The sequence below is a fragment of the Scophthalmus maximus genome, chromosome 22 (genome assembly GCF_022379125.1).
Source record: "Scophthalmus maximus strain ysfricsl-2021 chromosome 22, ASM2237912v1, whole genome shotgun sequence".
Classification (NCBI taxonomy): domain Eukaryota; kingdom Metazoa; phylum Chordata; class Actinopteri; order Pleuronectiformes; family Scophthalmidae; genus Scophthalmus; species Scophthalmus maximus.
This window is the reverse complement of record NC_061536.1, coordinates 9,563,176-9,615,656: the sequence shown is the minus strand read 5'-3', so window position 1 is coordinate 9,615,656 and position 52,481 is coordinate 9,563,176. Positions and strand designations below refer to the sequence as shown.

At 45.3% G+C, this 52,481-nt stretch overlaps 1 protein-coding gene across 3 annotated transcripts; it reads left to right on the top strand.

Annotated features, from left to right (window-relative positions):
- Positions 1-27,764: 27,764 nt before the first annotated feature.
- LOC118291943 (adhesion G protein-coupled receptor B1-like) lies at positions 27,765-51,189 on the top strand. Of its 3 annotated transcripts, none has more exons than XM_035620496.2 (31): positions 27,766-28,497; positions 31,349-32,252; positions 33,071-33,220; positions 33,316-33,414; positions 33,520-33,684; positions 34,088-34,252; positions 35,244-35,408; positions 35,548-35,712; positions 35,825-35,926; positions 36,035-36,141; positions 36,274-36,468; positions 36,603-36,671; positions 37,733-37,841; positions 38,361-38,504; positions 38,605-38,674; positions 38,856-38,958; positions 39,417-39,460; positions 41,836-41,962; positions 45,519-45,622; positions 45,750-45,852; positions 46,002-46,152; positions 46,299-46,368; positions 46,479-46,545; positions 46,667-46,752; positions 46,937-47,108; positions 47,243-47,338; positions 47,459-47,495; positions 47,672-48,330; positions 48,457-48,561; positions 48,798-48,848; positions 49,091-51,189. In XM_035620496.2, the coding sequence occupies exons 2-31, from the start codon at positions 31,556-31,558 to the stop codon at positions 49,286-49,288; spliced, it is 4,575 nt and encodes a 1,524-aa protein (XP_035476389.2). In that variant the 5' UTR covers positions 27,766-28,497; positions 31,349-31,555; the 3' UTR covers positions 49,289-51,189. The 3 variants fall into 3 exon arrangements, with proteins under 3 accessions (XP_035476390.2, XP_035476389.2, XP_035476388.2); XM_035620495.2 differs by having other exon boundaries at positions 27,767-28,497; positions 47,456-47,495; XM_035620497.2 differs by lacking the exon at positions 48,798-48,848 and having other exon boundaries at positions 27,765-28,497; positions 47,456-47,495.
- Positions 51,190-52,481: the final 1,292 nt, after the last annotated feature.

Here is a 52,481-nt window from a genome sequence, read left to right as displayed (position 1 = left end):
ATACTACAATGAGACATTACACCAGGTCATCTCACACCCCAGTTTAGTTAGCTTTGAGATCCACATTCAGGTCACACCAGATGAAAACTCACACCCTCCGTTTAAAATCGCAAAAACCTGATTCCTGTTGTCTCGGTTCCACCTTTAGAGCGGGTAAATAAAAATACGGCACAGGGAAGCAATTTTGAAACCTGGAAGGCAATTTAACACCCACAACTATTTCACTCCTATCGTATTTTACACCACGGACCATAATTATTCGATTTTAAAATAACTTCTCAAACTAAAAATAAAGTGATTCTGAAAACGCCTCTTCACTTTCAGCTAGTAGGCCTGTTATCGAGCGTCGGCATTTAATGATAACGCTTAAACACTGTTGTTTTTGAAGTACAGTGGACTGCTTTGCTTGTTTTACTTTGGTGTATCGCACAAACACATTGACCTGCATTAGTCAGAAATTATAAATTCATTTGAGCTGATGAGTGAAATGTTGTTCATAATGTGAGTACAAGTGATCAACGTGAACAATGGATTCGTTGTAGATCAGGCTGTGAAATGATTCCAGTGTGAGGGTGACATTTCAAGTCGTGAAGACGGACGTGCATCTGGTGCAGGATGAATTCATTTTCCTTCGCTGTCACCAGACAGAAGTGACAAGTCTGACTGAAATGAAATCGACTGTGCAAACAATGTCACCGCCGCACGACACCGAAATGACACTGGATGAACACGGCTCGGCTGCGCCCGACGGTCCGCTCATTCAAATGTCAAAGATCTTTTTGTCTCTGTCAGACTCCCACATAAGTGAAACAATATGACTGAATCGCCCTCTGACAAGATGAGGCTGTTGCTGAGGATGACTAATCAGCAGTTAAACAGGCTGATGTTTTTGACCTTAGTGATGCATTGTAATCCGAAGGCTGTGTATCAGAAGTCAGTTGTTCTGTATGTTGGTTTAGGGTTTTTTTTTTGTTTGTGCAGGAATTTTTCTTCATTTGAATATGAATATAATCTTCGTGGATCAAAGTTTACATGGAATATTTATTTGGCCAAGTGGAACCACTGCTTTTCCATTCAGGACAGAAGGCAGTCAAGATATTTCACATATGATCCATCTGAACTTTTACAGACGGGCAGAGTACGGCACAGCCTGAGAGCTGCAAAGAGTTACTCACTGGGAGCAGATGGGTTTTGTGGGGGAGGGTGTGTTTGGGGGTGCGGTGAACATGCTTGTACGGTGCACATACATGTCTACACGCCAGTGGCTGCAGTTGGCTGTAAGTCGTACTTCTTCCCCGAACACCCTATACTGTGTATAAATCATACCTTCCCGCTCACACCACTGTGATTTCTCATCAAAACTGTCATTCTCACTCACACTACAATACTTTCCGAGCAAAGACAAAATATTCAAAGAACAAGTGAACATTGCGCAGACATGACAAAATGTACACATTTTGGTAAGAAACACTTAATGTAAATCACAACACAGGAAACCTTAAACTGAACAGCACTAACTTTTTTTGAACTGTTGGGTTCAAATTCTCCAATCATATTATATGACAGATATTTTAAAAGCATAGCTCCCTGAATGTGCGCCGGCAACATTTCGGCGCCACACAACACCTTAATGGAGCTGCAGTGGCTTTTAAGGATCATTTGAAATTCATAGACGTTTGTTAGGGCGGCAACAGCGTGTCGGCATGATTTGTCTCATCATTTAAAAAATGTATGCCAACCAGAGACGGGGGAAAATCTCGTACTAATGATATTCACTTCATAATCCTCTCTCATACACACCGCTGATCTCTGAAAGGGTCTTTTTGAACAGTGGTAAGTGTGTGTTCAGGTTGGATTCGTGGGCAAAATGGTCATGGGTGTCAGAGAGTATGAAAGTAGCCTGTGTGGGATGTGGTGTCAAAATAAGCATGGGTATGATTCGTGACTCAAAAAAGTTCTCATGTGACTGCACACACCACACAGCTACTATAAATTATGAATCAGATATAGAGCAAAACTCAATTATACTGTGGAGAATAACATTGTATACCTGATGCTACTTGTACGTGGTTGCAACTTACCTTATGTAGATGAAATTGCACAAGTCTCTTGTAGACACTGAGAATCACAGCTTCTCGTTCTTATTCCAGGCATTTTCATATCGTGGCATGTTTAATATCTACTTGCAAGAATGCTTACGAATATATGCCTCACCCTCAGGGCACTTCAAATTTTCAGTTTCACAACTGCAGCTTACTGACCCCGATGCCGAAGTCTCGATGCGCTGCCAATTCTCTGGAGACACAAGTGGCCTTAACCTCGCCAGAATACTCAGCACAGTGTTCCAAAACTCTGCGCTTACAGACTGCACTCTTTGTTGGCACGACTGTTTGGGGGAAATTGAAATTTTTTTCAAGACGCTGCATCGCTAACATTTCACGGGCGTCAGCTACATCCAGTTCCTTCCTATGTTATTTTAGAATCCATCACAATGGGAAAATCCACCACAACCCACTCACTAAGTGATTTGGGCATATTTATGCATATTTATGAGGGAGTAATCCCATTAAACGTGGCGGTATTGCTCTGCTGAGGACTATTTTGATTCACAACACAAAAAAAGAAGCTGCTTTTCTCCAAAATATGCAACCTTTATTTTTGAGGGCTGGAAAATGACACTTGGCAGACGCGTCAGGTATTATGTTAATGGTAGTAGATTTCCAAACAAACTGTGGCACTGTGGGATAATTCTCAACTCAATTACAATTCCAGAGAGATGACAAGAACTCCAAGCAGCCAAGTAAGTCTCCACAGGGAGCATTTTGACTTCATTTTTAAGTTATTAATAATATTCTCATTATTATTACTATTATTTTCTCTATAATTACTTTCTACGTCAGTGATTTCAAACACTTCAATCAGTCCCCCATACCTGAAACTGAAACAACGGATAGGATAGATTTGGATTGGGTACTAGGAGAAAGTGTAGCTGATTTTGCAACTTTTGTAGTTGAAAATTGATAAAATTTTTGATTTTCAAAAGAATAGGAAGACTTGCTGCACTGCAAGAAGCTATTTGTGAGGAGACATAAGCATCCAATTCTGGTGAGATGAGGGAAGTTATGTATTGTACGATTGTATTATGATCTGTAAAACACTGATTTCATATTTTAAAACTGAATACAATGACATTGAAAGTTTATGAACAATGTTCAAGCACGACTCATTGTCATGAGGTGACCTTTGTCCAGAACAGGTAGAAAGAAACCGGAATATACATTTAATTTAAGGAATGACTTCCAATTGTCTCACGTGTCTTTTTCATTCATATTGGATTATTCTTAATGCCTAGCTGGTTTGCCAGCACTTGCAATGACGCACATAAGCTCCACAGAGCAGCGGGGGGTCGGCAGGCTGCTGCCAGGCTGTAAGTGGTTGCCTGATTTTAAAATTTGACACACGCTATTTTCGGTCGCCGGTGCAGACAATGTGCGTACTGTATGTGTGAATATGTAAGGCAAATGGTGGGCTATAAATGTGGTGTTTTTGACCAGAGCCAATAATCTTCTTGGCTGGAAAGAGACACTAAATGCTAAATATAATGGATGGTTCATCAGGGTGGGAGACGATACATGCAATGCAATCTTATTTATTGTGCTAAATAGATGTGGGTTGGTGACAGAGTGCATCCTGGGTGGCAGCAGTTAATGTCCGGAGTCTCGTTTTTCATTGGGAAGGTGCCGACGAAGCTGCGTTCAGACATGTATGTGAGAACGCAAATGTCCTTGTAAAATTTACAGAAAAAATGTGCAAGTACGAGCCCATGTGAGGATACAGGAAGTTGGCGCGTTGACGACTGTAAACCAAAATAAGTTTTTTTTTCCCGCAGCAGAAATTATAGTCATGCACAGCCTCCTGCACGCTCCATTCAGACGCCACGGAGAGTTCCGGAGAAGTTCCTCTTGATTTGAACGCGTTGCGATCTTTGACAGTCTCCTGCTGCATTTGATTTATGTGAGGGGCAAACTATGGGAACTGTCCGGACATTTGGAGTGGTATCATCTTGTCATCTTACTCTTGGCAAGTAAAACTAATCAAGCCAATACAATACTTTTCCGGGGCATTGTGTGCAATTCAAAAGGATATTGGACAACACACTGTGCACGTGTCTGCGATAGTTCCAGTGTATTACATAACCTTTGTGCTCCGTGCTTGTCTGAATGCTAATGATGAGGAAACACTAACTGACCTCTTAGATCGACCATTCAGACTCCCCTGTTTTTGATCTCGTTGCCACTGACCCTCCCTCTCCTGACTGCGGTTGATCTCACAGCGCCTCCTGTTTCCTCCGCCTCCCATCCTCCACTCTGTGTAGGCTACTTCACCTACGCTGAGGGCACTGTGTTTACCCCGCCTGTGACTCATCACATGGCCCGGTGTGTGTGTGTGTGTGTGTGTGTGTGAGTGTCTATGAGTGGAGCGTATGAAGTGTCTGCCAGCAGAAGGATCCACACGGTCCAAATGCCCACTCTTTGTCGTCAGGCCGCTCGATGACCCCACGGCAGCCGCATAAATGAAGGGTCCCTCTGATGGAGGCTCGGGGACGGCAAGTGATAATGAGAGAGACCCACAAAGGGAAGCAGAGAAAATGACCGAATCAAAAGATTGGTAGAAAGAGATGTCACAGTGAAACTGAGAGGCCAAGGGAGAAAGATGAATTGTACACTCCGTGTACCCTCTGCTACAAAACATAATTAGGTAGGAAAATGGCACAAGGCACATAAATTACAGTGGAATAATTTAGGGAGCCCATCTATCCCACAGGGTGTTCGATGCCCAGACACACACGATGATGACAAAAAGACAAAGGCAGCGGTCTGGTGCTTTGTCTTCTTCAGGCGGGCGAGCATGTGTGGGGGAAGGCCTGGTGTTTTTGATCCACGTGATATCGAGGAGCCCACCTGATGGAGCCTTCCACCAACTCTGCCATTTTAATGACATTTAGTGTGCTCACCTCAGTTAAATGTGCTGTTCTGTTTCAACTAAAAGCCATTGAGGCATAAATCTGGCACCTGTCTTTGACTTGTGACTCATGCACATGGTAAATTAACCATTCGTTCTGCATTTACAGGTTGTAGTCAGATACAGGAGTCCAGTTTAGCCTCCACATCGTTCAGATTTCTTGTTGCTGATGCTGGTTCATGGAGACTTTTTGGAAGTCCCTGAATGTCTCACTTGAGTATGAGTCTCTGCAGTATGAGTCACCTGAAATTTGACAAAAATGCACCTGAAAAGCAAATTCAAATGCAGATTTCTTCTTCTGTGGAGTCCAGAAGTCAGACGTTTTGTTTTCGTCCATTTAAAAAGATACTGAAAAAATCCTGACGTTGGAAGACTGGGTAGTTGTTGAGATCCAACTGGTCCTTCCAAAGCACGAAATCTGTTCATCTAATGATTACAACTAATAAAGCTGTATTATTAACAAAGAATCAGCTGAAATGAAATGTACATTTAAACAGCACACTTTTTTCTTGGGGTTTAATTGATTGTATTCAATATTGAATGTCAGGTGTCAATTTTATTATTTCCAGCTACAGAAAAAGGCACCAAAAATGTGTGACTGATAAAAGAAGAATGTAGTTTGAACTCTGCTTCTTAAATATTCCAAAAACTTTTTTATTTTTTGTTTGTAAGTGTATTTTCATGCCAGAAAAATGTTCCAGCAGAGCTCGGAACAGTTTTTTCCCCCCTGCCCATCAGCCTGACACGTTTTCTGAGTGCTTATCTAACATTTCACCACTGTACTACGACTCCGCTTGTTTACCACCGCTCTCATCTTCTGCGCGAGCCATCTGTTTCTGTTCATCCTCATCAAACCCTGGAAGTCTGAGCAGACTTCGCAGTGAGCTCCCCGGGATTTCTGTGGGGTTCAAAAAGTAAACTGGTCTCGTGTAAGCGGGAAGAAGTGGGAGCGCAATCCGTGCATGCACGTTTGAAGCGAGGCAAAGAAAACGCAAGAGGTCAAGCGAGTCATACACGAGGTGTAGAAATGAATTGACTGTGACACTTAACAAATTGGAAGATCACATTTGCATTCGTTCAGAATGAGGGAGACCTGCACTGTGAGTTCACAGTGTTAGTCTGAGGCTGGGTAGGGTGTCGGTTGCACAAGTGCGTGTGAAGGGTGAGTGGACAGAATATGCAGTAATGTTCTCGTCCCCAGGCAGAGTGTGAAGGTCTTGTGGGAGTGTCCAGATGTTACCGTGCGATACTCGAGCCAACAAACCCCCCTTGTCTTGACATTTTCTACAAAAATTGAGTCTTGCTTGACATTCAGAGGACCAATGAGCATTTCTCAAAAGAAGATGATTATTCAAAATGCATCTTTTGGTCAAAGTTCTCGTGTGTGCCGAACTCTATTTAATAAACACAGTAAACGTTTGAAGAATGCATTGTAGGACTCCACACACTCTTACTGCAAGACACCGATAAAGCAAAAGAAGTGCAATAAGAGTCATCAGTCACCCAAAGCAACTGTGTCAAATTTTGAAAAGAGGAAAATGTTTACAGGATTTGCTTCACGCAACAGAATTGAATCATCAGAACATCAAGCAAGGCGTCTTTCTGCTCTCCATCACCCTAATCATTACGTGTTGCAACTGTGCCACTACAAGGTGACTGAAGCTCCATCTGGACATGTACCTCTTTCTGGAAATGTGATGTAATCTTACTCTAAGTCACTTTGAAATAAAAGTCCTGACGACACACTCGGTTGCACCATAGTCACTTTAAAGTCTTGCTCAGCGTACTACGATTATTAAAGAAAATGAGAAAGGAATATTGAAAACCACTGTAAACTTGGCAACGTATTTGCTTCAACGTACATAATCTTTGATTCAATTCATAAGATCTTTGATAAGATTATGTACATTCCTATATCTAAATTCCTTATACTTGTTTAGTTTTGTGAATCTTATATTTTACATTCGTAATCCTTGTTTTTCTTATATTTTGTGTGACTGAAAAAGAAAAGTTCTTGTCTTAGTTCATTGGGATTGGCATCAATTTCAAAGTACGAAGAGGATAAGAGTTGAATATCCTCCGAGTTGATTGGACCCGCTCGAGGACAGAGGTTATTGAACCAAAGGTGTCTTGTCCACCTACAGGATCCCTGCAGACTCCACTGTCGGACCACAGCTCTCAATGGAGAATTAACGGTCTCCCTTTACACATTTAAATGTACTGAGGACACGTGGAGCTGACATGTCAGCGGACGAAACAGAAGAGAGACAGGGGGGGGCTTGTTCGATGAAACTTTTGAGTTCCCATTTGCAGCCGGACGCTGCACACTGCTATCAATCACTGGCCACGGAGAAATGTGAGCAAGCACGAAAGGTTAGTGGAAAACTACTGTAAGGGTGGAAGTGTCTCCCAGAAGTCTCCCTTTACCTTTAACTATCCATTTTGCTTATTGTAGACCACGCTATAATGAAATAATTTGATGGAGAGTAAGGAAAAAAGGGAGAATATGAGAGATTTTTCCAGGATTAGTTCAGGGGAATTACAAGACTGGAAATTAAAAACCTTAGCGTGAGTTACTTGTCATTGATTGGACATATCAGGTCACAATCATTCCACGACTGACGAGGAGTGGTCAAATCAGAGCACTGACCAATCTGTTTCTGTCATATCCTGTTCCCTCACACTAACATCGAATCATGACTCAAGCCGAAGGGCACAAGCTTTCCTTTGATTTACAGGGCAGGGGGGGAAAGTATTGCTGTGAGACTCAGGGACTCGGTTGACGCCATTCCGACGCAGGTGCATGGCGTCGTCATGGCGATAAAGGGATTTCCTGTCCACCGCTCAGAGCACAGCACATACAGTATTACCATTTGATTAGATCTGCACCTCCACAGGTGATCCCCGAAAAAAGTCACTGCCTACGTCCTGAGGCAAAAAGGAACACTTCAACACAAATCCTATTATCCCAACATTAATTTGCATCCTCCTACTTAACAGTTCACTATTTAAATGATTGTTACTTAGCTTTGCTTTAGTCTTTGCAGGTGAAAATCCCTTCAGACGTCCACCTCTCTGCTTCAAACTCTGCCATCTCTTGAATTAATAAATGACCCACTGTTTAGTTTTATGCTTATTTTTGCAAATTGAGGTAAATGTAGTGACAATATTTAAAAAAAAATATATAAAACTAGAGTAGCAGCCTGACAAAAGTACATTTATTCAACTCCTGCACTAAATTTTGAGGCACTTTTACATTCCACTAAGCCATAGATACTAAAACATAATGATAATACATAACAAAACACAATATATCTCAACCAATGGTTTGGGACCGACCCCTGACAACAGAGATGTGCCTAGCTCAGTTTAATTTGAACAACGGGAACATAAAACTTTTAATTGTGATACTTGAACTATATTCATCTGTTTATTCTTCCTATTGTATGTATGTATTTTGATAATGCTGTTTACCTCACAGTAAAATCTTTGTGTCAACCAAACCGACTGAGGAGGTTCAAACTATTTCTTTATGGGCCGAAAGATATATATTTTTTTAAATAACAGATCTTTTTAAAATTGTAAAATTAGAAACATCAGGACCATTTTCCGAGAATAAAAAAAACGTATTGCAGTCATTATACTTGTAAGAGGATCATCATGTCTAGAAAAAGCGACAGGAAATGAGTTACTCAGCCAGATGATACAACCAGTCTTTTTTTTTTCTCTCCATCTCTGAGGCCTAGCAAAGCAGTAGGTCACTTACAGAGCAACAGTCTGCCAGAATAATCACATTAGAAATTCAGATTTCAGTATTCAAATCCATCCGTCAACTTTGACTGAAGGAAACATTTTGCCTGTTATCCCTGAGCTTATACATTAGCTATAATGACTTCCTGTGTTACTGTATGTTTAGAGCTGTTGCTGCGATGCTACAGATATGCCAAAACATCAATTAAGGCAGGTTTAGGTTAGGTTAGTAACACTAAATGTCCAAACACATTGACTCTTAGTACACCTCACAGTGAGAACTGTCAAACTGATTAAGCTCATGTGGAGATAACATGACAAATGATTGCTCTATATTGCGACAAAACATTGCTCAAGGTCATATTCTAGCATCCACTGAGCGTCCGCCAGCGCGTCATTTGACAGGACTGTGCATTATCAATGGCTCTAAATCAACTGTTAGAAGTTGCAAAGATTCTGCTTCGTACTTTTTCTTTATGTATTTATAGACTGGACATCAAGTCTCTGTTCAGTTTATGAACCGTTCGTGTTTTGCCCGAAGTTAACTTTGTTCTTCCAGGAAGCCCTCCTGCTGATTCATCTCGTCATCAATTTTTATGTTTGCATTATTTTTGTCCTGGTTGGCGTAGCAACTGGATTATGAATAACATCCCAGCAGTTATTTTTAATGGACTTACCCCGATGGCATTATCATGTTGCCTAGCAAGAGGTTTATAATAGGGCCAGCGAATCAATTTCTCTCACCAAAGGAGATCTCTCAAGAGTGTCAAGTTTCATATTGACGAGTCTTTTGTGTCTACCAACGCATCTGACAAGCTCGCTGAATGGAAAACCCTTGGAACTTTGATTTTTATGACCAATAACCTCTATTTCCTCAGATTCCAAATTGAAACACCATATATTTTACCGTAATGACTTATATTGTACAAATGGTGGCATGGTGACTCATGGCTGGTATTCGCCTTTGAACAAGAAGGAGTTGAAACTGACATGAGCTGTTCAGTTGTGCTGGACAGAGGCTGCACACCGGTTATAAAGAGATGGGTGAAATGTAGTTGATACCACATGGGGTTTTACAAAGTTGAAAACAAGTTTAAAGCTGCACTCGTCAGTATTTTTACGACAAGAGTGGACCAAATAACTACATAAAATGTAGAAGGGAAGAGAATTATCACCCGACTCTGAAGGTCCCCTCTCCTCCCTGGAGCTTTATAGTTCCTGTCACCGCGTAGTTTTATTTTTACAGTCCAGGACGCAATCATTTTTGGTTCAGTCTTGCGACTCTCAACTCCATTGCCGGCCAAAATAAGCAACTGCTATCATCGAAAGACATCAGAAAGAAAGAAATGTCAGCGTTTTGTTCACCGCTTGAGCCACATTCAATGCCAAAGTGAAATAGATGAAGAGTTGTGAATGCAAACCATTCAGGCAGTAACCATATGAACAATACAGCACTTTTGTAGGAAGCTGCTGGTGAACCAGAGTTTTTTTGAGTGACTTTAAAGAAAAGCCATGTTTCAACCATGATCACGATCTGATAAATATGGACCGTGAATGTTTCTCATTCTGCCTTCTGGCTCTCTCTCACCACAAGCTGCCACGACAAAACAGAACCTTTTCATTCGTGCTGTACACTTGCCAGTTCCTTTCGAAGTCGTCATGATTAGACCTCGCAAAATTGCCATGGAGATGGGGGGGAAACAATGAAATTACTACACAGAATATGTCAGTGCATTTGAACATTTGGATGTTCCACATACAGAACACTGATAACAGATATCAGATGGCAGTGAAGGAGGTTGTTATCAATGAATCACCAGGAAGCTCCCGCTCTGTTGCTAGGTGTAATGTTCCGGTTGCTGAGGGACTACACTGTGATGTCATCGAGGAAGATGACATCACCAGGAGATTCCACGACAAACCGCAGAAGGTCTTCTATCCCCGCCCACAGCCTCTCCCTGTGCTCGTTTCAAGTGCCCCTCCACACTCCTTCTGCTCCTATTCGATGATTGTGTCATGTGGACATGGTCACTGTAGATCACATGTGGCCTACACGCCAACCGTCGAATCATCCTCTTTCAGTTTTTGTTTCTGTTTCTGTTGATATATCATTTTTGAAAATGTTAGTCTCGGTAGGAAGCTCGCAGACATTTTCCTGCCAAAAGCCGTGCGATGTTGCACATCTGGTGGATGCAGAATAGGTTGCACATTTCCGCGCTCCCAGTGTGTGCCGGTTGACCACGTCACCTGCCCTCGTTCCTCCACCCCTCCGCCCGCCGCTCAGCAACAACCCAGTCGGCAACAACCCCCCCCTCGCCTGCCCTTGGCACGGCACTGTGGGCATCACATGAAGGAAACCCACACATGAGCACAGATATAGTTAGCACACATCTATGACGAAAAAGCTCAAAGACCACCTCATGATAAATGTATGAATGGAGGAGTGTGAGAGACAGAGAGAGAAAGAAAGAGATGTATCACCCTGGAATTGTGGAACTGATAAGAAGCTGTGTGAGCCGGATATTTCTTTGTATGGTTGAGTCTCCTACACACAATCTGCTTTTGGAAAAAAAAGCAGGATGACTCGTATGCGTCTGTGAGTGCGGTGGGATTCCTAAGTGACTATTTTAGCACTTGTATCGGATAAATCACCAACACCCCTACAGACAAAAAACAAGTTGGTGTACGTTGTGTGAATGGCCTGATGGTCAGATTTCTCTGAAGATGTTTCAGGAGAAACTGTCCATGTTTATTTTTAATGTGAATTATTGGGAACATTAGAGAAAGTATTACTGAATGCAATAGTATATTTCATTGTTTTTAAAATGTTCTCGTGACAGTATGGCTTTAGCTACATATATCCGGCTGTGTCTGCACACATCATTTGGGTATAATAAACTCACTGTTTGATAAAGTAACAGAAGAGTACAGTGATAGAATAATGTCAGCTTCAAGCGTTAGTGACGGTTAAGTTTGTATCTGTCCAATAGAATCGCGTAATGACCTTAGAGGAGACATGAATGTTATACGACTGAGCCACAGACTTCAAAAGCCAATTCAGAGTTCAGTGAGAGTCATTTCGAAAGAAAAAATACTGGAGGGAATGAACTCATCCATCTTAGATTGAAAGTGACACTTCTTTGTTGCAGATTTTTTCTCTGGGTCAAGTTGTGTTGATTTTTGAGCAGGGTGGTAGCAAGATGACAGGTTTATCATCCTTGAAAACGAATGTGATGTGAATGACTCAAGCACACGGTCAGCGGCACATTATGGTGTTTGCTACATTTGGTCCCTTCACTGGCTGCTGTTAGGGCAGACCCGAATGAGCCAATAACATCAAGGCACAATTACAGTGTGACGCGTCACACATTAAGGCTTGGCGGTTGTTTTGGTGGTGCATTGATGGCACACATGGGGGAAAAGATACAGCATTCACCACAGCAAGGCAACATCATTATTCGTTGCATCATGTGGAAGACCAGTCCCGACTGGGACCACTCCTAGAATAAAGGTCAGGAATGCAGCATCTTTCCAACAGATCGGCTAGAATCTACCAATCCGATCATTGCAGATCATTGCTAGACATCTGCTTCCCATGGAAAGGTGGAATCGTGATTCCCATTCGGTAAATAAACAAGTCCCATCACAAAAGAAGCGCGTGGGCATCACAGAAAAGACAGAAGTCACGAGTCAGGGAGAGACTAGTGTCCCAGGTTTCATGTCATTACGGGATTTGTGTCAGCGCCACGGCCTGTAATTCAAACACACAAAAGCTAAATCATTACAGGTAATCTGAGGCAGTCGCCTTCGCACTTTGAAGTCCGAAATTCACTGATTTATCTGCCTGGACAATATGTATGTATGTAATTATTGGTCCAGAGGTTATTTGGAATAACAATCACGTTCTACTGCTGAAAATTCTCAGAAAAATATGTAATTTCAGGCTGAGTCCGTTTTTTTCCAGCTAAACCCACTTGTGTTGCTTCCTCTAGTTCCTCAGCAGTTTTGAATCCACCCATCTATGTCCCTGTGACTCGAGCAAATGTGGCTCCCTGTCGTCTCACAGCGCAAAACCAACTTACATTCCACACTTGAAGGATCCTTTGTGTAAAGAGTGGGGAGCGCAACAGAGACAGAAGAAACAGAGACGGAGCAAGACCAAATGAGGGCGGCCATCTGTGGTAGAAGCCGAAAGGATTATACAGAATCAATTACTAAGCTGAGTCCAACTGGCTCCCTTCTGCAATAGCCTTAATATCTTTGCTTCAGTACTCGTGTACCTGAGTTTACTTTGTGCTGTGTGTGTGTGTGTGTGTGTGTGTGTGTGGCTGGTTGTAGCAGTGGGTTTGGGTGAATGGTGTGGACATGGTATGGAGGTGTGCACAAGTAGGTTGCATTTGCATCTGACTACCTTTGCTTTTAACACAACGAGTAAAACCAAAAATTCCACATTCCATCAGCAAAATGGAAGGTCTAGATTAAAACAAGTGGCTTATTTTGCTATTGTGAGGCCTTTTGCGTTTAATTCTAACATAATCTTTTAGGAGGGAAAGACAAACATTTTCGAGAAAAATTCACTTTTCCATATGCCCCATTGCGTGAGAAGACTTACTCCACCCTCACGTCTGTAGTAAATATGAAGCCACGGCCAGAAGGCTGTTAGATTAGCTGGGCATAAAAACTGGAAACTGCAATCAAACTGCTCATCTAGTTCTCAGCAAGGAGGCAAATTAGCGCTTCTCCACAGATGTTGAATTATTTCTTTAAAGTTTCACTTATTTCCTGCATTTGACCTAAACTATTTTCTATGTCTATCTGGTTTTAGTCCATACATATAAATATATAAGATGTTTATATCCATTTAACTTTCAATAGAATGAGCAGTCTGTAAAAGTTCTACATCATGCTTGTGTCCCATGGGCCGCGCAGTGGGTGTTAAATAGATGAACCTCTTTCGGGGGTCCCAAGTAGACGTCAGGTTCTGCATCATCCGGAGCCCTGATACATGATGAATACGGTTTTCATCACGGTAAACTGTGGGAAATACAGTAGGTGGCTCCCCGTGACGTATTGTCTACTCGAGTCCATAGTGGGGCCACTCATAGCGGCTGTGTGGGTGGGAGGCCCAGCCACCGTGTGCCAAACCCACTGATGATTCAGCCCTCATGGCACCTTCTGCAAGGAGTAAGGCTACGGTAAGTTGGAGTCCAGTACCTTGTGCTTGGCGCCCGCCAGCCATCGCCAGCCTGATCTGGGCATTTCGCCGAGTTATCAGTCACAGACCACGTGTTCGGACTGACGGGTGCCGTGCAATGTGTCACGCACAATTCTAGCTGGGACGGACAGCGACAGTTAGGCCCCAGGCCTGAGCTGTGTGGGAAGAGGTGCAAACTAAATCGTCATTAACTCCCCACTGTGGTGTTTCATCAGCACACACAGTTTGGGAACACACTCCTTCGTCACTGGCTGTCTGAACAGCATGGGCATGTTGTTATTTTGGGAAGTGATCGCAGGATATTCCATTTACATACTGCACAAACAAAAACAAGGAAGGAGGAGGGATGGATTGGTGGAACAGCGATGCAAAAAGCATCACAGCAACCCAGGACATCACAGCGAGGAAAACACAAATCCAGGGCGTGTGTACGTGCATGCGTATTATATGTTTATATATATAATATGTTTATCCATTATTAAGGCATTTATGGTTATTTAAAAGGTTTAAAATTTGGGAGATGTAAAAATGTAAAAGAAGAAAAAAAAACTTAAGAGGTACCCCCAACTCAGGATGTGTAGAGGAGCATTGATTTTTTTAAATCAAATTTCCTGGTTTTGCACGGGTTTCCTCCAAGGTGGTTTGTTGTTGGCAAATGTGCAGAGCTTTTATGATTGGTCAATATTGGTAATAAATAGGAGAGTAAAGGGTTATTTGTATTGTTTAAGTTGAGGGTAAGGGGCTGGGGAATGTATGATGTCAATGATAAATCATGTTTAATCAACAGAGGAAATCCCTCCCATCAGATCAGAGACCACAGCTAATGCTCTCGCACGCCGCCTTAGGACTCTATACGCCTCAAAATCCTTCGTGTTGAAAATGACTAGACATGTGTCAATGCTGACATTAGTTACGAGGATGAGCACTTGCCCATCCCGGGCGGAGAACGGGACCCTTGATGGGATGCGATGGCGTCTCTGACGTCCAGATGTGGACCATCATGGTGAGCAACATCTGGCTGCTGAAGTTAAGTTCCTCCCCGGCTCATTTAAACATGCTGCCGTAGCTCTTACTGCCTCTGCCTCAATCAAGAAGTTTTAATGTCCGTAGCTTTTCCCACTCCCTGCATGAGTGTATGAGCAAGGGAGATACTGAATGAATCACTGAGGGTGTAAGAGGGGAAGTACACTCACTGGCATTATATTATGAGCTTTTCCTAATATTTTGTTCCGCTGTGGATGTAAGTGTGGGTGGACATAAACACCTTTAAATATAGTGACTTTCAGTACACCACCACCACCACCACTGTCTACCACCATCTTCCTCAACATCTCTCACCCAGAGACAAACATCATATTCAAAAGATATTTTATGTGAAATGTATTTATTCTAAATAGTCATGTTTTATCTCTTATGTCTCTCAGTTACTGTTTTGTTTTGTTATATGTCATTGTTATGTATTAAAGATGTTCAATTCAATTCAATTATATTTTATTTAGTGCCAAATCACAACATACATTAACTCAAGGCACTTTACAAAGTGTAATATTAATGTTCAGGGTCACGGTCAGGGTCAGGGTTCGTTGTCATTGCAGACTACAGTGAACATCAAACGACAGGTATTTTAGAAAATGAATAATATATTGTTTTTGGTTGTTTTAAACAAAGTAGGTTCCTCTCTTCCTTTGCTTTTCCACAACATTTTAACACCTGCCACTGTCAGAGGAAAGGGAAAACTCCGGAGCAGAAGCAGCCGATAGTGCACCTGGTTGCCGACAGCCATTAAAAAACGACAAAGGAGGGTGTACAACCAATCACGTTGCCACCTCTTATCGTGATATACCGTTTTGTGATTAAGAGAGATCATGTGTTTCATGGAACTTCCTTGTCGAATTAATGAATCTAAAGGAATAATAAAAAAAGATTAATAAGTAAAATAATAATCTTAGCACAGGCATTCGTACTATAGCCAAAATATCGAAAAATAAATGCACATGTTAAATCAAAGGCCCAAAGCAATTATTGCTAATGGCCTTTCCTCTCTGTGGACTCCATTTCATTATGCTATATGCAATGGAAATATCCTTCAAGCATATCCATGTCTCTTATAAGAAATATCTTTTCCCCCAATTCACGGCTGAATGAAAAAGAGATTTCACAATGCGAGGGGAATCATTCACCATTGTTCCTAGACATATGCTGAGGCAGAGAATTAAAAAAAAAACAGATGTTGGAAAAATTAATTTGCAAAAAATTCAGAAAAACATCATCATCGTCGTCTTACAACATTTTCACATCGATTGCAGGCTGGTGCGAGAGACTCTGTGTTATCCCGTCAGACAGCAGCCCCCCTGCTATTTGTTTTTGGGGGGGGCTTCCGTGTGCTCTTGTTTTGCTGTCTTGATGTCCAGACAGCTTTGTTGTTTTGTCGATTTTGCATCTTTTCTGCACACTGAAACACATAATCGGAAGTAGTCTTTGAGGAGACTGGCTCTGGCTCTGAGAAAAATAAATAAATAAATAACTGAATTGCCGCCACTTTGTGCCATCAGGAATAACGTTGGTTCTTTGCCTCTGAAAATAGTCATTTTAAATTATACCACAACAGGATGTAGAGCTGTTGACTCCAGGTACGTCAAGTCCATTGAGACCAAGCTGACCTTGGCTCAGCCATTCGGAGGGAAGCGGGTCACAATGAGTCCAACTTTACGTCACGAGACTCGATCTCCACTTCTTAAAGATTTTTTGGTTCAAATGTAAATGCTACATGAAGCAGTATGCAAAAGTTTGGGCATATTACATATTCAGTTAACTTTTGAAGTGAAATTCTAATGTTCTTTCACTGTTGCTTTTCATTTCATGAACTTAAAAAGAAGAAAAATGACTTGAAAACCTGCAAGAGACCCAGATATCAAATGTTTGTATGTTGTGATGTGCTTTCAGTTCTTTTTAACGGCATGTTTTTACCCTCTATTGAAGTTTTCTTAATGTAAACACCCTCACATGCAATAATGTGTAGAATTTAACACTAGTTTGCGCTCTTCCAGTGTAAAATAAATGAATTGCAAAGACATAAAAGTTATGTATAAGGCCACGAGGAGCTCATTGGTTAAGAACATGTGATGTCAAATCAATGAGGCGCACGAACCGAGAAGTCACGATCACGATGAACCCAGCTGAGCAGTAGAAGATAATGACAACGACACGCAGCGGTGGTGAGGGAAAGAGAAAAGACCAACTGGGAGCGTTTGCTAAAAAAAACAGTCTGGCTCATTGTCTCCAGCAATCTTTTCGTTCTTAGCCCACTTCACACCAGTATCTGTGAGTGGGTTCAGCTCTGACTGCTGATCCCACACAGACGCAGAACGATCAGATGACTAAATGTGACAGAATCCCAACGTGAAATTCACTGACGTCGTTTTCAACTTCGCAAATTTGCTGTCTTGTTTAGAAAAACTGTGTTGAGCTTACGATAATCCTACGCGTCAAACATAATAAAATCTAATTCTAGCAGATATGGCGCTGTGTCATAGAGCCCTTTTGAAAGAAAGAAAAAAGACCTATTAATGTTGCATTACTCAATTTTTTCATATCAACAATAGATCCAATGACTTGTGTAATGAGAAAGGGGGTTGCTGATAGTGACAAACCCACAGGGAATTGTCTGCTAACTCTGCCAACTTTAATAACTACTTTGTTTGGTTCAGACTTTTCACAATCACAGGTGTGAAAGATGCCTTGGTCCAGGGTCCGGACCAACGGACCAATACTCAGTCTGACCAAAAGAGGGGGTATCGGTCGGGATCAAGCTGAACAATGGGTCGGTTCGTGTGCAGTGGGAAAGCAGACGAGAAGCAAAAATGTGGCGGGGTACCAGATCGGGAAACGTAATATTTAATGATAATCTTTGCACGAATGCTTGCAGTCTTTGCTGAAATATTTAGCGCATTCAAACTAGTGTTGAGTACTGCACCTGAAGTTGTTGATGCTGGCAGTGATACCATAATGATATTACAGCGGCAATGGAATGAACCGATTCGTCATCTTTAACAATTCAAACGGAAAAAAAAACATTGGCCACCAAATTGACAACACGCCCATGTCAGACGCACGCACGCCTGTCGACAAGCCAATCAAGACGCAGCCCAATGATGACACGATGTACATATGTCATACAAAACTCTCAAGTACTAAAAAGATAATAATAGATAATAATTTTTTTTTTTAAACTAAATCACAATGCAGTGTGAAAGAGACATGAAACTTGGTTCGGATCTTGGTCCGGACTATCAGGTGTGATAAAACCCTCAGTGTCTTTAAGCTCATTGTTTTAGTTTTTTTCTCAACTTTACTCTCTCTCACATGCAGCCAATTTTAACAAAAAAAAAATCTCCGTTAACCCGCTGTTCGTCAACGGAAAAGACAGAAAGCTGGTGAACACAGTGAAGCATTTAGGAGCTAAAGAGACAGATATTTCCTCAAGGGGATGGTTAGAGACCAAAAGACCGTAGCCTAGATATACACCAGAGTGTATATTACTTGTCTTGATCGTTCTCCTTGGTCTTCACAAATATTAATCCAAGTGTGTCCGTTGACAGGCAGCATTAATCTGCCACCTTTTAAATGATCAATTTAACTTCTAATTAGTCCTGGAGAAACTGTAATATTTCCCCATGTAATCAGTGCAGTTAATTAAAAAGGAGCCTGAATATTGAACGAGAGTCCACACCCTGTCTGAGTTAATCTATTTTAAAAGACTACTTTATTCTAATCCCCCTCCTGGAGGGTTGCCCAAAATATTTGAGGGAAAGATTAAATAAATGTATACAAGGTCCAACTGTTTTCTCTCTCCCTCTGAGAATAATTCATTCACTTTCAACTTGTCCCTGTGCAGGGTGACAGGGCGGATGGAGCCTTTTCCAATATGCTCTGACACACAAACAGGCAAACACATAATTCAGAGGCTTTACTTCACCCAACAGCATGTCTTCAGAAAGTCGAGCACCTGGAATGAGAGTGAAATCGTAAGACTGTGTGGATCAAATCATTTTGCCTCTGGCATTTAACAGATCATGGGTTGGATGGACTAAGGAGATTCAAGTTGGAAACTTGTCCATCCATTTAAGGGTCACGGGGGGGCTGGAGCCAATCCCAGCTAACATTGGGCGAGAGGCGGGGTTCACCCTGGACAGGTCGCCAGCCTATCGCAGGGCCACATACAGAGACGGACAACCATTCACTCTCACATTCACACCTACGGTCACTTTAGAGTCTCCAATGAACCTGACCCCGTTCTGCATGTCTCTGGACTGTGGGAGGAAGCCGGAGAACCCGGAGAGAACCCACGCATACACGGGGAGACTCCGAGGCTGCAAACTCCATGTGAACCGGGATTCGGACCCAGAACCTTCTTGCTGTGAGGCGAAAGTGCTGACCACTACACCACCGCGCAGCCCAGTTGGAAAGTTGTGTTTGCTTGAATTCACAGTTGCACAGTGAATTGAATAATAACACCGGCGCCCTTTTGTGAGATGCTTCTACCTTTTAATCATACACAGATTCAAAGTCTGCCGGTGGCGGTCAGAAGCTGCTGCTGCTCCTCTCCATGGTGCTGCATGTTCGGGATATTTGAAAGCACTCGGAGACGATTACCTGCAGGAAGTCGGGCAAACCTGCACAGACACCGTACGGAGGGAGAGCATCTGATCAAAGTATAATTCGGAAATAATTTCCCCAACAGTGGGCACAGGAAACGCCAATATAGTCCACATATACAACATCTTCTACAACAGGGCCAAGATAAACACCAGGCTGGCACATTTTACGCGGATCCATCGTGGGGCGACATTGACGACACAGACGACCTGTTGTTCGACAGAGAAAGGGAACATGTGTGCTGTACAAAACGTGTGCGTGCATGCTTGTGTGAGAGGAAACCCATTTATGAATATGCGTATGTCCATGCTTGATTCATGCTACAAGAAAAATCTAAAAGTGCTCCCTGGACAAATAAAAGACCAGAGGCAAAGCCTGTAAAACTGGGCTAATATTTGTCCTTGTGATGATGATCAACGCGCCGCTGTGCTTGAATTTCAGGTCCTATGGAAAAAAGCACAGACGGGGGAAAAAAAGAGAAAGTAGAAAAGCTTGTAATGTTTTCTCTCTATATTGTCTGTTCCTCTCCAATAACACAAGCACAGAAAAATGAAAGAAAAAAAAAAAGATTTCCGGGCAGCCCAAATATGGCCAGGCAACGGTGATGTGTGCAACAGATGAGTCATCCTCCAGACTCCCACTCTCTGCAGCCTCACAATGTGTGCAAGACAGAGAGGCAGAGACAACAGAGGCAAAACGGCGAGAGAAGACATAGAAGCACCGCAGACAACTGTGCAGAGCAAACCTGCAAAAGCCATGTCACATGATGACATCTACACATATCCACTGGGGGGGGAGATGATGAGAGCAGACAGCAACATCGATGGATGTGCATAACATTTCTCTCTGCACACTCTGTCGTATTAGCCCCTGCTCCTTTCTTCCCGGCACCGCGCTACCCACAACCAGACAACCCTTAAAACAGCTTCTTGTTCACCTGTGCTCTTCCGTCATGTGGTGCATTAAGAGGCATTGAGATGTAAAATGGAGGCTTTTGGAATCAAGAAGACACTGAGTCTGCACATTTATTGATCCTGTTTCATCTTCACCACAGTTTCCCTGTTGTATTCAGAACCTACACTGTGATGTGCAAATGCAGGAATAATATTGGTGTTCGCCTCGCTGGCAACCCTGTGAGAGTGCAATGCGATTTGCACGCTGGAAAAACACAACTGAGCGAAGGAAGAACATTTTTGGAGTAACTTTCGCCACTAGTGGGGCAAAGGCAGTAAATTCAGTCCCCGTGTGATGCAGATGATGAAGTAAACTCATTGTTTCCGTACAGTTTAGCTTGAATCTCTGCACCGAAATGCGCTTGTTTGCATGCTTGCAATACGCCAACTTCCATCTTTCATCACTTTTAATTGAATATTTGGCTAAGCTGAGATAACCTGGCGGCAGGTTCATCTCATCTTAGCAAGACAGCCAATACAGCATATTTGCCAGAATGTTGCACGATTCGATTTCTTTCAGATTCCATTTTCTTAGGATCGAGAAGGAGGCCTGCAGCAAGTTCTGGAGAGAATTCACTCTGGGCTGAAGGGGTTGAACATCCAACAGGCTAACTCTTGTGAACTTGAAAAGCTCTTCTGACCTCTCAAAATACTTTTTTAATGGACATTTTTGCTTGTGCATCCTTTGGTTCACCCTTCCTCTCGTGTGTGTGTGTATAGTCTCTGTGCTTCCCTTTGTCCATGACAGTTCGTCTGTCATGTTCTGTTCCTTGGCGGTTGCTGCCTGAGTTCTGGATTTCCTGTGCTTCTCCGTCTCCAAGCTTGCCTTTTTATTTTAACCCTGCCTTTTCTTCACCCTCTAGGTCCTGCTCCATAAACCCGTGACAAATTCCCCCTTCCTGGAGTCATGCTAGCAGCTCGGATAACAAGATTAGTGAAGATCCTCTGGTTAAATGGTTAACAGCACTGAACGCAATGATGGAATGGTCTGTAGGTTATATATTGAATAAACACTGTCATAAACATTATGAAATGTGCCACTAATCATTTTGTACGGCGTAATTTAACTTTGTGGGCCTGTCATTTGGAAGAGAATGATGATAATCCCATTTGAGCCAGAACAGCCCATCTCTCTGCTTTGTTTGCCAGAAGACAGGATTTACACTGTTACCACAATGTTAACGAACTGGGACATTCGTCTGTCGCAGGGCTCCTTCTCCCAAAGGAGGAATCCACCTCAATCATTTTTCAGCTTCAACTATGTTTGTGCGTGTGCGTGCGCGTGCGTGTGAGATTAACGAATAAACATAATTGAAGTATGTGCGCTTACTCTTTGATGTACACGTTGTCACACGTGGAGAGGTTGAAGGGGAAAAACTTGCTAATTGTATTTCTATATATGTCTACATTAGCCACTTTGTACCTTTCTATATCTGTAATTTCCTGCGGACACACTGTAAGGCTAATATTCTTCTGCTAAGTAAGTAAGCTTAGCTTCTACCTGTAAGACAGAACACAGGAGAGAGAGAGAGAGAGAGAGAGAGAGAGAGTTAGCCTGGTTCTGTCCAAAGATAACAACCTGCCAACCAGCATCTTTCAAGATCACAAGTTCATGTGTTGTGTTTTTTGCATGATTTGCACAAAAGCTGGCGGAAAAAACAATAAAGCTAGGAAAGAGAATTGTCTCCTTTTTTTTGGATGAGGAAAACGAACAATTGGTGTTAGTTAATGATCTGTTTTTTTGTGCCATGCAAAGTTAACCACCAGCTGGTTGTTGCCTTAAAGATACTGGACATATATGCGAGTTGTAGCTGTAGTACCTCCTGGAATACTTCCCTCTCTTCAAAAACAGGGCAGTAAAATAAAAACTCACAGCATCAAGGCCGGCGTAGCTCAGCCGTGTTTCCTCGTGCGCTCTCCTTTTGTCTGGGATGTACCAGAGTAATCCTTCACAGGTAACACCATGTATGTCTTTTCCTGTAGCTGTATTGGTTTCTTCCCCCCGGCAACCTGTTGCGGAGAGGCCTTCCTCTGGCACTCAATGTGGAGAAACTCCTGTGACTCATATTCCCTGCTACATGCCTACATCTCTGCCTCTGGTGTTTATTAAATTCACACCACCTGCCCCATCGATTTCAAATGAATCATGGCTATTTCATATGAGTAAGAGCCTTCCAGCGCAGGCTGCCAAGTTTGCCGCCGCTGTTGCTCATGAGAGTGACGGACAGCAGGGAAGCCCAGATTTTGTTTTTACCAACGTTAACATTTCCGGCAAGTAGCTCACAGCATTTTAGGGGAAACAATTCAACGTGCAAATGAAATCTATTGTTGTATTTCGCCAACCTGAACCTTCCTCTTTGACTTGAGTCCAGTATACAAGCATGTCCCTCAATGGGAAAAGGGGGGGGGGGGGGGGGGGGGGGGAGGGAGAAGCCCACAGGAGAAAGGCAAAGAAGTGAAGAGGAACCCACAGCGAGACCATGCCTGGATTCGCTGATGGGGATTTTTTTCTCCGCCACTAAGCTTCAGTCATTCAAATGTTTCCCTTCTGAAGTTGCTCACATGGAGTAGGGTGACTGTGGAGTAACAGAGGGACAAGGAGCACACGCCGGCCATTGCAACTAAAGTGAGACAGTTTCATTGTGTTTGCAGCAGAACTACCTGACTCAGTTGAACTGACTGAAGAACCTCGTTTTATACAGCTGGCCGTTCACCAGTTAAAGTAAACAGTGTCTTACCATCATTTTTCAAAAGTACATGATGCATCAGAAAATATATTTTAGCTCGTAGTTTAGATCCGTGCCAAGCAAAGCAGTTGGGTGACGACGGCATCGCTCACGCCTGCAAACGCCCACAAACCGCTCTGTTTTTGTCTTCTCTTTCACGCTCCATCATAAAGGGTTGCTATGATATCTTGGCCAGCACTTCACATTAACCAAAACCCATAAAAAAAACAACAGCACATATGACTGCACAAGCTGAAAAAATAAAGGAATAAAAACATCGTTAGTTCACGGACTACGTGTCCCCTGCTGATTGCCAAAATTTAAACCAACACTTCAGGTACACAGAGTTACTCTTAAAACAGGAAGCTTCCGTTATTCGCCAGTTGGATGGGGCGACATTGGGTAAACTTTTCTTTAAGGGATGTTAAAAGGAAATACAGTATTTTCATATAATCAAAATTTCAGGGTCTGCTTAACTTTTTTCAGATACTCAGAGGTGACGTTTGTTCCATTTTCTTTCCATGCTATTTTTTATCCAGGCTGCAGCCATCGCTCACCTTTTCCAGGTGACTCGGATGTATTCAGGACAGGATGAACTGCTGCAGTTCTTCTATTCTGTTCGACCAACAGGACAGAGACCCCTTTTAACAGAGTGTCTGGTTTGGGAGGAGTGGTTTGCAGGCACGGGTCGTGGTATGAACCACCGACATGGCCCTTTTCCCCCTCGCTGATGCATCTGCCCTACTTCTACTCTTCACCGTCGAAATCTGCAGTGACACTGAAGCTACAGGCATAAAAAAAATATGTTAAAATGTAAATAATGAAATAAATCACCCCATCTTCCTTTCTCTCTTGCAGTCTGCCAATCTTATGAAATCCACAGCAGGTGCACAGCACGAACCAGAAAGACCTCTCATTTAATTGGACATGCAACCGGCCATTGTTCAGTGCATCACAGACGAGCGCTTCCACGCGCTGATACAGCGGACCGAGTCATCCAGGTGTCGGTGCCATACATTGGATGTTCTCTGTGCGCGTGTATGCATGCGTACGTACGTGCTTGCAAACTGCATACATCCTGCAGACTGCAAGTCATTCATTTTTTTTGATGTCATTCACTTTCATAATCTGGTGTACATGTAATGGAAATAGACAAATGCACAAATGAATTATTCATCTGTTCATTCCTTTATCGCTCTAGCTGATAAACAAGCTTCCTTTTCCCTGCTGGTTTGAAACAGTGCACAGACAGCAGCCTGCCGCGGCCTCTTCGCTTCACTGGGAACTGAAATCCTTAAACGGCTCCATCTAGGGGCCAGAACACTCATAACTGTGAGCAGCAGAGAGCATGGAGGCGAAGCAGAAGGAAAGAAGCATCAGTCATGTTGGCGTGACTAAAGCAGAGCTCGTTCTGAAGGGGTCAAAGCGGCTATAATTCCGTTGTTCATTTTGTCATAGTCACTGTCAAAACTTTTAGGACGGTGATAAAAGTATGTCACAACTTTAATAGTAAAATTAAACAATCTGCAAAAGTGTCTCACTTGAGCTTCGAATGTGGCGCCGACATCTTGTTCCGGCCGTCGGAGCACTTCATCCTGCGTTGAGAGGTCTGTCCTGGGCCCTGCGAAGAGGCGTGTGGGCGATGGGTGCAGAGGTGCAGTGGGGACTCCTCAAAAAAAAAGAGGAACAAAACAATTAACTCTGTCCCTCACATCGACTTGACACATTGGGCATTTTTTTATGTAACGTCAAACGTTCAGATGAGCAGGTTCAACAACTTGTTTAGAACTGACAGCCACATTAGCTGCACACATGCATGAGTTCTGGCCACTCAACAGCCGCTCTTGCCTCAGCAAGTGACTTGCTTAAAAGCAGTTTAGTAGTAGACTGAGAACAAAGAGCCTCCCAGACAGTGTGTAGGCTCACCACCAGACCGGCTGCCTCTGTTGGACCCGTTTGTTCCAATCGACAGCGGCTCAGCATCACAACTGATTTCTCCCGTCCCCTTGTGCACAACATCCCCATTACACACGCAGAGGGAGGGAGGCAGGGTTGTTGTTTTTTTTCAAAAAACATCAGGTCAAACTCATCCTGGGCTTCTCAAGTGCCGGCCCGTCTAATGGCTCATTCGATTACACGGTCGGACACAAATTTGGATACCGTCGATTGAGAAGCTCTCCGCTCGGACAGCAGAACGGATGAGGGGTGAAATGCAAGAGGAGATTCACCTGGACTCACCTTTCTTCTTGTGCACTAGTTTGGGGATTTTATCTGCAACATCTTCTACTATTATTTCACTGGTGAAGGGAAACATTTCATTTTTTATGGGATTAATTCAGTCTCCGTGCTCTTGCGTGTTCGCCTGATGATAACTGCCCAAGTCTAATGCAATGGTGTGTGATGGTGGGAATGTAAAAATAGAACTTTCTACTGCAATCTGCACAGTGACATATCCAGACAACTCAACTATTCAAACGGAACATCCACTCACCTTACAGAGCAGGTAATTGGTGCATTTATAACCAATGTAAAAAAGAGTTAGAATGAAGTAGAAAGGGTTGTAATTGCATGTATTTGACATGCGAATATGGGTTTTAATTGAAATAATCTACAGTATGAGGTCATGAGTGCGTGGGACTGAGTCATACTGTGGGACAAGCAGTTCCACGTACATATGTGTGACATGACTTACTGCGTCATAGACGTGTTGAAGTTGTTTCACAGCGACACATTTTACTTTTACTGTGGATTAAATGAATAATAAATGTTGTTTTTCCTCTTGGAATCCAAAGAACAAATGGGATTTTTGCTGCAGTTCTTCTCACAACCAATCATAAAGTAATTAAATGTATCTCTTGTGAATGGCTTTCACAATCAAAGTGCTGCAATGTAAGGATGCCAATGAGGGGACAACACAGATCAGATTTTTAAAAAAAATCATTTATAAAATATTGCAAAATACATTTTGTCTACCAGGAATGAAAATAGTTTCAAATATTTTGTAATTTCTTTTGTAAAAAAAAAAAAAAAGCAGCTCCACCTAGAATGACACTCAGTAGTGCACTTACAGTACCTGAACCAAAGCCGAACAACCCTGCACATCTGTCCAGCTCTTAGAAAAAGACAAAGGAAGTAGTCTGAATACATATATACGCAATCCACATTTGTCTCCTGTAATTTAATTGCATTAATTACTAATGTAATGTGCTGCTGGTGCCATGTGCACTGTTACTTACATGAAATGATACACATTAGTACAGTTTTGAGTGAATGTGGATTCAGAAGAGTCTTCCTCCAGATCCAGATTATAATCGGCGGCCCTAAGCAGAATTTTGATTTGGGGGAGCCCCTTGTGGGACATCTCAAATGCTCTTGGTGGGCCCCCCTGGTGGCCACTGGGCCCTAAACAGCCCCTTAATTCGCTTATGCCTATAGGACCAGCCCTGGTTGGGAACCTCTGAGGGACAATATTGAGGAAGGACAATGAATGAGGATTAACTTGGAATCAGCTCCTGATTTTGCACTGACTCATGCTGTTAGGACAAAATTTGTTCATCCGTTTACTTTCTTTCTCTCTCTCTCTCTCTCTCTCTCTCTCTCTCTCTCTCTCTCTTGTCATCTAGAAGAGGAGCCGCGCCGACATCACACCAACATGCAGACACCTACGTTAGGTTATCCCTCTCTCACTTCGACAACTACCCCAGATCCACCCACATTCCCGGGAGAGACTGTGTGAGGAATAGGAAGAGGAGGAGGAGGAGGAGGAGGCAGGGGGGGGGGACGCCTGTGTGCACGTGTGCGTGTGTGTTTGTGTGTGCCTGTGTGTGTTTTGAGAGAGATGGACGGATGGGTGCGTTCCCTCTCCTCCTGCATTACCGCACAGGCTGCGCCTCATCGTCTCTACTTCTGATTGGCTGTGGAGGTCCTGTCACTATGACAGCTGCCGGGATGCTTACAAGGCACCGCACATGACCGCACGCGTTAACAACTGTGATGTCTTTCAATTAACCCCGCAGACAAAAGGTTACAGTCGTGTCCCCCCCCCCCCCTGTATTCCCCTAAGTGGACGAGTGAGAGTGAGCCCGAATCCTACAAGTGAAACGCACAAACACTACTCATTATTAATTAACAAGCCGTATATTGCATAATCAATACCATCGACACGTTGTCCTAACCGAGCCCTTTTCTGTGCACTTCTATCGCGCCACTGTGAACCTCAGAGGTCACTGTTCAGTTTTCTTTTCTTTCCGTTCATCTCTTTATTTCATGCCTCCAGTCTAACGCAGGCTCATTGATTCCGCTGATCCTCTTTCCGGTACCTTTGGCTCTGCGTTGATATCTGCGTAGTTTGGTGAGCACCTAATCGTCTCTCTCCATCCCTCCCTCCCCCTCTCTCTCTCTCTCTCTCTCTGTCGTTCCCCTCCCTCCTCTGCGCGCTGACACAGTCACTCTCACACGTTACGCACACGCTCTGTGGCGCGCGCGCGCACGCACGCATGCGCGCACCGCACCGCACGCACGCAGACACCTCTTCCCCCGCACCCTCCCCTCGTCTCGGTGCCGTCTCATTCACTCCAGCGCGCCCATCCACGCACTGACTCCGACTCGACGAAGGGGAGGGGGGGCGGGGTTGGATATAAACCTCCAGGAGGAGGCCACGAGCCACACTGAGACTGGACGCACTCGCAGTGCAGAGACCACAAGCAAGAAGACTCCGAAGCCGGGAGTAGAAGTACCAACAAATTGATCCTGGAGCTTAGCGAGCAGAACAAGTCAAGCGAGAACAGCGCGTTTGGTTCCGCGGACTGTCTGCTGGAGCTCCGACACAATCCGATTCGTCACTCCGCTATACGCCAGTTCCTCTGGACATAGCCGCTAAAAACAGTTGGTAGTAAACTCTTTGGAGTTTGGCAAGAGTCACTTTATTTGTTTCTTTCTTCGCTTGTGAGAGTGGACTGCACTGGAGCTTGGGTTCGAGCGAGCCCCGTCGCGGTCGGGTTTGGACCAGGCGCATCCTTCCTCTTCTTCTGTTTTTCACGCGTCTCCAGAAGTTTTTGGCCGCCGAGCGCAGATCTGAAGAGTCCGAGAGGAGCTCAGCAGCTGCTGCCCCGAGCACCAGCTCCCAGGACACCCGAGAGCCCAGGACGAGAGTTCACAGAGAAACTCAACTTTTGAGGTGAGGAGAGCTGAATGTGCATGTGTGCCAAGTGTTGACGGACGGACGAGCACGTTCACGGCTACGAAGTGAGGATGAGTGGTGTCTACGTACTGTCGAGTGTCGTCCTGCAGCTCCTGGGTCTGTTTTAGCAGATGAATCTGTTCAGATCTCTCCCAACTTCCTCAAGCTGGATCCTGCTCTGCGGCTGCGGTGTTGGAGCAATGTGCGCCTGTTGAACGGCCCATTGCACTGCACATGTCAGCTTCTGTGCTGTAGCTGTAGTGATCTGCCCATATATTTTGATAACACATTGCCACTTATCCTTCACACTATAAAGTGTACTGATACAGCCGAGGTGACGTGATGCATCAGAAAGTTAGACTCTGGCAACAGGTTGCTGGCATCACTTCAGCTGCATGCTGCACTTGAATTAAACCCTGTCTGCTTTAACCGAGCTTCATCTGACAAACTTTCAGAGCAATGACCAGGCTGGATTTTATATCTGCTCCGCTTGTCTCACTTCTCTTCAAGTAAATGTGGACTTGAGCATCACATCATAGAGATACTATATGGATACAGTTCATTTTAAAGCATATCAATTGCAAAACATCCGCACGATTGGAAATTAATCTTGGCTTGGGTCTGAACAAACACACACTCTTGTGTTCCCCGGATGCTCGGGGGGGGGAGTTCATGTCAGCAATCTGCCGCACGACTTGTTTGGGTGTTGCTGTTTGCTGTTCTTGCAGTCACAGGGCATTCGGCAACAAAGCTGCCAAGTGGTCTGGGTTTCTTGCACACGCGTGCAGGTACTTGCTGCCGGTGGACGGCGAAAAAAGGAAAGCGCATGAGCAATTTGCGGGAGAAGGGTGGCTGGTGTGATGGCTACATAACTCTGAAGTGGGCTTCGACAATAGACTGCAATCTGCAGAGAAGAAGAATTGGGGTCAGGAAAGTGTGAACAACCAATCTGTCTTTCTCTACCTGATGCACACGTGCAAGGCAAAGCTGTATGATTCAGTAAGGATACAACAAAAAGGCTAGAAAACCTCAAAAGCAACTTCACGTCAGCCAATGTAAGTCTGGCTGGAAAATCATGAGACCGACGAAGCAGCACCCTCCAGGTGTATCATCGGATGAATAGTCATCAGTTTGTCTTCATTTATTTCAACTTCTATCTCACGTATCTTCTCATAGCTCATAGTGTAGTAATGCAAATCACTTGCATCACGCTGCAGACATTCACCTGCAGTCTTGCTTCTCTTGGCTTTTACACACTTTAATGAGTCATGCAAAGCATTCTGCGTTTGTGATGAGACAGACTATACTGCAGAACTGTGCGCACTTGCAAAAATAAACGTGACTGATGGTCCCTTCACTTTACTGTTTTTCACACTGATCTGCAAAAAAAAAAATGAAATCCTGTCTCCATAACAACAGCTTGCCTTTTTTGCAGAAATATTGTTGACGAGAGCATAATTTACATGCAAGAGAAAGGGCGGCGGGGGGGGGGGGGGGTTTGAGTCTGAGTTCTCCTACGACAGCTGGACCTCGCTCTTTTCACTGTGCTTTCCTCGTCAGATGCCCATTCATGGAGCGCTTCCGGTTGTTGGGAGGCGGGAGGGAGGCGGCCGCCACCTACACAAAGCAGAGGTCTTTGCTGTGATGCTCACAGAGAGGAGAGGGAGGGCTTAGAGAGGGAGGCAGAGATGTGAAAAGAAATGCGAGGATTTGTAATTATAAGTTGTCTGCCTGAAGAGTGCAGGTGCTTCTCAAAGAGAATGTCGCCACAGGCATCCATTGTTCTGCTACATCTCTGATCTTCCCCTTGTTTATGATTAACCCACCCGGGCACATACAGCCAATACAGGCTGTCACTGGTAAGCATCCCTGAATAAAACATTGACTCTTTTAGTTAAGCATGACGATGCCCGTGGTCTGTTCCACAACAATCAGTGACGAAGGAAATGAGTAGAAGCAAAATACTGGAAGGAAGAAGAAAAAGCCCTGAAGTCCTGAGAAAGGTGTTGCTGAGCAACAGTATTTCCTACTCTGAGCCTCGAGGAGCATCTCCCGGTATTGTTGCCCGGTCCAGTCGAGCACAGAGACCTCGATTTTTTGTCGAAGACAAATTAAGAATGCTGTGGATGCTTTGTGTGAATGCATGTAGTCAAGCTGCAGAGCAGCATCAACATTCCTGGTTGCAGAAGATTTGAGTGACTCACAAGTTTAAAGTGTGCAGACGTCTGCCATTAGATGGACGCATTTGCATTTGAGTGACTGTCATTTGTCATTCGAGGAGCATATTTCATTGCACCCGATGCACCGGTATGTAACGCATGGGGATATGTCTTTAGCAGCAGGGTATGCAATCACACTTTGCCGTGTGGACACAGTTCAACCACTCCTCTTGGTTACCACTCGACGGGAGGAGTGCATTGTACAAATGACTGAACGAACAGGCGTCCGTGGTTGCCAGTGGCAATTCTTCTGTGGACGTCAGACTGACGCACATGTTTCACGGATCAGTTCAGTGTGTGGGAGGAAAGAGCAGGAGCTCGGAGATACCAGCCTGCTGTGAAGGACTGTAATTGCAGTGCCAGAGCAATTATGTCCCGGAGAACCGGGCATTTAGATCGTTGAATCTGCCCTGAAACGCCGTGATACTGATCAGAGGCAAATCCCTGATGAACAAACATTATTTCAACAACGGGTCCAATTAAAATGCATTCCGTGCATGCGGTGAAAATTATGCATTTAGTCTGGAGAAAGCTCTCATCCTGCATACAGATATTTGTTCTGATGATTAGATGTTGGAGCACACCGACTGACTTTTTTCCCCTGTTTGTCATTCCCTCTTTCTCTGCAGCTCCCTTACTGATACAGACATGACAGATTGTCTGAAGTGCTAAAACCCACAAATCCATCGATTCTCCAGCGGGGTTGCGAAGATAAGCCCGAAGATCGGAAACAAGTGCAGCAACTTGCAACAAGGAAGTCAAAGAAACAACCTGGTTAAACAAGCAGTCATAGAAACAAGAACATCTGCATCCTTTATCTACTGAAAGCCGACCCGATGGCGTGGTCAGCGCTCACGGGCCCCTGTGTGGCCCTCCTCCTTCTCTTTTTCGGTTTGACCTCCTGCACTCCCTCCGGCCCCGCCTCCGCCACCTGTGCCACCCTGGAGCAGAGCCGCTTCTTCGGCGTATTCTCCTCCACGACCACGTTGCCCTCCACACCGTGCTCCTGGACCCTGCAGAACCCCGATCCCCGCCGCTACACGGTCTACATGAAAATCACCAAGCCCACCGACTCCTGCGTGCCCCGCCAGATCAGGACCTTCCATTTCGACTCCTTCATCGAGACCTCCCGCACCTACCTGGGTATGGAGAGCTTCGACGAGGTAGTCAGGCTGTGCGACGCCTCGACCACCGTCACCTACCTGGAGTCGAGCAAGCAGTTCCTGCAGATCCGCAAAGTGGCACCAAGGAATGGGCTTGAGATTGTGGAGAGTGATGGTAGTGAATTCAAGGCCGAATTTCTGGTCGTGGGGAAGAGGAACCCAAGTATGCCCGCCTGCCAGATGCTGTGCCAATGGCTGGAGAAGTGCCTGTCCAGCAGCACCCATGATTATCCCTGTGGCATCATGAGCACCCCCTGCCAGTGCTGGGAGGCCCCGAAGAGGAAACCAGGAAGCTGCTACAGAGGCGGTGTCTACGTTGAGAAATGTGTCGGTGTTGCCAAAGACAATGGACGCGACGCTGAGATTATCAGTAAGTTTACAATTGGTTTGATTCCATTCATCTCTTTAGTGAACTTTTCACAATATGAAAGAAAACAGTTTAGACTTTATCCAAACATCTCCCCTCAAATGAAACACGTGGAAACAATGTGACCCTCTATGTTTGTTATGCTGTTTTGTAATCGCCTCCACTAGTCTAGCCTGTCGATGGGCGGGGGGGGGGTCATGTTCTTGGGCTTGAGGCAGAGGATGTGCACTCCACCGCCACAAAGCAATGAGAAGTTAATCAAAGGTGTTAGACTTATTTGCCAGTGCATCTTAAGGCCTAAGTGGCAGCACCAGCCGAACCGCACACATCACCGGCGCTCCATTTTCCTTAGGTAGGCGTCTTAGGTTTAACGCTTGGAGAGGAGTCGGTGTTTGTGCAATTAGTTGGGTGGGGGGGGGGGGGGGGCAGAGCAGAGCGCAGAGAAGAGCACAAAGACCTCAGTCAGCTGCCAGCGGAAATCGAAGTGCAGCACTTTTGTTCGCCATAGCAACCCGCCTGTCCGCCTTACACACCACTCTGCCGCGGCTCACACGGTGAGTGGTTAAAAGCGAACAATCACCATTTCAAATTGAACATCTAACGGCTTGAGTGCTCACAAAGAATCATTCCTGTGCATTCTCTTTGTGTAAAATAAATATTACTCACTTCTTTTTGTCACATGAAGTTTACAGAGGCGGGCTGTTTTGTTTTGTTGAGTCATGCTCTTGTGCAGAGAAATTTGGGGTAGCAAAGTTTTGCACAACATTGTTGTTTTTTTTTCCAACTTTGCTCACCCTCTTTTCTCGTTGCGTCCCTTGCAGAAGGCTGGGCCGGTTGGGGTCGCTGGTCCGTGTGCAGCCAGGAATGTGGCGGCGGAGTCCAGGTGCGCAGCCGAACCTGCCAGCCCGAGGACGTTGTGTGCGAGGGAACGGTCGAAGAGGGGCGAGCCTGCAACCCTCAGGCCTGCATTGGTAAGCCCACCCGCCATTTTTTCGCCGGGAGCGCTTGGCCGCAGGTGGCTCAGAGTTGGTGCAATAATCGTGCAATTTTTTTTTAATTCTCTCAGGCAAAGAGCGCAACAGGAGCCAGGGTCTGCGGGCCATCGTCGGTATGAGGACAGACGGTGCGCCTGATTCCAGCCAGGGAGTTGTCGCAACCCAAACAGGTGAGAAAAGAAGTCCTTTTGCACACGGTGTTGTTAACTTGCTCAAGGTGGACCAGAGAATCTTAACCTTTTTCCGACCCTCCCCATGTTTTCTTTTCCCCACAGAAGATAGTAAGACCGATGAGTGGTCCCCCTGGAGTGCATGTTCAATCACCTGTGGGGAGGGCTATCAGGGCCGTACCCGCGTCTGTGCCACTTCCTCCTTCACCGCCCAGTGCACTGGACCCCTGCGTGAGACCCGGCCCTGCAGCAACGTCGCCGTCTGTCCTGGTGAGTGCCCGTTTCCCTCCTCTCTGATGTGAACGTGACGGAGGGAGACAGAGGGAGAAAAAGAGAGAAGAGGAGAGTTTGATTTAGAAAGTATGAGGAGCACACTTTGCCCTTTTGGAGCACACAATAGAGGTAAACGTTCGGGGATCAGCGATTTCCCTTTATGGGGCATCGGCCGCTGGGGAGAAGTAGATACAAAGAGCAGACAGACAAGAGTGGAGCTTTCACACAATGAGATTTTGGAAAAGAGGCTGCAATTCAATGTCAAACAAATCTCCCCTCAGCTTTTACATGTCTAAGGGAATGTGTGGCGGACTGCCCCACCTAGTGGAGAGTTTACAAAATGTGCCTGTAGTGTAGAGACTCCTTCTTAAAACTACACTTGTTCGTGGCCCATGTGTAGTGGACGGTGCCTGGGACGAGTGGACCCCCTGGAGCCTGTGTTCGTCCACATGCGGCCGTGGTTATCGTGACCGTACCCGCACATGCAAGCTGCCCCAGAACGGAGGAGAGCCCTGCCGCGGTCCCACCAGACAAACCAAGTTCTGCAACATCGCCGTCTGCCCAGGTGAGTCAGTCAAATCTTTTGACATTACACAGCAGCAATTGTGAGTCAACAGTTCATCTCCTTGTTGACTCACATGTAAGGTTTTGTTGTTAATTATTGCCATTCCTAATATGAACCCGTGTATTCGACGACTGACTCCGATGCCAGACTCTTCAGTTCACTGATTCATTGTGTGCGAGAGAGATAATTGGACAAATTATTGGCATCATCACCGTCACAAACAGCAAGTACAGTGGCAGGTTGACATTACATCTGACACATCAACACAATAAAAGCCCGCGTTGGGATTAGTCAGTGGCTTTGTAATAACGGCCGATGACTCACGGCGTGCTCATGGTCACTGAATGTATCAGAAGCCAGTTCTCTCCTTCTTCTGCCTCCTACACGTGTGCTGAAAGCATTTGACAGGCACAGTTAGTTCTTACCCCATCTTTTTCGCATGAGGTGTGGTGGTTAACGTTTCAGTGGGCTCTCTTTACTGCAGCTGCATGTTGCCGTCAGCAGATGTCTCTGTGCACCACGGCTCAGTCTCTGAGTAGTCCATTCAGTATGATAGAAATGTTTGAGAGACAGTTAAGGGTAACATCTAACAGCAATTGGGATTGATCTCTGCTCTAAGTGGTCAGCCAATATATCTTCTCATTAGTGTTTCTGTATCCTTTACTACACATGCCCAGTGTTGAGTTTTTAGAGTTGCACTGCTTCTCACTATGACACTCACATGAATTTATTATTTCAATAAATGGTCGTGTCAGTTAAGTCAAATGCATTAATCAATGTCCATATAGTCCAAAGTGAGATGCACTTGATATTAGCACGTACAGTCCTGTCTGAAGGACAGATTTGTTTCACTTGAACTCATCCGAAGTAGGTCACGTGAAATGTTAACGGCATCAGTGAGTGTGCCGTCATGCCTGCCGCCCGAGGGTCTGTCCTGTCCCTGCACCCCACTAAAACTGTCCCGCATGTGCATTCCTCTGTCTCCCTCCAGTGGACGGATCCTGGAATGAGTGGTCTGCCTGGAGCGCGTGCTCTGCCTCCTGCTCCAACGGCACCATGCAGAGGACCCGGGAATGCAACGGGCCATCCTATGGCGGCTCAGAGTGCCACGGCGGCTGGAAGGAGACAGCCAACTGCTTCCTGAAAGATTGTCCCGGTAAAGACAAACAGAAACAAAAAAGGATACAAAAGTCCCACATTCAAAAAAAATCACTGTCTAAATAAAAGATGCGCAAATTTGACACATCACAGCACAGAGTTCGTGGTGTGACATTTTCTCCGTTTTTTTTCTTTAGTTGACGGACGCTGGCATTCATGGAGCTCGTGGGGCAGCTGCAGCAAGACTTGCGGCGGAGGCATTCAGCAGAGACAGAGAGCCTGTGAAGGGCCCTTCTTCGGAGGAGAACCTTGCCCTGGAGAGAGGGGAGAGCAGAAGCGCTGCAATGAGAAGAGATGCCCCGGTTAGTGAGTTTAATACATAGCAGTGGATAAAGGAATAAGCGTCACTGTAGCAGAGTACAATAAGGGAATGGATTAGTCATAACATCACACATTATTCCTGTAACCTTGTAGAGCCCCATGAGATCTGCCCCGAGGAGAACACTGGTGATGTTGTGTGGAAGAAAACGCCCGCTGGAGACATGGCTGCCATCGCTTGCCCCGCTGATGCCGCAGGTACTGTGACATTGAAGACAGCGGTGTGTTTCATCTGCTTTGCTCGGATGCGGTAGACTGCTCGTCAAGGCCATCATGCCAACCACAAGTGCTTTCTGTCGATAACAGGTCTGATTCTGCGCCGGTGCAGTCTGGACGCTGTAGGCCTCGCCTCCTGGGAGAGCCCGGCTCACATCAAGTGCGTCTCCAAGAACTATGAGAACATTCAGACGCTGGTAAGTTCTCAAGAAAATCGTCCCAATTCAAGCGTTAAATGGCTCATCTGGCCAGTTCTGCTGCGGCTAATTTCACAGTCGAACCGGCGAATGTCAGACATGCAGATTGACCTCTTGTCTCCTCCTCTGTAGTCAAGGGACTACATCTCCAAAGCGCAGATGGGACAGAGCGTGGACGGGGTCGCCGAGGTGATTTCACGTCTGAGATTCTCCTCCGATGAAGGGACCAAGTACAGCGGTGACCTCTTGGCCATTATGGAAATGCTGAAGAACACCACTGAACTGTACAAGGGCACCAGGCTGAGACTGAGCAACGCTGATGTGGTGGTAAGATGCGATCTTGTTAGAAATATCTGAAAAGGATTCTTTTGTTGTTGAAACCTGTTGCATATTTTTAAAATAATGTGATGAAGTAATTTGGTATCTTCTTACACCTCTGCCTCTATTTGAATGATCTGCAGAACTACATCCAGACCATCAGCAACTTACTGAAGGAGGAACATCATGACAAATGGGAAGAAGTACAGCTGGTACGTGATAAGAGGGTGTATGTATGAGAAGGGGGGGGGGAGTCTGTTATGTTAGCGTCGTTGTCATGAGATGAATGTGCTGATTGACACTCCAAAATGGCCTTTTGCTCACAAAGGAACATTACGTCAAGGGCTAAAAAGTATTTTAGATTTAGAAAATGAATCTAGGGCCTGACTTATTATCTAGAGCTGGAGTTTCCTTTTTCCGCCTCTACATTATGCTTCCAACGAACCAAATAGGACTCTGTCTTGTTTGACCACCTGTTGATGTATTTCCTCCTCACTTTCACGGCACTCTCTCGGTGACCGTGCTAAAGGGTGAGTGAAGAAAAACGTCTCCGTCTAATCGACAAAGACAAGGGGGCATCGTAGGTAAAGTTAGACATACATAAGGACTCCCTGCCACTGCAGAGAGCAAACTCGCAGCCGTGCGCACGTTGGAAAACTGGACGGTGAAATTACCGAGACCCCCGCGCCCCGAGCAGCGCAAACACTCGAAGGTGACGTCAGCGGAGAGGGAGACTGAATCGGGGAGAATCACTACGCCCACTCCGCAATCTGCGAGTGTCTATATGCCGTCCTACACACCGATGGCATTTGTGAGCGGGGACACGGACAGCACATCGCATTCAAGCTCACACACCTTGCGCCCACATCACTGCAGTTCTGCGTCAGAGACACGCAAGTCATGCAGCCCTCCCTTCTGCAGAGAAAGGGAGAGGGCGAAAAAAAACCAGAGTATGAATCAACAGCCTGCCCATTTATGGCCTTAAGGAAGTTCTGAGGTTGCGTAGCAGCAAGAAGTGATTTTTTTTTTCTTCCTTTTTCTTCTTTTTTTCCCTTTTTTTACTGCACTGCTGAGCTGAAAGAATAAGTACAATCTGACATAAGAAATACAATCTACATGTGAACTTGCTGCAATCAAAGTGCACTATTAAACCAGTGGTGTCAATTGCATATAATGAAACTAGGTTAAACTGCCCTTGCTCTTTTCTCCCTGTTTGCCCTCTTTCTAACTCCAACTCTCTTCCCTTATTTTGGTTTTTGTTTGTTTCATCCAGATGGGCGCCAGCGTTAAGGAGTTTTTCCGCCTGGTAGAGGACTTTGTGAACATGCTCGGTGTGCAAATGAGCGGCTTCCAGGACGTTTACGAAGTCACCGAGAATTTTGGTGAGCCCCGATTCCCTCCGCCGGCCGCTCGCGTCCAGTCAGGATGATGTGTCCTTTGTCTGGCCACTGCGCATCAATCTCAATCTCGCCCTGTGTGTCGGAGTCCATACAAGCAGCGGCAGACAACATCAGTTATCACTCTGACACTACTGTCGAGTCCGTCGGCTGCACTAAATCAGTTGTGTCGGCTCCAAGATGTTCTGCATCTAATCATGAGTATATTTCACATGACACGCGGCTTTGACGCGTACTCGTCAATCTGTCACATACTGTAAGGGCAACTGTAAGTTTTCGCACTCTGATTCACTCTCGGCGACTTGTGTAACTGGTTTTTTTGGGTCAACGTGCCATTATCACAGGATTTAGTGGGAAATGAGCCGGAGTCAGACACGCGTGACGCATGACACAAAAGTGTCCTCGGCGGGCGTCTGCTTCAGTTCATTGAGACGGTTCTTCAACCAACTCTTACTGGAAGTGCTGTTCACTAACAAAGCGTCTTTCAATCTGTGTCCTCCTCAGTGCTGAGCATCCACAAGAGACCAACAGCTACAAACTCCAACTTCACCTTCCCCGTGAAGGGCTGGAGGGGCATGCTGGACTGGGTCAGGAACTCCGAGGAGAAGATCTCAGTGTCCCGCGACGCTTTATCCATTAAAGAGTCTGGTAAGAAAAACAAACAAATGTGTTTTTTGGTTTTTTAGCAGGATCAACTGATGCTCGGTTTTATGAGTTTGACTCTAAGCATGTCATTTGTTCTCTCCAGACGGCAATGATGCTTTTGTGACCGGCATCGTCCTCTACAGAAACCTTTCATCTATTCTGTCCCTGCAGAGGTAATACAATTTTTCCTGCTTTTATGTGCATGGAACTGGCCTCAGTCACAAGATGGCGCCCTTAGCAGAAAGAGTCATTACTAATACATTTTCATCTTTTAAAAATAAGGCCTTAAAGATACACTGCAAAAGCCCCGTTTGCACCGCACTGACTGAAACGTCCTCCTCTCCTTCTTCACAGTAACAGCAGCCTGCTCAACTCCAAGGTGGTGACCGTGATCGTCAACCCTACGACGACCCTCCTGTCATCCCCCGTTGAGATTGAGTTCCCCCACCTTCACAATGTAAGTTACTCAATCTAATGGAGTCTTAGAAAGAGAGAGAAAAAAAATCAGCCCCCACCCTCTGGGTGTTAGCTCACCGCCATTTACGGAGCCTGACATTTTCTTGACATTTGCAGCGACACTGTGACTTTTGCGTACACTCGTGTCGGTTGCAACCCGGCAAAGACCGCAGCCTGACCAGCTGGTCAGTTGTTGATGATGAGGAGGATGATGATGATGATGATGATGACGATAATGCACGCGCAGTAATTAGTCTCCGCAGCTGATAAGAAGCTGTTTTTAGTTGTCGTACTTGTATTACTCGGGAGGGTGGCGCGAAAAATGTTGGCAGGTGGCTGGTAGCAAGCTGTTGCATCTCACACATTTATAGTACAGTGTCCCAACCTACACATTTCCCCTTTTTTTCTGTAGAGATTCCTCACACTGACTTCTCCATCTGCCGTCTCCTTTTTTTGCAGGGGACCATGAATGAGACGTGCCTGTCATGGGACGAGAGCGAGACGTAAGTGTTGACCAGAGTTGTTTTTTCTTCTGAACGTGTGTGTGTGTGTGTGTGTGTGTGTCGCTAATCGTCGCTCACATGAACAACTGTTCGATCGCGGCCGGCCTGGTCAGCTGAACTGATCTGGGGCTTGTTGTCGTACCTCGTCTCCTTTCGGTCATGCATCTGTCACGGCATACCCAGACCACTTAGTCACGTAGTCACCACAGAGAGAGCAATAATGTTTCTGCCATTTTTCAATGCGAGGCATTTCGGACGGAGCAAAACACCGTGACGTGTTGGCCCATTTCTCCCAGGCCTCTGCTCGCTTTTAGCTGTCTGACATACTTACTGCATGACACACAGACTCATTAAGTGACAACCCCAAATGATCCACAGTGGTTCTCGCTCAGTGACACTTCACCTGGATCTCCCGAGTCTCCTGCATTGCTTAAAAAACATCCTGAGGAAGGGGGGTGGGGGGGGGGGAACACAGGCAATACTAATAACCTCATGACATACGTCAGTGAGTAAATTCATCGCAGCATCCCTACAGGTCATAGCCACAGAGTGTCAATCTAAAGACAACGGCACTTCTCCCTCCCTCGCCTCTCGGTCATGTTCATTCACATGTCACCACCACAGTTAATGGCGCTTGGGATTTTTTAAGGATGCTTCCATGCATTTGAAGGATTTCTGAAAGGAGCTGCTGGTGGCCCGGTCTGGCTCAATCAGCCCCAGGCCCACTTTGCCCTCCTCTAGAATACACAGGTGGACCATTTGCATATAGATAGATTTGCCGTCACCCCCCCCCCCCCCCCCCCCCCCCCCCCCCCCCACACACACACACACACACACACACACACACACACCCGCCAACACTTAGACACACTTTTTCATACAAACCATAACAACCAGACTGGAAGCATAAGCCACGGCAAAAAAAAAAAAAAAATGAATCAAAGGAGAAAATGTAATTAACTCATAGACTTTCAGTGGGAGGGCAATGTGCCTCTAGTCAAATTATAGTGATTTTTGACAGCGGATGTGATAAATGGCTGGATAGAGTCAGCGGAAATGGCAGAAGAAGCAGCTCTGGCTGAGGGGCAGAGTTTGGGGTCAATGCCCGTTTACAGAGCTGCATATGTTTGAGGGCCCTCTGATCACAGGAAGTGGTGGATTAGCTCCTCACCTGCAACATGAAAAGAAAAAGATAGGAAACAAAGAACAGGACCTCCGCTTTCTTTCTTTTTTAGGCCTAGTGTGCACATCGCACTTCATCACACAACATTTATCCCATCTGCACGATATGACAACGTGAACACTGAATGCGTTTAAGTATTAAAGTGCGCAGCGAGGACCTTCTTAAGAGTTAACTGCCATGATGATTTGCCCCTGTGGCCGTCCGTCCGCCCGCCCATGCATGCTCTGTACCAGGCTGGACCTGCTGGCTATGACGCCCCCCCCCCCCCTTTGTACTCACCAGTCAGTCAGAGCCTGAGGGGCGCTGCTCACTGCCTCAACCTCCTCGGTGCCCTGTGCCCCCTGGCATCTGCTGCTGGTGCTGCTGACACACAAAAAGCAGATCTTGATTTGATTGTTTGGCTTAAACTCAAGTCAAGATCTGAGCAAAACATAATCAAGATTCAGTGATTTGTAGAAGTTTGATTTGAAATCAGACAAGTGCATCTCCTTCCAAGGGCCTTAATGCAGCAGCCACTGGATTTGTGATCAGGCTTTGCACAGAATAAGAAGGTTTTTTAGGAACAAATATTGTACATGAATTACGTCAAAAATGGCCTCAAATTAGTGCAGCATAGATTTCCTCAAATTTTTTTAAAAATAAATCATAACTCAGACTGTCTTCACATTCCCCTCCTTGTTTTTCAAAAGAGGGAACACGTTGTCCTTTGTCCCGCAGTGCACCGGCCAAGTGTTACCAATAATCTCATGTCTACTGAGGAGAGATTAACCGAGACAAGCAACGATACAGATTATGCTAATATTGAGATTTATGGAGGCCTATCATCATTAATCATGGCCCCAGGTGGCTATTAATCACATAAATGTGAGAGGCATTATCAAAGCTCCCCGAGATGCAACAGAGCACCTCAGGTGAGATACGAAAAATAATATTTATCTTTCGCTGAACTAATATTACTGGGGGGAAAAAAAACTATAGCTTTAAATGAATACCTTCTGTTTAGAATTCAAATCATAGTGGCCTATCATAAACAGAATATTCTGACGGATCTTTTGTTCTTCTCTTTTTTTCATACGTGAGGGGCGAAGAGAAAGAAAAGAAAAAAGCACTGTGAGACGTTCACATGAGGGATCTGTCAGATCTCCCCTCTCCTAACCCGTCGTTGCCTTCCCCTCTCTCCTTCCCTGTGCAGTTCCTCTCTGCTCGGCTCTTGGTCGGCTCGGAGCTGCAGATCGGTCCCCGTCCATTCATTCAGGACCAAGTGCGTGTGTGACAGCCCCTCCACCTTCGCCATCTTAGCGCGCGTCAACTTCGACTCGGTAAGTCTCGTCTGTCTCTTTGCAGATATTTGCCTTTCTTTTTTTTTTTGTCCATCCACCATGCATTTGAAACGTTTCGTGCACAGTGTGTGTGTGTGTGTGTGTGTGTGTGTTGGAATGCGGTGCAGTGTGCACGCAATGGCAGGACTTGTTGTTTTCGAGAGGTTTGCTGTATAGCGCCTCTTTGTCCCCGTGCAGGGGGTTTTTTCTTCTTTTTTTTTTTTAATTTAGTGGAAATAACCGAGCAACGTGTTGATATGCAGGATTTGCGCACACACACACACACAAAACCCGTTAACGATTTGCATAGTGGCATTTAGATTTTGCACGGACGTGTCTATCTGGTGCTTATTGCCTTGCGATCAGCTGCATGAAAAAATGTTTTTTTTAAATTAATGATAACAGCCCATTGCAGCAGTTGGGAAAAATAGCGTATGCAGTTGTTTGCATGGAATCGATGAAACATTGATCGCAAATTAATATGACATTCTGATCATTGTTGCAATCAGAGGTTGCAGGTAATTAATTAACCGATTATGCAGGATTTCTTTTCTTTTTTTTTAATTACGCGTGTGTGGCATTAATTCAGAGTTAGTGCATTTTGTCATTACCGACATCTGCCATTAGACATTGCTGTATTTCATGCGCAAAGACAATGTGTAATGTTCCCCCTGTAGACTGTGTTGGCTCCGAAGCTGCTCGCTCTCCAGTTGCCGTGGCAACGGCTTCTGCAGGGAAACTCGGCCTGTGTGATTTTTGATAACTGAGCTGCTGAGGGGGAAAAACACACACACACACACACACACACACACACACACACACACACACACACACACACACACACACACACACACACACACACACACACACACACACACACACACACACACACACACAGCCCCCACCTCTCTCCTCTCTTCTCTGAACAGCCCCCAGGACAGAGGAAATGGTCTGTCCATCTCTGCTGTGCATCCCACTGCTGCTGCTGCTGCTGCACAGAAAGAAAAAAACAGTCAACAGATGTTTATCAGTTTGAGGAAATTCATATTTCAAGTTTTCATTTTATCAATTTCCTCCTTCAGGCTATCTAGTGTGCAAGTCAGTGGCAAGACAGTTTATGAATTTGGACTGCAGTGTTTCTCTGCTGCTGCTGAATCGTTTAAGCCTCCAACCTGTTGTCTACATCCCAGATTTGATTTGTCCTGCAGTTGCCAGTCTGAACAGCGCCTCCCATATTTGTTATAGGTTGCACATACCCCCCTCCTTTCAACGTCCCGCGACAGTAAAAAGGCAGCTGCGCCAATCATTCTGTCCGCCAATATCCCTGAATTCTCGATTATATCCCCCCTGCCCCCCTCCTCCTCCTCCTTCCTCCCCGGCCACAGCAGCAAAGTCTTAAAATGCCAGAGAGGCAGACCAATGAGAGATAAGACGTGTGGACATGCATTGACGGTTTCCTCCTCTCTCCCTCCTCCATCCATCCTTTGATGTGTGCCATGGACATTTTCAATAACCCCTTCCTGCCGAGCCTTTTGAGGAACGCAGTCGAGATGCAGAGAGAGAAGGGAGTGAGGAGACGTGAAAAACAGACAGATACCGCAGTGTCTTCTCAGACCCAGAACAGGATGGTCTGCGTGTTGGAAAGATGTTGGAAAGATGCTGGTCCAGCGGGAGCAGCCAGTATAGTTAGTACAGCATGATGCACTCCACCACTAATCAATTTGGAAAAAAGAAGAAAGAAAATCTGAATGTTTAATTCCTGTACCTGCTCCAGATTTGCTCAAAATTAGAGCATGTGACTCAGTCAAGGACAGGCAGAAGACATGCTTCATATTTAGGTCAAACATATTTAGGCTGTCTGGATTTCACCCAGAGGCCCATGGTGCAGGCATCAACCCAGATATGTAGAGATTGGGAAGAGAGAGAACCGAACCCACTGCATCGCTTGTTCTTTTTTTCTTCTTTTTTTTTTCTTCCCCCAGATATGTTAAAGGCTGAAGCAAAAAAAACAAAACACTCTGCTATCTACCATCTGTTTTGGGGCGCTTCTGATGTCGCGGGATAGATTTTTGAAACAAATTTGCCACACTAAATTAGTCTTTGGCCGCCGTAGGCCGGCCTTCACCAGCTGTGCTTTGATATCAGTCAAGTCTATGTGGAGCACACATTGAGATGGAGAGGAACAATCCTTTAAGGGCTCAGCGTTGTACCGTTTAAATTCTGAGACGCCATCAACAATGGCAGAAGTATTAGGAGCCGCGCTTCACATCCCGCTCGAAAAATAAGAATTTATGGCCATCATAAATCAAACGAAGGCCAAAGCGGCGTCTATTTCTTCCACCTCTGGCTCTGCTAATTTGATACCTGCAGATTTATTATATTTCAGAGACGTTTTCTCACCCACCTTTCGGAGCCACTTAGCCCTTTCTCACCTGTTTCCCTCTCAACACATTATCAGACATATAATCACACCATTTGCCGATGAGGACTTCTTCATCCCGAGCACAAGCTATTTATTTTTTTTTAATCTACTTCGCACCCTTTGTGGTGGTGATAACTTGATCAGACGTGTTAGATTAACTCCAAACCTTATCAAAGCCACCGGAGAAGGTGTGAGGCAGACACAGATTGTGAACACAGTGAGAGCACACAATTGCACACTTAGGTGAGCTTTCCAAGCAGCGAGGGCCTTGTTAAAGTCTCGAGGAGCTAAGGTCTGCGTGCGCTGCGGTGACCCGACGGCGCTCCTGTCGAAACGAGCAGCAGGGAAGACGGGCAAAAGACAATCCTTTCTCCGCTTCCTCCACCGGAGGGTTCGGTGCCAGGGCTGCATGTGAAACATGGGACGTTCGCCGCCGCTGGTAGCGGCAGGCGCTAAGCTGCTGTCAGAGATCAGAAGGGCAGGCGGTGGCAGATTAATGCACAGGTGATAATGGTCCACCTGTTCACTCCTGCGGGGGTGGGCGAGGAGCTGCTGCCCGGCACCAACATAGTCAGAAAATGATAAAAGACACGTTAAAGGGGCGAGGAGACAGAATAGCTCAGGATGTCTGTCAACGATAAGAAGGTTGCTGTAGCCGCTCAGACTAATGATTCAATACAGCAACCCTCCTGAACTGCGACTGGGACTTGAACAACCCCCCCCCCCCTCCCTCCTTGCCTAGTGGAGAGAGATATATGTGCATTATCCTCCTCGCCTCATTTGCTGACTCAAAAGCTCAATGGGGAAACGCAGTGACCCTGACCATTTGTTTAGTTTGCCGCTCCATCTTTCTGACATGTTCACCTTGGGGTCACCTTGCCTCATCCGTGGCCTGATTGTGCCATTCAGCTGTTTGCCTACAGGGAGCTGTCTGCTGTTCCAGATAGCGCACACCCAGAGGCTTCGCTAGTGTGTGTGTGTGTGTGTGTGTGTGTGTGTGTGTGTGTGTGTGTGTGTGTGTGTGTGTGTGTGTATGTGTGTGTATCTCAGAGCTAGTTTCCCCTCTACACAACTGTGCATGTGTGCATGTCACCAGCTCTAAGAGGCACGTTTGGTCTTGTCTCCTCTCCGTAGATCATGGACAAGGCACTGCTCCCGTCCGTGACTCTCATCGTTGGCTGTGGGGTCTCCTCTCTCACCCTGCTGCTCCTCATCATCATCTATGTCTCCGTGTGGAAGTAAGTAACCCCTCGGAGCAAAGTCTAGCTCTAACTATACGCGCTGTACGCTCCAGGTTCGCTCTCCTCTACCTACTCCTCCCCTAAACTTCTTTTTTTGCCCCCCCCCCCTTTTCAAAAACTCCAGGTACATCCGCTCCGAGCGCTCCGTTATCCTCATCAACTTCTGCCTCTCCATCATCTGCTCCAATGCCCTCATTCTCATCGGACAAACTCAGGCTCGCAACAAGGTAATGGCAACTCTTCTAGCCAATCCTAACCTCCTCTTTCAACCTCTCTGAGACTCACCGCTTCGGGGACTTTGGAAGTAGCAGTGCCACTGACACAGATTTTCTCATCTTTCCCCCCTCCATCTTTCCTTCCTCCTGGGCTCCCGCAGGTGGTGTGCACTCTCGTGGCTGCTTTACTGCACTTCTTTTTCCTCTCCTCCTTCTGCTGGGTGCTGACGGAGGCTTGGCAGTCCTACATGGCTGTCACTGGTCGTCTGCGCAACCGCATTATCCGCAAGCGCTTCCTGTGCTTAGGCTGGGGTAAGAGCATCTCTGTCTTTAGGTTACTCTCTTCGCTCTGCTTTTTCCTCTCTCTTTCTCTGTTGCACTTTTCTCAAAAGCTTTTTAATCCTGTTAGGCTCTAACGTTGTTTTGCTCTTCCCTTTTGCGTGTTTCCTCTCTTGCAGGCCTTCCTGCACTGGTGGTGGCTGTGTCAGTGGGTTTCACAAAGGCTAAGGGATACGGCACTGTCAACTAGTAAGTCTAGTCTCTACCTGCACCCTCCCTTTTCTCCCACATGTCCCCTGAGAAAAAGAAACTCTTCCCTTAGTTCAAGCATTCATTTTCTTCCTCCTTTGTTCTTCTAGCTGCTGGCTGTCTCTTGAGGGTGGACTCCTCTACTCCTTCGTCGGCCCTGCTGCAGCTGTTGTGTTGGTGTGTATACCCATACTTTGACGTCCCGGTCCATCACAATACGCGGTCTATTTTCTAAACGCATTACCCTTCATTACATTTCTCTCATCCGTCTACCTTTTTCTTTCTTTCTCGCAAACAGGTGAATATGGTCATTGGTATTCTGGTCTTCAACAAGCTGGTATCCAAGGACGGCATCACCGACGTGAAGCTGAAGGAGAGAGCTGGGTAGGTCTTATTGATCCTCTGTACACCAGAGTATTGCTCTTATCACCCCCATCAGTCACATTACAGGTATATTGATGACGTGCTTTGATATCAAGGCTCACAAACTAAAAAAGAGATAGGAGAATAGATCCAGCGCAGCCTGTATGAGCCTGTTGAGTTGAGCTTGCCGTTTCTCACCCTGCAGGGCATCACTGTGGAGCTCCTGCGTGGTTCTGCCTCTCCTGGCACTCACCTGGATGTCTGCCGTCCTGGCCATCACCGACCGCCGATCAGCCCTCTTCCAGATCCTCTTTGCCGTGTTCGACTCTCTGGAGGGTTTCATCATCGTCATGGTTCACTGCATCCTGCGCAGAGAGGTGAGGAAAAACATTTGGACGAGATAAAGTTGCAGAAAGGGAAAGTTGTTTCTCTCGTTGGTCGTCTTAATGAGGTTATGCGTGCTGTGATTCAAACTGAATTTCCTGACATTTTCCCTCAACCCCTCCCTTAGGTTCAAGAAGCAGTAAAGTGCAGAGTAGTTGACCGCAAGGACGACGGCAATGGAGACTCTGGCAGTTCCCTTCACAATGGCCACACCCAGCATATGGTAGGTTTCTTGGTTTATTGCCTTTTTAATGTCTTGAGTGCCTTTTGTATTTTACCCCTGAATGGAAATGTGCATACAATTAGGGACTAATAGAACATCTTTTTATTCTTTTGTCAGCAGTCTGATAACGAAAAGGATGGAGATTCGAGTAGGCAAGGTAAGCCCCTTTTCTTTCTTTTTTTACCCTTAACCATTTTTCATTTTGTATTTCCATTTCTGTTAGCCTTGCACTTAACAAATCATGAAAAAAGAACATTTTTATTGAAGCAATATTTCAGATGTGCCATGGTTCTTTATTCATTTTTAACTCTCGCACCATTTTTTTCTTACAAGGAATGAAGAGCTCCTCTGAAGAGAAGATGGCCCCTCCCCAGATGCCTCTTCCCATGGGCTCCAACTTCCACACACTGCCATCCAACCCCAGTAAGAGCCACATGCAGGCGGTGCCTGAATACTCCAGCCACACCCTCACCCTGAAGAGAGAGAAGAGCCGACTGACGGGCGGAGTTGACCCATCCTGTGGGAAACCTGTGTACGTCTGCGAGGGGGAGATCTTCAAGCAGCTGGATGCCGATCTCATCCGGGCTCAGGCCGAGGGCAGCATCTCCGATGGCAGCGGCTACGTCCTCATGCCCAACACCACCTCCACCCTGAGGACAAAGCCCAAAGATGACCCCACAAAATACAACATCAGCGTGGAGCAGATGCCACAGGCCCGACTGATGCACCTCGGCGGGCCCTTTGCCGAGCCCCAGTCTGCTTTTGGGATCAAGTCCATCCCATCCGACCAGGTCAGCGTGTCGTACTCAGAGAGAGACTCGCCCATCCAGAACATCCACAACATGTCCAGCGAGTCTCACATCACCCACAGCAGCTTGGAGAACACCTTCGAGTCCATGAACTCCATGATGTCGAAGAGCGAGACCATCTCCACGCTCTCCATGAGCTCCTTGGAGAGACAGAAATCCCGTTATGCTGAGTTGGACTTTGAGGTGAATATTGTTTGGATGCTGTTTGTTCTAAAGATTACAAATGACATCTTATATACAGTATATATTAAATGTACAATACCCAGTATGTATTTTAAAATTCGTTGGTGTTTTTTTTGCATTTTGCAGAAAATAATGCACACAAAGAAACGCCACCAGAACATGTTCCAGGACCTGAACAGGAAGCTACATCATGCTGAGAAAGACAGGGAGTCACCTGCTTCAGACAGCAAGGTAACACATCTCAATAACATGCTCATCTTCCATTTCCTTAGATATGAATTGCAGAGCAATGTGGACCAAAAAAAAGGAAAAGAAGAAATACAACAGAGGCAATTCTAATGTTAGAAAATATTCTTAGATGTAGAAATGACCTTACAAAACAACCAGTGATTTGTGTATTGAACTATGGTTGTCATTACTTTGAGGTCATTTGAATAAGGATTTATTTTCTTCCTTCCTCCTTACAGTCTGTGAGATGGAGTGTGTCTTCAGGAGGAAGTGACAAAACGAACCACAGCGTGAGTGTTTATATACAACCTCACACAAATCTCAAATTGACTGCCTGTAGATGAGACACACCACCAGATATTACGCTTGCCTCAAGGAGGGAATAATTTCCCTGAATGACAATATGACGTTCATTATTAGAAAATCACTTTTGATGTAATGAAACCCATTATATTTTTTGATTAAATCATGAATTGCTCTGGGCTGATGAGAGACGCAAGTGCTTAAGTGGCTCCTCTTTGTGATTCAACAGGACAAACAGCAGGCTCCAATGGAGAGGCCGTGGGAGGGAGTCCGGGGAATACCGCAGTCCCCCCCTGCGTGGGTGCGCAAAGACCTGGAGCCCCTAGCCGCCTCGCCTCTGGAGCTGCACTCTGTGGATTGGGAGAAAACCGGCACCACCATCCCTCTAGTGGGGCAGGACATCATCGACCTGCAGACAGAGGTCTGAGGGGGAGGAGGGGGGCTAGCGAAGCCACCTGATTTCACCTCGGTCACCTTTTTGGTTAAGGAAAGTGATCCTGTAAGGATAGAGTAGCGGAAAACCACGAAAGGGAGAAAAGTGAGAGAGTAGGCCCCAGAATCAATGTCTTCAAACCCTCAGCCAGAGCGGGAAGGGAAGGAGGAGGGACATAGATGGGAACGTAAAATGTAGCTTCTCTGTGTGGACTTACAGTATCTCGAGTCAGAGTGCTCTGAAGGGTAACAGGGTTAGTGGAGTGTCCAGTTATTTCCACGGACCAGGACTGGCTGTGGTTCCTTTAAGGCATCACTGGGAGTTTTCTGAACCCGTCCGTCTGGGTCCAGAGGATACGTGGTCGACATGTCAGTGCTTCTTATTTTCCTTCAACTCAACCATGGAGAAAAATGTCATGATATCAGAACGGCGCGTCCTCCCTGCTTTTTCGGGAGGAGCGACCGGAAAACTCTCTGGCTGCTTCGCTACCAGCCAGGTTCTCATCCAGAACGGGACAAGGCACGAGAGGAAAAGGGACCAGTTCCACGTTTGGAGTCCAACGCTCTCTCTTTGTTCGATGGGCACACGCGCATTTTAGCTTTGCACCGTGGGTTATTTTATTTTAGATTTTCAGTTTGTGTGTTTATTCGTACGGCTTCACGCCTGGAACTACTACAGCAGAATTGAATAAGAGACTCAACCCTGAGAAAATAACAGGCTTAATCACGCTGATAGTCCTTATTATTATTCCGATGATTATTGTCAGTGTTATGATTATTATTGCTGTTATTATTAACCTATAATTTAGTTTTTATTTTTCATTCCCCACACTGTCAGGCACAAGTTGATTTTTTTATGTGTTCTGAGCCCATCTGGACTGCATCGGGACAAACAAATACCGAGTGGTGATGGGGGTAGTGGATAGCTACCCAACATGCTCCTGGTTTCGCCAGCATTCTGCTTCTGAACCAAAACACCAGCACCAGGATGAACACAGACTCTCACACAGGAAGAGCAGTGCACTCCGGAAAATGCTGGGTGGAAAATGTGAGGAGGCGTCGCCTCCGTCTCTCAGCAGGCACAAGATGCAGGCTCTTCCATGTCGTATCTACGGATTCAAGGGGTCAGCGAGACCTTTCACCATCGCCCTTTTGTTTCTCAGCCTTGCAGGACTCTTGGACAGAGCAGAGGCTCCCGGCGCTGAAATGACTTCCAGTCCAGCGTCCGGTCCTCGAAACTTCAACACGTTTGTGTTTTCCGCCATCAGTGTGAAATAGTGCAATATGATGGGCGCTTGATGCTCAAGCAGGACTGATATTATGATTTAGGCAGAGTTTTTTCTTACCGATGTTTCAAAACTTTTGTACCATCTTCCTCATATTTACAGAGCATTATAAATGCTTTATGAGAATATTGTATAACAAATCTGTATTAGTAATTCAAGGAATTTATTCACTAGAGATTTGTTAGCACAAGACTCCATATTTGGAGCTGTGACAGGTAGATAATTGTACTTCTATAGAGTGAACATTATATAGAATGAATGATAGCCTATGAATATCTCTAAACTGTGCTTCAGGATATTTGTTATTACTCGCCGCTGTGTAGCGATGAGTAATTGAACCTCATGTCTTCTGTAACTGTGTGTTTTTGATAATCCTGTCCGTAACTCAACAGTATGTATTACCAGCCAATTTCCCCTGTCCCTTCGAATTCGTCTGTCTTGCCCACAGCCTGATTCATACCTCGAGTTACTCGTATTGTATTCCCCATTTGTATTTTCTTGTCTCTACTTTGTTTTTTTAAGTTCTGTTTTACCCTCTGTAGGTGTACAATTTTCACAGCACAAAATGAATGTGACCTATTTCTAATAAAAGACATATATATTAAATCAAGAATGTGGTCCTATGTTATTAACGGATAAACACGGTGAAACGATGAAACACATAATACGTTAAATCCCATCTTTCAGTAATCAGATTCAGAACAAATAGCTCCTGCAGAGTCACACTGGCACGTTGTCTGACAGCAATATCCAAAGCCGGAAAACAAAACAGCAGCTAAAAATAAAGTTCAAACGTAAGATAACTAACAAGCAATATGTAGAAAGTGAGAGAGAACAAGGAAACATGCCTTTTGAACTCCTGCCACATTAAAGCCTCGGAAAAACATGCCACTCTAAATATGGACGTGATTTGCGGGACAAAAAAAAAACAGCAATCTCTGGTGATGAAAGTGCAATTCTCTGTTCTATTTTCATGCCTTGCAAGGAGGCGAATCATTAGAGGGAGAAAAAAGGATCTAGGAAGTCGAGTAATGAGAAAACAAACATATTTGACAGGGGACAGAATATGGCACTTGCCTTTTTAAAAATAGGAGATCTTAGTTTAAATGTATTTTTATCAACTCTATCCACGGTGATGAGACTGTTTTCTCCTCTTCATAATCCATCCTTTGTTTCAGTTGAACCAGTGTGCTGTAAGTCTGCCCCAAGGCACCAGCAATAGGAGATTTACATCATCCATTTGTTGAGCTCTGCTAATTTTGTGAGGTCAGCTGGAGAGCAGACTGGTTTCTGTGCAAATGTGCATTTTTTTCCACTGCATTTCATATTTGTTATCACATGATGTGCTGCATTTTCTCAGTGGCTTGGGAATCATTTTTCCTCTGCAGGAATATTTTATGCTAATATATTTTCACACCAAAAGTCATAGGTGCAATGTCTGCACAGCCTGTTTGTCAGAGATCTAATTGTAGCATCTGAGAAATTACGCCGAAAAATACACCATATGATTCACTGTTGCTCCTCATCATTATCTGCATCCCCTTCATGCCATGACCTGCAGATAGTTGCAATCCATGAGCAAAACAGACTGACAGAAAAATGGACAACTGCACATTTCAATACTGTAATTTCTAGTCCCATTAAAAATATGTGAATACAAACTTTTGTCTGCACCCATGTTTCTTCATGATACACAACTTCACCTTTTGGTGCAGTCTTTGCAGCGCCAACTGTATCCTCACACACACATGAATGCACACAGGCATTTTATATGCAGCTATAAAGAGGCCCAGGCTGGATTTTTATGAATATCTATAAGGATACAGCCTCTCCCCCACTCCAATAAGTAAATGCAGATGCAGAGTGTGAGTCCTTACTCTCATCTCACCCCCCCCCCCAATG

Coding starts and splice junctions, on each gene's coding strand:
- LOC118291943 (XM_035620495.2), top strand. CDS start 31,556: ATGGCGTGGTCAGCGCTCACGGGCCCCTGTGTGGCCCTCCTCCTTCTC. Junction 33,415..33,519: donor AGTTGTCGCAACCCAAACAG/GTGAGAAAAGAA, acceptor TTTTCCCCACAG/AAGATAGTAAGACCGATGAG. Junction 46,153..46,298: donor CTTCCTGTGCTTAGGCTGGG/GTAAGAGCATCT, acceptor CCTCTCTTGCAG/GCCTTCCTGCACTGGTGGTG.